Here is a 72,089-nt window from a genome sequence, read left to right as displayed (position 1 = left end):
ACTTATATAACAAACACATTATTAAAGGTTTTACACATACAAAAGATTTACTGCCACTATGGACAATTAAGATAAACTATAATAAGTATAGTTAAGCCATTATACCCCCGTAAACGAACGCACTAGTTATAGTCGGTATAGTTATGGTAAATACATATCATAAACAAAGTAATAAACTATAATAGGTATAGTTTATGTTTCATCTACCCTAGGAACTTAATTACAAGAAAGGAATTCACCATCACCTTGATAAGCTATTCATATGCATAGTTCAGGTTCACTAATCTCTATCACTCCCCGGTGAACTATGATATGTATAGGTTACACTCACCATCACCATCACTTTGATAAGCTATTCATATGCATAGTTCAGGTTCACTAATCTCTATCACTCCCCGGTGAACTATGATATGTATAGGTTACACTCACCATCACCATCACTTTGATAAGCTATTCATATGCATAGTTCAGGTTCACTAATCTCTATCACTCCCCGGTGAACTATGATATGTATAGGTTACACTCACCATCACCATCACCTTGATAAGCTATTCATATGCATAGTTCAGGTTCACTAATCTCTATCACTCCCCGGTGAACTATGATATGTATAGGTTACACTCACCATCACCACCACTTTGATAAGCTATCATATGCATAGTTCAGGTTCACTAATCCCTATTACTCCCCGGTGAACTATGGTATGTATAGGTTATATTCACAATAGATTTTCGTATCGTTAGACTTCAACTATAATCGTTGAGCGTATATGCTTGAGTCATACAAGAATTTAGTCTGGATTGGCTTGGAATTGGTGGTGCCCGCCTCATCTCATGTTCCTTGTTTGGTTGTGGACCTAGGGCGGACCCATTATATTCGACGTTTTATCTAACCTAAATCTTATATAACTTATATATGCTGGACGATTATAGGGGAAATCTGCGGGTCAATCTAGAATACATCAACGCGTCATATAGGATTATTCTGTTTACACTTAACTAAGAAAATATTGGATTTTCTGGAGATCAAACTCTATTGACTTTAAAAAGGAAAACGGTTTCTACTCCAAACAAAACTCTTATGAACTCACCAACTTAATTGTTGACACTTTTCAAAACTACTTGTATTCTCAGGAAATCAGTGAAACAGGAAAACTTCAGCGCTTTGAGGATGGGACGTTAAACCGTCAACAATTTATTTTTGTCATCATATTGTAATTGATTTTGAAACATGTAAACATATACTTTGATGTAACTTTTTCAATTATATTTATGATGGTTGTATTTACTTTGAGCACTATTATACACGTTGTTGTGATACTGTACATGAAGTCCTCCACCCCTGGACGTTTCCGACATCCTTGGTTTGGGGGTGTGACATTCTGGGACCTGGATCCTTGCATAGGGGCAATAGCAAGCCCAGCAAAGGCCGGGGCATGGTCAGCGCTGACCGGTGGAGGAAGTACCTCCACCAAGGGCACTTCCCGATGTTGACTGTTACCCTAGAACCTGCCCCTCAAGACCATCTCGAAAGGGATTACCCTCTCACGACCTGCAATTGAAACACAAAACAACATAATCAGGGAGATCGGCAAAATCATCGACCCTAACACATAAAGATACACACAAAAGAAACCAAACACGAAAACGGGGAAGAGAGGCACTTATCATCCTTCTCAACAAAGAACTGACGCATTGCTCCACGCACCCTCCAGACGACACTCATACCAACGGCGGCCAGTATGTAGTCTTCCCAGTCCTCCCATTAAAATAAATGGTCTTCAACATATTGGCCACAGTTTTGTTGGCTCCCCAAAGGGTAGGTATTCGATTAATGAAGTTGGTTTTACGGGGATAGTAATAGCCAACCAAACCACGATTCACTAATAACCATTTGTCTCGCCAATTCTTTTTGGGGGCCTTCTGATTTATGATGAATGCATGGATGCCCCACCGTTGAGAGAATGTGTGCACACCGGACTGGGTCGACGAGTTGAAGAAATACTTGAAAGCCCAGAACTGGGGAAGCACGCCCAATGCTCAACACACCATCCCAAAGTCGACTATCTTGTTGACAGTGTTGGGAGTTAGATCATCGACAAAGAAGCCATATTGGCGCATGATATCATCAAAGAAATCAGTCATCGGCAGTCGAATCCTTGCTTCAAATATTAGTATGGGGACTCTGAACTTTCCTTTCAGTGGTTGGGTTATAATAGCCCTCTTTCGAGGGTACTCCACCCCTTGCTTGGGAAGGAAACCAAATCAATCTTGTAGATCTACAAACTCACTAGGAGAGGGCACAATCCCAGTATTTTGAGTGGTCATTGTCCACCGATGAGCAAAAACAAGACGGAGAAAGAAAGAAAAAAGAAGTATGGAGGAAGAAATGGCAAAGTAAAGGAAACTGATATGGATAAGGAAGGTTTTAAATGCAGGCGGGAAATTTGAACAGTTACAATGATGAAACCGTCTTCTCAGACGGATTCGTCACGTTAGTAGGCATCAGAATCCATCCCTATGAAACATGTGTCCAAGTCTAAGCTAGAACAACTCAGGTAACTCAAGAAAACGTTGATGTTTACTAACCTAGGGGACTTGTTAATGTATCCCAATAGGAATAGGTCTAAGATAATGAAACCATCACCTAAGGACAACCTATTCAGTGGTTTCCGCTCGACAAGTGTTAGGCTCGGTCTCTCTCCTTCACGGCTGTTAGGGGAGTCAAGCCGAACAAATAAAGGGGTAAAATAACTCCTTAAACACTACTACTTTGTACTAGAAATGTAATACAAGGTAAGCAGGGTCGATCCACAGAGACACGGAACAAATGTTTATACCTTTTTGCGGAAGGTACAATAATGGTCACATAAATGGGGGGTTGGTATGCAATGATTTGAGCAAAAGTCTAAAATAATAAGTGAATAATGGATTAAGTAAGATAAATTCAAGATTTGTGAGAGCTCCAACTCTATGCAAGACAAATTATCAATGTGATTCCAAGGATGAAATGATATTTGTTCAATTCTATCTAAATTGGTACATGGAAATGCTAACAAGATCTAGCACCTCCCATTCACCACATTGATTAACCAAAATAAGCTCTTTGATTAATCCTAACCTTACCAATCTAATCTAAACAAGCTCTTAGAATTAGGTTGAAAGATTGCATTAAACTTTATGTGAATGTTCCCAACAACACTCAATACTCCTCATAAGCTCGGGAGCATAAGAATGTGTGAAAAGATTTACACTAAATTTATTCAATAGAAATCAAATTAGTGTTTGTTACTTAGTTCAATTCACAAAACAATTACGGATTTTGCAATTTGATAACTTGAATGACCTAACCCTAATTCAAATGGCCAATAAGAATCACAATTAGAATCAAACATTCAATTGAAACAAAATCAAATTCACTAGGTAGGAATTAGAAGCAAACATCAAATCACATGATTGAAATCACAACTAAAAAGTCAAGACATGAAGTTTGAGAAACTAGGGTTCTAGCCACTCATGACTAGAACAAGATCACAAATCTAGAAAATGAAATTAAAGTTCTTACAAAATGAAATCAAATGTTCCCAAGTGTTAATCAACTCCAAAATCCTCTAGAAAATCGCCTTCTTTGCTCCCAAAATCGACACCTTGGTAAAAAGTTGGTTCCCCCCTTTAAGAATGGTGAAAAACTGCTTTAAAACCCACGTTTACGTTTACACGGCCCGTGTAAATTAACACTGTCATTTACACGGCCCGCGTAAACGCAAAAATATACTGCGCAGAAATCTACGTTTACACGGCCCGTGTAAATGCAAGGCTTCCATTTACACGGCCGTGTAAACGTCTGTAAAGCCAAAATCTTCGTTTCTTTGATATATTGCTCCTCGGTGCTCCGCAAGTCCTGAAATTTTGTCCGCAACTTTTATTTACCTCCTCCAAAAATATCCTTCCTCCAAAAGTCCCTGAAATATCACAAAAGTATTTGAATGAAATTGCCTCATGAAAAATCCCGAAAACGTGCAAAATGCATGAGTTTAAGCCTATATGCAATGTACTTTTATAAAATAAAGCTACAAAATGGGTACATGAAATGCACCTAACGAATATCCCCAAGCTTAAACCTTTCTTGTCCTCAAGAAAGAACAAGAAAATTTAAACTAGAGAAAATAAAATAGAATAGAAGAAAAGAAAATTAAAGTTAAAACTATTTGAAACTTAATGCATGAAATCAAAACAAACATGAAAAGATCCAACCCAATTACCCTGTTTTGTACCATAGTTGAGAATGTACCTGTCATACCTTGAGTTAACTTGGCTTTAATCTCAAAATATTATATGATAATAGAGACAAGACTTTGGCCACTCCCTAGTACAACTCAACAGAATCAAAGATCACAACACTTATTCCTTTTCGATATCATCAAGTCAATTCTTGGAACAAATTATGGTCTTACTCTCGTGAAATTATATGTGACAAAACATGCTCAACCATCTTTGTTTCATAAAATATAATAATGTCCGATTCCAGCTATTTGTTGGTTAACAACAATCTTTTTCTGAAAAATATTTTCTATAAATTCCCTAATATTTATCCAGATTGGTTACAAACTTCAAACCACTTACACCAGTCAAAGTAATTAACATTCAATCCAATGTCATAAATTCAAATCCAAGTCCAAGGGAATCTTTTGACAGCCAAGTATTTTTCCTAAACACAATATCTAATTAAACTATAAACACAACTATATACAAACTTCCTAATTACATTTTTTTTACAAATAAAGCTCATGGCTTTCTTTGAAATCCGTGTAACGGGCTTCCAACCAACACATCCAAATCAAATGACCTTAGTGTGCTAGATTTGAAGAGATCCCTCGGGTTTACTTGCCCGAACCTCAAAGGCCACAAATTAGCTTTATTTGCTATTATTAAGTTCATGACTTTCTATGGAACCCGTGTAGCGAACTTTCAACCAATCAATCCCAAACAATTTAGCTTTAGGTGATTAAGTGTAGAACACCCCTCAGAGTTTACTTGTTCGAATCCCAAAGGTCACAGATTAACTTAATAAAAGTTTTTTTTAAGTAACACATATACAAATAACTAAGTCAACACATAACACTCTTATTAATTTATTTATTTATTTGGCCAATTTCTTTATATTTTCGTCCTTGACTTTTTCTATTGTGGGACATCTCACAGTCTATTACCGTGAGGACTTCTAAGACATTTTTCAGGGGACTAAAGTTAGCATGAAAAGACCCGTAGGTATAGTTGGAAACTATGTCCCCAAGCAGGGTATATAAAAGGGAATGAGTAGAAAGGACTTTTAAGAGCGCTGGAAGGCGGGACATTGAGATTTTGCATTCTTTTTATGAACTTTTGAATTTGACATTTTAAGTTCAATTGAGCATTACTACTCATAAGACCGGTCATATGTCCCAAAGAATCGAATCATACCTACTGTTATGCTCCAATGTTGACAATCTTCTCACTTTCTGTTTTGCACAAGTAGCTTCGGGAGGTGTGTTCATGTGTGATTAACTTGCTTTTAGAGTTTCAATAAAAAGAGCAAGTCTAATATCAAGGCACATGACTCACTTACCAGCTCAACTGTTTTGAGAAAATTTGGTTACTTGGGATTGGATCAAATTTTTTTTTTTTAAACAAATGAATGCAATGCAAAAATTTAGATGCAAAATGCAAAGAATAATAAAAAACAGAAAGAAAATCTTTTTGGCTTTTGAAAAAAAAATCTATACAGAAAAATGAAAAAGAAAAATAATGCAATATGTACAAAACTACATGCAACGGGATTTATGCATGGATGGATTCCCCTCCCCAAGCTTAAAATATAGCATCGTCCTCGATGCTTGGAGAGAGGCATAGTCGGCCTATTAAGAGTAGGATGGTGGAGGATGGTAGTTGGGTTGAGAATGAGTTCAAAACAGTTACAAATGCACACCAATTGAATTTTAAGTAAAATATGAACGATTAAAGATATGGAAAGAATTTACCGAATCGTTCTTGGAGCCTCGCAATTGTGGTGTGAACCTCCTCTTCATCATCCTCAAGCTACCCGTGAAGTATTTTTGGAGCCGGAGATTCATTTTCTAGGCATAAAAAATAAGTTAAAACCATTTGGGACATTAAAAAAAATTACCAAACACTAAAAAGTTTTAAAGAAAGGACAAAAATAACCCCGGGTTGCCTCCCGGTTAGCTGCCCTTGTTTTAAGTCGTTGGCTCGACTTGGCCCCTGAATGTGCTTTGTTCTAAGTAGGTGGGCCTTTACAACACATTAACCTTCTCGCCACTTCCTTCAATTGAAAACTTATCTTCTATCTGACTCTTTTTTCTTTTTTTTTAAAGCACCTGCTCACAAAATGCTTGGCATAAACAATTAGTAACACCGTGTCCCCGGCAACGGCGCCAATTTGTTAGGCGTGTCAAACCCAACAAATAAAGGGTACAAATGACTCCTTAAACACTACTACTATGAACTAATAATGTAGTACAAGGAAAGCAGGGTCGATCCACAGAGACACGGGACAAGTGTTTATACCTTTTTGTGGAAGGTACAATAATGGTCACATAAATGGGGGGTTGGTATGCAAGGATTTAAACAAGAGGATAAAGCAATAAATAAATGATCAATTAAATGAAACAAATTCAGGATTTGTGAGAACTCCAACTCTATGCAAGACAATTTAACAATGTGATTCCAAGGATGAAATGATATCTACTCAATTCCACCTAAGTTGGTACTTGAAAGTGTTAACAAGCTCTAACACTTTCCATTCACCACAATAATTAACCAAAACAAGCTCTTTGATTAATCCTAACCTTACTAACCTAATCTAAACAAGCTCTTAGAATTAGATTGGAAGATTGCATGAAGCTTTATGTGAATGTTCCCAACAACACCCAATACTCCTCATAAGCTCGGGAGTGTAAAAGTGTATGTGAATAAGATTTACACTAAATCCATTCAATGGAAATCAATTTAGTGTTTGTTACTTAGTTCAATTCACAAAACAATTACGGATTTTGCAATTTGATAACTTGAATGACCTAACCCTAATTCAAATGGCCAATAAGAATCACAATTAGAATCAAACATTCAATTGAAACAAAATCAAATTCACTAGGTAGGAATTAGAAGCAAACATCAAATCACATGATTGAAATCACAACTAAAAAGTCAAGACATGAAGTTGGAGAAACTAGGGTTCTAGCCACTCATGACTAGAACAAGATCACAAATCTAGAAAATGAAATTAAAGTTCTTACAAAATGAAATAAAATGTTCCCAAGTGTTAATCAACTCCAAAATCCTCTAGAAAATCGCCTTCTTTGCTCCCAAAATCGACACCTTGGTAAAAAGTTGGTTCCCCCCTTTAAGAATGGTGAAAAACTGCTTTAAAACCCACGTTTACGTTTACACGGCCCGTGTAAATTAACACTGTCATTTACACGGCCCGCGTAAACGCAAAAATATAATGCGCAGAAATCTACGTTTACACGGCCCGTGTAAACGCAAGGCTTCCATTTACACGGCCGTGTAAACGTCTGTAAAGCCAGAATCTTCGTTTCTTTGATATATTGCTCATCGGTGCTCCGCAAGTCCTGAAATTTTGTCCGCAACTTTTATTTACCTCCTCCAACAATATCCTTCCTCCAAAAGTCCCGGAAATATCACAAAAGTATTTGAATGAAATTGCCTCATGAAAAATACCGAAAACGTGCAAAATGCATGAGTTTAAGCCTATATGCAATGTACTTTTATAAAATAAAGCTACAAAATGGGTACATGAAATGCACCTAACAACGGCCTCGCACTTACACCTCGGCGCCCTAGCACCAAGGCCAGGCATAGGAAGAGAAGATCCAGTCTATAGCAAGCAAAATAGTAACAGACGCCTCCCAGAGCAATAGGTGTAGTGCGCAGTACACTGCCCTCTGGTAGTTCTGCACTAATAGCAAGCAATCACTAGTGGATCACAATCCGCCAATAGGATGCCCCCACGTCTTGTCGGCTTAGAAAGGAAAAAAAAGGTATTGTCGGGGGTTTGTTCCCACGATAACATGTATAAAAAGAACCCTTCTCCTCCAAGAGAAGGGATTGTCTCTTCCTCTATCTTAATTTAAACCCTTATTCTCTCATCTTGATACTAACTAGACCGTTGGAGCTTTGTTCCGGGATCCCCTCCCCGACGACGACTGACGTCTATTCTTTCTTTGTTGTGATTCTTAGGCTTAACCCAATCAAGGCATCTTGTAACGACGTTAAGTCGTGGTGACATATCACAATAATAACATATGACCTTAACAAAATTCTCATAACTCACACAAGAGTGTCCTTTCTTCTAACTACACGTCAATCACCATAGACGTGTAAGTCTAGGAAATTCAATCATTCCTAAGTAATCACACATCTTTCTTTTCATATTTTAAGCCTAGGAAGTTAAATACTTTCGTAATTCACTTAAACCATGGATCTAATACCAAATTATAACGTCATACTTCTAAAACATCATTTTCTTATTAATAAAATGTGCTTTTACAAAAACACTTTCAAATCATTATCAGAGTTTATAGCTTTCAGTATTAAAAAACAATATCAACAACCATCGTAAAAGATAAAAGGATTCTACAATCTTCCCTAATTTCATTGCAGTCCGTATTATCAATCCTCTTTGCTTCCACTCCCACACATGAGAACATAGCACAAACTTATGTAAGTACGGAGACTCATGAGTTACAAGATATTTGACCTATGCATTAATAGATTTTAAATACTTTAACTTGTACTGCACACAACGAATTTAGCATGTAAAGTCTTATCACATAAAATCCTAACACATATGCCTACAGAAGAACAAATCAGTTGGAGGCCAATAAACCCTTACGGATCACACATAAGTCCTAGCTGATGGGAACATAAGCCATAAGAGACAGATCAATGTCGCTACATGAAGACACGAGACCGTGGCTCCAAGTAAAAAGGATATTCCAAGCATTCAAGTGGCCCTTCCTACAGAAGAACAAATCAATTGGAGGTCGATCCTTCAAGTCACCCTTGCTAAATAAGAATCCATAATATATCATGTAGGATTCGTTAGTCATCCTAAAGGAATCTTCAAATGTAAAAAGGATATTCCAAGCCTTCAAGTCATCCTACATGGAAAGCTTTGAACCCCAACAATCTCCCCCTCAAAGCCAAGAATGGATGAAGAGGCTCTATGATCTGAAACGGCAACTAGCATATACGAATTCCAATCATGACCATAGTGAAAAGAAAAGGTGAATGTGAACCAATAACTCCAATCTTCAATAGTCTTCAAATCCGAGCCATGGGATATAAAACAACACGAATCATGCTCTAAATGATAAAACCACCCTCGAGCACGAAAGTAATTCCAAAAATAAGCATCTCGTAAGTGAACCCATCATGAAAATTGTCATCAGAAACAAATTGTCGAATCACCTATATGCTTCCTAAATCAGTGAAGATCTCCCCCTCAATGTCACACTGGTCTTCAAATAGTCAATGAAGAACATTTGCTAACGGTATAAACACCCAAAAACCACCATGTATAAAATCAAAACCATGATTCTCATTCAAACATGATCAAGAATAACCAAAATCGAGTCAATCAAAGCACCACAACACAAGGAGAAAATATACTCAAATGCTCAACTTGACTTGAAGTTAATATACCCAACTTCAAAAATTCTCTCTCAAGCTTCACCAAAACTCACAATCTTGAAAACCATAATCTTCTTTTCGAATTAATATACACATCTTCTCAACTAAAATGTTGAAATGGTTATAAGAATGTGCTCGTAACGGATATACCAAACAATAACTCCTCGACAAATGGAATATCGGTCTAAGCTCGAAATGGAACAATAGGAAGATAATAACAATATACCGAATGGCGTCCCTTTACTCCTTTTGCTTAAAAATAAAATATTGGATTGCCATGAATTGCTCAACTGATCAATGCTCGTAACAATTTGTTGAATCTACCCCAAACACCAAAGTAATAATATGCTCATATCAATCAGCTCGAAATCATCTCCCAAAAATAATCGTTGAATGTCGAATAACTCTTGAGACAATAAATGTCGAAATTGTGTAATACCAAAAGTGATGGTGAAAATCGATTAGGGATGTCAACGGGATCAAACGGGAGCGGAAATAGTTGCCCCCGCTCCCGCCCTCGAAATCAGTTGGTGCCCCCGCTCCCGGTCCCGCCCTCGGTTACCTCCATCGCTCCCGGTCTCGCCCCCGTTCCCCCGGTTTATAGGCTTAAAATTCGATTTTTTTGCTGAACAACTACTTTGGTTTAGGCTAAAAAGACTATTTTTAACAACTTTAAAAGCTTAAAACCTAGTCTTTTAGAAACTAAAAAATTAAAAATCCAACATTACAAATCCAACATTACAAAATGACAATTTTAACAATCTTATAAATATAAAATACGATAAATCCAATATTACAAATAAAAATACTTATATGTCCAAAATTATATAATCAATTCACTACCTCTTTAATATCCATTAATTAGAAACGGGAAAGTAAAACCTAACCTAAACCTAAAATTAGAAAATCTATTTTGTATATGTATTTTATATTAAATATATTTTTTTTACATAAATATACAATCGGGGCCCCCACGGGAATACGGGACGGAAATACCAACTCCCGACCCGGTCCCGAAAATAAGCGGGGTTTAATTTTACCCTCGCTCCCGCTCCCGGTTTTTCTAAAATTTAGTCCCGTACGGGATCGGGGTCCCACGGGAGCGAGGTCTTACGGGGGTTTTTGACATCCCTAAAATCGACCCATACTCTCCAAAGATTGTCTCGAAAAATAAATATCGAAAGCTCGGAAGAATCTGAGCATCTATCCCGCAAAAAATCATCACATGTAAAATTTCGAAATGAGGCAACGATTGCAAATTTGTAACATATGTAGGGGGAAAATGTAACTTCAAGAAAAACACCGCATCCAAATGAGAATCTCTAGAAGCCAAAATGTTATATGACGAAAGTCAATAATCAACTTTTACGATATGTTTCGCTTGGCCATGTGAGATCACCTTCTTATAATATGAAACTTAGAGACTAAAAATATACGAACCAAAGTAAATAATCTCTAATTCGTACACCGTTTCTGAACAACAATTTATTGCCGTCAAAATCACAATCTCAAACGTTTCATTAAATTCAAAAATAATCTAAGAAAATGTGATACCAAGAGGCCTCGCAAATCAATAAATGTGAATCTTTAAGACCATACGGTATGGGACAGTTATTAGGCGTTATGACTGACATGGAAGTCCCTTAACGGCGTTATAACATGGGGAAAATAATCTCTAATTCGTACACTCTTTCTGAAAAACAATTTATTGCCGTCAAAATCACAATCTCAAACGTTTCATTAAATTCAAAAATAATCTAAGAAAATGTGATACCAAGAGGCCTTGCAAATCAATAAAAGTGAATCTTTAAGACCATACGGTATGGGACAGTTATTAGGCGTTATGGCTGACGTGGAAGTCCCTTAACGGCGTTATAACATGGGGAAGCCCCCCCCCCCCCCCCCCCTCCTCATGTTAAGGGATGTTATGGTAAAAAATATTATTACGGCCACGGGAAGTAACGTACACATTAACCAATCAAAAGTCTCTCTCTCTCTCTCTCTCTCTCTCTCTCTCTCTCTCTCTCTCTCTCTCTCTCTCTCTCTCTCTCTCTCTCAACATGTTATAACATTTCAACATCATTTCCTATATAAATCAAATTGTGTTAAGGATTACATGACATGTGGGCTGGCAAATTTTGGGTATGATAACGTATCTTTAACACTCACACCCAATAGCCTAAGTTTAGATGGCATCCTAGAGAAAGTAAAAAAAATAAAAATAAATAAATAAATAAATAAATAAATAAACATTGACCATATAATCCATTTAATGTTCAATTTTGAGAAGCTGCCAATTTCGTTGATGACCCAATCAATCACCTACGATCCAAATTTATTTCAAATGAAAACGTTGTTTACATCCTTCTTCAATAAAATCAGACCCGTCCCAAAAGGTATCTGATAGGGACAACCGTCTAGGACACATATTTTAAGGGGCCCAAAAATTTTAGTCTTTATTATATATAAATGCTAGTACAAGTAATGTTCATTCCGTTATCGAGTTAATATAAAAAAAAGTTGATGTTTTTGTGTATTTTAAATGCTTTTTTTTTATCTTTCGTCCCGAACCCAAAATATGTTTAGAATGACCCTAAATAAAATTCATATCGTCAAAATTCAAAAATTCGCATATCATTAAATATAAAAAACATCATAAATGGTCTCTGTGGTTTCCCCAAATCTGAAGTTTAATCCTTGTGGTTTAAAAACCTCATAGATGGTTTATGTGTTTTCAAAACTTTTGATGTTTGGTCCTTTTTGCTAACACCGTTCGCTTTTCACCATTAAAATGAAGGGTATTTTTGTCATTTAACTATCCAGGGACCTTTTATGAGGTTTTCTTTTCTTTTATTTTTTTTAAAATTAAATTTAATATCCAAGGTCTCTCTCTCTCGCTCTCTCTCTCTCTCTCTCTCTCTTTCTCTTTCTCTCTCTCTCTCTCTCTCTCTCTCTCTCTCTCTCTCTCTCTCTCTCTCTCTCTCTCTCTCCAAACACATACATACACTAGATCCCCACTCCTATTCTTCCACAACCTAACCATTCACCTTCATCAATCCTTGCTTCCTAATCTAATCATCCATCAATTGACTGCTGGTGAACCAAACTTCTCACCATTGGCGTTTCCGGTTCCCACCTCCTCTGATAACTTCATCGCCTCCGATGTCCAGTGGCCCCGTCTGAAAGCTTCACCGCTTCCCCGTCATTTCTCGTCGGATATCATAGCATCACTGAAAATCTCTCTTCATCCTCATCGGATTTCAAGTCGGAAGCCTCTCTTCATTCCGCTAGATTTTAATCTGGAAACTACTTAAGCTTTCTTCATCCCCACAAGAAAAACCTCCTAAGATACTAATGTTGCTATGGCGGTTGTTCTGTCTGGTGGTGTTGTGAATTCAATGGCTAATGGCATCGGTGGTGGAAGGTTTATGGTTGTTCGATCTGTGTAAATGTTGGAAACCCTAGCATTTGATTTCAGGGAAACTGATTTGGCAGCTTCCAAACGGGTTTAATCGAATTCATTAACTAGGGATTCTGCCTAATTTCGTTTTCGACTTGTTGAAGCAATGATCTCCGATTTCTTACTATTTTTGCATCCGATAATTTTGAAGGTCTAAGTTTTAGTGTAGTTGATGGACTTTTGATTGGTTTAATGAATGGGATGGTTGTTTTTGCTCATTATTGATTGGGTACTTACATGGGAGAAAAAATGAACAGTTTCAATGAAGAAGATGAAGAATACGATATTAGTAAAGATAATAGCGGTGGTGAAGGGTATGTGGTGGTTTGGTAAGTGGAAGTAACGATGGCTATGGTGTTTTGTAGTACTGGAATGGAGAAATAAAGGTGGTGATTTTGGTCTAATGATGGTAGTGGTGATGGTGGACGGTGGCAGCGATGGTGGTGGTAATGGCAGACAAAGAGTATGATAGGGTAGGGTCGTGGGGTATGGCTATGGTGTGTGTGTGTGTGTGAGAGAGAGAGAGAGAGAGGGAGAGAGAGAGGGGGGGAGGGAGGGAGGGAGGGGGAGAGAGACATTGGTTATTAAATTAATTTTTTTGAAAAAAAATAATAATAAAAGAAAAGAAAACCTCATAAAAGGTCCCTGGATAGTTAAATGATGGAAATACCCTTCATTTAACGGTGGAAATATAACAGAGTTAGCAAAAAGAACCAAACATCAAAAGTTTTGAAAGCACAGGGACCATCGATGAGGTTTTTAAACCACGAGGATTAAACTTCAGATTTGGAGAAACCACAGGGACCATTTATGATGTTTTTTCCATTAAATATAATCCAGAGACAAAATATGATGCGGAAGTCAAAATTTAAAAACGATTATCCCATCATCATTCATCATGAAACCCACATCTAGGGGTGAGCAAAACCGAAAAACTGATAGAACAAAACTGAAAAACCAAAAACCGATGGTTTGGATTTAAGTTTTTTAAAAACCAAAATATTAGGTTCGATTTCGGTTTAAAAAAAAAAAAAAAAAAAAAAAAAAAACCGAAAGCGAACCGAATTTATAAAAGTATACTTTTTAATAATAATATTATTATTATTATTATTATTATTATTATTATTATATTTATATATATATATATATATATATATATATATATATATATATATATATATATATATATATATATGGTTTCCAACATTTGTTGAACTTTTTTTCTATCCAATTGAGTGAAATCAAATAATTTATTTTTGATCCATCATCTTCCTTCCCGTCTGCTAAGATTCAAAGCATGGGGCGCAGAAAAATGAGCAAAGTAGAGGACTTTTATATATATATATATATATATATATATATATATATATATATATATATATATATATATATATATATATATATATATATATATATATATATATATATATATATATATATAAAACAAATCTTACTATTTCTAAAAATAGATTGAATAAAATAATAATATTTTTTTAAGACGTCCAAATCATTAAGCTAATTGTACAACTAATCACTAATAAAATAATATTAAAATTTAAACAAACTCCTATAAATCCTCTCTTCCAAGGTTTTGAAAAGATCTTTTTTCATCCAAATAAATAGTCAACACCCTATAATTTAGTCATTTCATGAATTTTCTTTATTTTTAATATGACATGTTTCCTAGAACAAACTAATGATTAAATTGAAAATAATCATTCTCCATCGAAAAGAAATTAATTGTCGAAACAAACTATTTGTCGCCCGCCGCTTTGCGCGGGTAAACGTCTAGTATATATATATATATATATAATAGCGATAAGGCCATTTTTTTATCGTTATTACATGGCATCTGAGAATATTTAAACCCTATTCACAATTATTCACAATTAGAGTTTTGAATTGGAAAGTGAAACTATTATGGGTGGGAGGTCGGCTTACATTAATAAAGTCAATTCATGGGAGCATAATGATGTACTTCATGATCAGGTTTCGCGCTTCCAAAAAATCGTCAATTGTTTAGAAGCACATAGAAATTGGTTTTTTTTGGGGTGACGAGTTAGGTGACAGACAGTTTACATGGATCATGTGGAAGAAGGTTATGGAAAGTAAAGAGGATGGAGGTCTGGAAGTGGGGAGTTTGTATGCCTTCAATAGAGCTCTCTTGTTTAAGTGGAAGTGGTAGTTCCATAATAATCTTTGATGCCTTATGGATTTGGGTTATCTTACATAATGGTGTGTTATCCAAACTGAACTCTCCTTTTTCTAACTTACTTGGATTGGTTGACCTATTTTATATAAAATTCTCCCCCATTCTAAAAAACGACTTTCATTGAAAATTTAAAATGTAACCGGTTCTAACATTGCATTCATGAAAATGTTAACAAATATCATACGGTTTTCATATAAAACTTTTATCAATAGTTGCTTTATGGTAAAGAACATCACTTAATACAACGTTCTCTTCAGACAAATCTTAAACCCCAAATGATTCCTCAACACAAAATACACTTCTTTTCCGTACATATCGACTCAACACAAACAAGCAAAAACAAAAGGATGCAGAATATCATGAAGAACACAAGTCCAAAATTGCACAATATCGTATCATCTTCTCATACTTACAACAACAAAAAATAAATATCGACTATCAATCTATAACGTTGTATACCACTTTGTAAAATGAATGTCAAGTTGTACCTTGTGCTTTACCAAAAGTATATGACATGACAGCATGGCATTTATTTATTTAATCTATAAATGGTTGAGAGTCCATGCAAAGGTGAACAAGTTTCTGTTGGAACTGTCCGTACAATTCACCAGCAGCTATTACATCTTCATTTTCCGGGTTTAGACCCGGCAAAACCACCAACTTTTCTTTAATTAAAGAATCCGACTCTTTTTCGGGATCTAATTTTTCAATAAATTTGGCATGAATTTCACGACACGCGATTATAAACATGGCTGCAGTATCCGGTTGCTGGGCCCTACGGAGTGCCGCCAGTGCATCTTGTAATGAACCCGCTGCTATGTACAATATCAGGGACCTGTCATGTTTGTTCCAAATCCCAATCAGACAAAAATTGCATTTTTTTTTTTAATTCGAAAAAGAAAAAAAATATATTTTAGAAAACTCAATAATACCTCCAGATGTTATGTTCAGCATGAAGGACATGTTCAGCCCATCTGTGTAATACCCTGCAAAATCCACAAAATATATGAGACTAGATCTTAATCAAATTAAATATCTTTATGAAAAAATAAAATCCTTTTAATATGTTAATGTGATATGCAAAATTTACATATAAATATTCAATGAAATGACAGGAAATAAAAAATGAAAAAAATTCAAACCTTGCATAATCAGTTCCTTTTAAATGTGTTGCTGCTAATGTTGCAGCATCTGTCCAACAACCTGCATCTTGTAGCTGAAACATATATGTTACAATAATTGCAATGTGACGAGGGTATTTTGGTCTTTTTGATAAAAAAAAAAAAGGTAGAATGAAATTGGATATATTTTTTTTTAGGAATGAAAGAACACCTGTGAACAAGCTTCTTGATACCTCCCTACAGCACATAGCAAATGTGTGCCAGATAATGACCTGTCAGTGCTCACCATACTTGCTGCAACCACCTACAACAAAATTAAATTATATATTAAAAATGGGAAATTATATATAATATAATATATATTGGATTTTTAATTACCTTTACAGCTAATTCATTTAAAGATCTTGAAACAGCTGATGAAAGAGCAACAGCACGCAAAGCATTTGGATAAAAATAAGGGCTTTCTGGAGGAGTAGAAAGCATTAAACTTACAGCACCTTCCAAGTTACCAATTGACACAAGCCTGATAATTAATTAATTACATATTTAGAAAAGTAAAAGAGAATTATTTATATATTAAAAAAATAAATATAATACTGACTCATGCACACGGTTCTGAATAGATTCTTCATCTTCTAATTTTTCATGCCATGGAATACGCTCGTTAGCACTTTCCCATAATTCTTCTTGCTCAAAAGCCATTAATTTAAGTTCACCATCACTCTGATCATAAATAAATATCTATCATTATTAAATATTAGTATTGTAAAGTAAAAACACATTCCTAAAACACAAAATATAAGTTTTTTTTCTAGATTAACCCGAAAAAATTAGTTCAATGGCCTATTGAGTAAAAAAAAACTGATTACGGACTTAAAGTGTCAAAATGGACAACCATATTGTTATTCAATCACATTAACCCTAAAAAGAGGGAAAAAGTTTATTTATACCACTGTGTTGGTGTTACTTGACCCAGTTCCGGATTTACCCTTGGAGGAAATCCTAGTCAGCAAAGACACGTCATCAATTTCTTCAGACGATGATTTTACAGGGGTTTTTTCTTTTTCTTTTTGTAGAGACTTGTTAGCTAAATTGTTCATTAAGTGGTTAAGTGCATGAGGCAATTGCAACCAGAAATAAGCCTCTGATGTTTCACCAAATATTGCTGCTGAAAAAGAGAACCTTGCAGCTGAACCTTTATTCACTATACTACCATACTCTTGCACCATTTCATCATCAAGTATGCAACCTAATAATGTAAACAAATATAAAATACGATAAAAAATACATATATATAAAGAAACTAGATTTGTAAATATATATATATATATATATATATATATATATATATATATATATATATATATATATATATATATATATATATATATATATAAACTGACCTTCTCTCTGGTAAGGCTCTAGCACCTTAAGAAGCAATTCTGGGACAACAGTGTCACCAATTGTTGGTATATCAATTAAATAGCTACGAAGATCTCCTAATGATAATTCATTATTTTTATTATTTATAATCGTACTGCATGTGTTAAACCATGAAGGCTTTACACCACATTGCAAGATCAGCCTCAATGCCTGTTAATAATAATAATAATAATAATAATGTTATATTTTCAATTTGTGTGATTAGAGAGAATATCAATGTTTGTTTAAAGAAAAGGTTAAGGGCAAAATTACCAAGGCATGTGCAGTAGGAAGTAATATAGGAGAACATAAAGGCATGGGCCGAAACCGCTCCTTTATTGATCCATACTGAGCTCCATAACCAGATCTTTTTTCACTGCATAAATAATAAATCATTATTATCAACTTTTTTTAAAAAAAATATTAAATAAATATAGTTATGAAACATACATGTTAACTTCAATAAGGCGAAAGCTACTATCTGCTCCAGTAATACACAAAACCAGAGGATCATTTTTATCAGTTCTTACAGGCAACCAATCAAGTTCCAGCACTAGTGTTCCAGGAAACTGAGGCTGTAGTAATGAGTTAGCTAATGGATCTGGTGAATCCTGCAAAAAAATAATAATTTTTTTTTAATTTTATAATAGTAATGTACTTTATCTTTGACCTAATAATACCAACATAGGCATTGCTACATATTGCTATTATTGGAAAATAATGATTTACTTATTTTGTAAAAAAAATTTGCTTACAAGGTCGAAAACGGAAAATGTATTGTCATTAAACAATACAGCAATACGTCCACGGCTTCGGTCTCCAGGAACAACGGGTGAGAATTTGATTCTTCGAATGCCTTCACGGTGAGTGTTGAAAGAGGAGGATTGTCCAGTTGTAACATCCCACCACCTAATGTTACCTGACCTGTCCCCCATCACCTGACAAGGGTATTTTCGTCATTTAACAAAAAAAACAAATGGAATTGAAATAGTTCCACCGTCTTTCTTAGGTATATTGTGAGATGAAATCCATCAAACATGGAATTTGAAGGATTCCGGAAGAATTGAATTGATTTCCATCCATTTGGGAAGCAAACGATGGAATGGAATCTTGAATTCCAATTCAACTGGAATCTTGGATTCCAATTCTAATAGTATTACTAACCACATGAGGCAAACGATAGGCCATAGCTCTAACAGGTCCATCAGAAGAAACAAGTGAAGAAACAGGCCACTTTGGTCTGTAAAGTAATAAAAGTAAATTAGAATGAGATATAAATAATAAATTAAATGAAAAAAAAGATAAATTGGATAATGAGTTTTTTTTTTTTTGGAAAGAATAATACTTGAAGTCTCGGATCCTTCGCCCTTGAACTTCAAACACCCCAAGTGCACCATTTACAAGTGCAAATGCAAAAGTCTCTGAAAACTCTTCTTGACCTCCATCTGCATTAGAAGTTACTTTTGACTTTACTTTATGATAATTAAACTTTGATGAGAAGAAAAGAAAGTAGGATGTTATGAATTATAATAAACAATAAAACAAATAAATTAAAGTGTGTTGCTATTTCTTGCATTTAACCCTAATGAAAATGCTATTAATATTATACTATACTCACTAGAGTCTGTTTCAGGAGGGGCAGAAGTGTCAGATTGCTTAGATGCTGCAGTCTGTGTTGGTCTTGGAACAGTAGGAAGAGTCCACTCCAATACTGTAAATGGAAGAGCCAAAGACCTAAGCTGCAAAAAAAGAAAACATTATTTGAAAAAGAAAATTAAACAATTAAAAAAATAACACAAGTAATCTGGTTTACCATGACTGGAGTCTTTGTCATTGCCCAAACCTCAACAGGAGCATCACGAAACAATATCAAAAGATACCTACAAAATTGCATCAAGAATGTGTCAAATAGGTTTAGATTAAATGTCAAGATTGGGTAACAAACTATTCATTCTTTTTTTTTAAAAGTACAATCAAAAGGTAAGCAAATGGAACATTTTGTTCACAAATAGTTCATTACCCATTAATGACATTAACCCTATCAAATGGATTGAAGAATTAAAGAAAACCCTTTTTCAAGAACAACCTTCCGGAAGATGAAGCCCTTAAAGCTCTTATGGGAGTACGTTCTGGTTTTTGTAAAACCCTAAATGTTCGATTAAGGCCAGTTCGAAGATTGGTAACAACAAGCCTATTTGTAAAGCCACCAGTTTTCTCATTTCCCTAAGTACACAGAGTAATAGTTATATGTCATTAGTCATTACTCATTTCAAATTGAGAAAATGAATACATGTGATTACTTATTTAATAGTTTAATACAAGTTTTTTTGTTACATACACATAATACATACCTGAGTGTATGAGAATGAGACTAGTCTTGTATTACCCAACCACCTTAATCCTCTTACAACACTATCATGGATACAAAAACTTGCAGCAACAGCATTTGCAGAAACATCAACAATGTCAACTGAACCACTCTGAGTTCCCAAGGCAACTAGTGGAACAGCTACTGCAGGATGGTTTCCCCCTCCTTCATATGTTATTAATTAATGAGTATAATATTTAATATAAAAAATCTGATATTTGCTTTTAAACAGCAGAAAGAACTCACGTGCAAAAGTGGCAGTTAAAGAAGGGGATGGTACAGCTAACATAGTCACTGATGAAGAAAGAAGATGCAGCTGCCCAACCAAACTGATCTGATTGAAGAATTTTATCAGTAAGAATGAATAAATAACCAAAGTCAACATTGAGTAACAACAAGAATAAACCTTTAGTGACAGCTCATCCTTGTTCTTTTTGGAGGATGATCGACGACCCTTTCTAATATTCTCCTTATCTGTTTGTTTGACTACATCGTTCACAGAGCCAAATGAAGAATCCACTCCAGAATTTGTATCTAAAGATGAATCTTTATCTTTACTGATTTCTGCAACAATGGCAACATCTGATGCAGCTTTTTGATTCTCTGTTGGGCCTTCAGCAGTCAGAAGCCAGTTCCATATTTTTCCATCATCAGAAATGGATAACAGATGGGTTTTAGAAATGACTGGAGTTTCATCACAAAAATCGAAAGGGTTGTCAAAATCCATAGCAGGTGAAGAAGTATGATGTCCATCGGAAAGATGCTTGTGAACATTTTGCAGGGTGGAATCTGATCGAGAGATGACAACTGCAAGAACTGAGGGAGATGGGATAGGGGTGCCAAGTGAGGGCATCAATTCTTCCATCATGCACATCACATGCACCTGCTCTCCTCTGTTGTGATATGAAAATAAGTAAATCCCTTTATGTTGAAGAAAACATGTAGATACATAAACTATATACATAGACACTCATATATAAGCAAGCGCAAAGATGAAGATGTTATCATGAAGGTTCCTTAAATGTAGAGAAATTCAGATTAATAAATGAATATGATTGAAGGTTAAGCAATTATGGCCATATTCATATCTCAATGCAATAATCAAACATACTTAATATAGTTTTTCGATTGAGTAGAAAATTTACTTACTCCTTCCTCCTCCAAGCGCTGAGGCGTCCATCCAAATGAGCACAGTAGACCACCTCCAAGCTTGGGTCAGGCAACACATCGAGAAACTTTCCACATCCTCTAGGTAAATTGATACGAGACAGAGCCGTTTTATATTGCATATCGAACACAACCAATTCCCTTGGAAAAGTCACATACAAAATGTGCTTCCAATGTGGAGAAAACGCGATTTTCACTACGTAAGTGGGGAAGGACGCCATTGCCGGAGAATTGTTGATTGAACCGGAAGTACTAGCGGCAGCTGCATCTCTCTCCAGCTTATTCAATTCAGAGACATCGGTAGGTATTTGAAGTTCTTTCAATACGACGTCCGATTCCGAATTGTCGCCATGAACTTTGATCGCTAGAAGGAAGCCTCTGAGACCTACAACACAGAAATGGCGGGAATCAAAGGGATCACGTTTAATGCACGAGAAGGTTTCCGGAGCGGCGTCGTATTTGAAGAAGCAACGCCCAGTGGATGTTTCGAATAGAGAGAGGAGCGAGGATCCGGTTATGGCAGCAATGATCCACGAATCAGGTCTGGATTGGATCCAACACAGGTCTTGGATACCTAATTTGGAATTCGGATCGGTTTGAAGGAAAAGAGGAGCAGATGCTTTGACGCGTGGATCAAGGAGGCAAACACGGCCTTGGCGGTCGCCGGCAGCGAGGAGAAGGTGGGAGTGCGAAGACGTAGGATCATGTGAGAGAAGATCGAGGCGAAGCGGAGTAGGGCACCAACGGACGGCGGTGACAAAGGGAGACAAATACGAAGACGTTGAGGAACTTGTGGTGGAATTTGCAGTGCTGGCGGACGGAGGAGGAATCGGGAGGACTGATACGAGTTGCATTGAGCGTGAGTCGACTATGGCAACACTGCTGCCGGCGGCGTAGGCTAGAAGTCCGGTCGAACGGAGGTCGGCAGATCCACCGTTGTTGCGGGAAGGTGGACCTGGTAGCATGTAGTCCCAAGAGTCGTTTGGTGGCCGTTGAATCGACGACATTGTCGCCGGCCCGATTCTCCGCTGAGCTGATTTTGGCCGTAATCGGGATCAGACAGTCGTCAGTTACATCCCCGTTTCAACTGTTGTCAAATAAATGGCATGACTAATTTTGTCTGCGGGGGTGGTTGTATTTCACCCTTATTTTATTGCATTCAAGTACCTAAAGTTTTAGATATATGACAAAATGCCACTAATTATTCATTTTTATTGAAAAAGTTTATATTTTACATGTATCTAAGTTTTTCAAATTAAATCATTATTACTTTAAGACGATATATATACCAAAACGTTTACTCGTATAGCTTTCTACGAACAAATAATATTATTCTGAAAAATCATAATTTAGGACATGCTTAGTTGATTATCAATAGTGGTTTCTATAGAAGTTTGTTAGAAAAATATAAATTAACGTTTAGTGGTTTCTATAGAAGTTTGTTAGAAAAATATAAATTAACGTTTAGATTTCATCTTTTCTTCATCAAAAACTTAAATATGTCATTAAATATATCAATAATTGCATAAATTTCAAATATTATCAGATTTATCTTTTTATTTACCTTTGATCGGGATTATATTTGTGTAAGATAATACAAATGTTTAATGTTTAGATCAAAACATGAATATTTAAAAACTAAAAGTCCAGTGAGTCAAATACGTCAAGCAACCAATCACTCGTTTATATATAGTTGGGTCGACTATTTCTCCGTATTAATCATTCTTGTCCTTCAATTTTGGTTTCGTTGGTGAACAAATTACTCCAAAAACTTTGTTGTGTAAGTTGTTTATTGCAAATTTTTCTCCACTCCATTTGAGAAACTTCAATTCCAAGATACTAAGAAAGTAGTCTCAAGTCATGCATTTCAAAATATTTTTTGTTTCTTGAATTCAACAATGTCTTTGGTGTTCGCCCCAATAATGATTAAGTCATTACATAGACACCAACAATAAGAATTTTGACTATCCATAACCTTCTGGTCTTGTGAAATTTTTGAAAAACTAATCACTTTCAAGTTTATCTAAAATAATGTTCCAAACTCGAGGAACTTGTAGTAAACCATAAATAGTTTTGTAGAGTTGGAACGCCTTATCAATATTTACTTTCTCAATAATCCTTCCGATTAGATAACATAGACTCCTTTCTCGATATATCCACTAAAAAAAGTTGGCGTGACATTAAGATGGTGGATAACCCACTGATGTTGAGAAATAAAATAAAAGCAAGAATAAGTCTCTCATTCTGGTGCTACATGTTTTAATTTTTCTATCAAAGTTGATTTCTTGATTTTGTACAACCCCTTTTTTTCAACACGCTGAACTTTATGTTTCACTATGATGTGTTTATTTTACTAGTTTTGAATGAGAATTATCACAACGGGTGACTTATACACAACTAGGCAAATATATCTAACCGATTAGAAGTATAGTTATAGTAAGATCGGATTTATCGAACACTCAAGGAACGAGTACGATTTGATTTGAAATTTTCACTATTAAATAAACTAATTTAAAAGTTATTAAAAGGAGATTTCTAATTTGTAAGTTCAAACAAAATTAGAGCAAAAAAAAAAGGCAAATAGAAAATAGATTTTAGACAACTAAAAAAAATAAAATAGATTACAATTATTCAATATAAGAAGGGGTGGAATTTGTACGATATCGGTCATTTTTTCATTAAACTCAATTATAGTTGGTATAAAATTTATTTTACCACTATCTTACCATGTATATTTTGTATCAACTTATTTTGGCTACCAATAAATTTGGTTGGTATATGTTGATAATGTTATATACCAATATGTATGTGGCTTTGTGAATGACGGTTTTTATGTTCTTGAGCATTGTGAAATAAGAATGGGATTTTGTAAAGGAGATTTTTGTTATGTCTGAGATTGAAAATTCAATCCACAAGAATATTATTAATTTCTACCATGAGTTTATAAGTTAAAGTAGTGGAGGAAAATAGGACACGCCAACATTAGTTTAAAACTTTAAACTATACTAATACGATAAACAATAATATCAAAGCTCTTAAATCTTAAACATGTTACATGTTGGTTAGTATGGTACTACTTGGTATTGAAAACTATGTATCACTACCGTACCATCATTACTCAATTGGTATGGTATTACCAACCGAACATGTTGGCTACCTGGTTATCGACAATCTTGGTTCAGTTTGTAAAATGTTGGTTGATTTTTCATAGTACATATTTGTCAGCTACAAATATAAGAAAGTAATTATGCTTAGATTTGATTCTCCAATTGATTATAGTTGATTTCTCTAAAGGTGCAATGGATTAGATTTTGTTGTTTACCGATTCTTAGAGTTTGACTTTTTACGTAATTAATCACTAAATTTGGTTTTTTAATTCATGTTTCTATATAGTGATTTCAGTTTTGATTTAACCCCACGTTTGATTTTGGTTCGATTCATGTTGATCACGAGATTCATTTAATCTAGTAAAGCACTTGCTAAAAATCATAAATGTTTAATAATAAGTAATAAGTAACAAACATCATATTGGTTCTGTAACAAGATTTAATGTTGATGTAAGCTAAAAGTTACATATTTTTACGTTTTCTAGCTTATGAGAAATACTGAATATTCTAGAAATTTTACACTAATCTTAATGCGATTTTCTAGAGCTTGTTTTGATTAAACAACTTGATAAAAGAGGATTGATAGAGTTTGCTAGTAGTTTTTAGTGATAACCTAGATAGAACGCATATTAAATAACCACTTATGGATTAATTGCATGTTTAAGAGAATTACAGCAGGATCATCTTATATTCTGAAGTTTCTTGCACTTTATATTTTATGTAGTTTTTATTACTTTCAATTATTGGTTTTTATAATTAACCCCCCCCCCCCTCCCCCTTTTTAAATTATGTCTTCAGTAGTATGTGTCGTACACAAAGAGACATTAACTTTTAGGTTGTGTCCATATGGATTTGGCATTGCTTACTAATGTGTAGTTAACTCGAGAGAGAGAGAGAGAGAGAGAGAGAGAGAGAGAGAAAGAGAGGGTTGTATACGAACCGAATGAACACGAATCATGGCTTGTTCATGTTCGTTCGTTTAAGTTAGTCGAACAAATGAACGAACTCGAACAAATAAATTAACGAGTTTTCTTGTTCATGTTCGTTTGTTTAAAAAAATTACATTGTTTATGTTTGTGAACATTCTAAACGAACATAAACGAAGGAACATAAATGAACGTAGATAAATAAATACAATTGAACATATATGAACATAAACGAACATATAAAATGGTAATGTAATTATACATAATTGAACATATATGAACATAAAATAAACGAACATAAACGAACGTAAACGAACTACATAAACAAAGGTTCACAAACATAATTGAATGAACGAGACAATTGTTCATGTTCATTCGTTTAGTTAAACGAACGAGAATGTGTGTTCATGTTTGTTCATTTATTAAATAAACGAACATAAACGAACTTCCCGCCAAACGGTTCACGAACAGTTCGTCGAACGTTCAGTTTGTTTACAGCTATATATATATATATATATATATATATATATATATATATATACTCTTAGGTTATTCTGTTCTAACTAATTATTGTGCGGACGTATGGACAATGTTATTATTTGAGAATGATAAAGAAAATATGTTGTTTGATAATATAAATACGTTCAATCTTACATAACTATTGTCAGTAACACACATTCTCACTAATTAAATCGACTATAAGGTTATTATACACTTATTATTATTATTCTCATTTCTGTCAAAATATTGTCAGAATATTTATTGAGTCGTATTCTGTCAGAATGAAAATAAGTGAAAAACGATGTATGAGAACAAAAATAAATAATAATTAGCGAAAATGCATGAAAATGACGATATTTTTGTAAGGTTGAAAGTATTCGCCTTGCTAAACAACTTATTCTCTTAGTAATTCTCATACAATAATATTGTCCACACATCCACACAATAATTAGTTAGAATACTTGAACCTAGCTCTCTCTCTCTCTCTCTCTCTTATATATATATATATATATATAACTAATTATTGTACTTCTACCACCACTATCACCCTGGTATCTGATCTGATTTGCTTTTAGTGCAATCAGAGGGGCCACAAAAGGGCCTGATTATCCAAGTTTGGCTAAGCAGGACCGATGTTAGTAGCTACCCCTGTGACTTTGAGGATTATTGACGGCCGTCAGGGCCGAGCTGATGCACCAACGGTGACGAACAAGGCTTTCAGCTGACAGCGGAGGAGGCGTATGCATCTCCCAATGTTGTGACGAGACCGTTCCTCGTGAACAGTATCTCTGCTTTGGTACTACTTAATTTTGGGGCTACCCGATCTTTTGTATCTCTTGCTCTTAGCAAGAGATTTGTTGGAGCTCCAGAGGAGCTGGATCGTCCTCTTGATGTAAAGATTGTTGATGATAGGACAGTCAGGGTTGTGAGAGTTCATCGGGATTGTACACTCCAATTGTTTAGTGAGTGGTATCCGATTGATCTGGTTCCCATTCCTCTTCGTGGGAACATGGTCATCGTGGGAATGGACTGGTTGATCCCTAATTGGGTAGTGATCGACTGTGAGTAGTAGTTAGTTCGGGTTCAAACCCCAAGTGGGGGAGAGCTGGTGATTCAGGGAGAGAGACCGCAATGTGGGCCGATTATGTGTTTTGCAGTGAGGGCCAAACGTTATCTTCAACACGGATGCTTGGGTTTCATCGCCTATATCATGGATACCCGGGATAAGGGTAAGGCTACCATAGACGATGTGCCGATTGTGCAGGATTACCCGGATATGTTCCCAAAGGATTTGTGTGGGGTACCTCCAGAGAGACAAGTAGAGTTCAGGATTGATTTGATTCTGGTCAAGGCTCCGATTCGAGGTATATGCTTGAGGATGACAATGATTACTCCGTTCTTGGAACGGATTTGAGAGGCTCAGTTTGATGCTATGAAGGAAGAGCGTCGGAAGTGTGAGCGAATTGTGGTTCAGGTGGCTTCCTTCGATTATGATAGTCACAGACTGTTGACTCTGCATCGGAGGTCTGGGTTCCGTATTAGGGTGGGTTGTGCCAATTTCTGATGGAGGAGGCTCACAAGTCGAGATTCTCCATTCATCCCAGGGCAACGAAGATGTATAGGGATCTTCGCCCTGATTATTGGTGGCCCTGCATGAAGCGGGATATAGCATGGTTAGTGGAGCGGTGATTGAATTGCAAGAAAGTGAAGGCCGAGCATCAGTGACCTCAGGTCAAGATGCAGTCGTTGGAGATTCTCGTATGGAAATAGAAAGACATCACCATGAATTTTATCACAAAGCTTCTCAGGACCGCAGGTGGAGTGGATTCTATTTGGGACATCGTGGATTGATTGACCAAGAGCGTGCATTTCATCCTGATCCAGGAGAGCATTTCTGCAGAGAAGTTAGCCAAGATTTATGTTCGTGAGGTGGTGGCATGTCATGGGGAGTATCGAGGTGGTGCTCAAGACCACTGAGCTGATTTAGCAAGTTCGGAGCAGGCTCTAGACAGCTCAGAGTCGGCATAAGAGTTATGATGACAAGTGTCAATCGGACTTGGAGTTTCAGGTGGGAGACATGATTCTCCTAAAGGTGTCACCTTGGAAAGGTGTCATCCGGTTCAGGAAGCGGGTCGATTTGGGCCACATGTATATTGTTCCCTTTAGCATTTTGGATCGGGTGGGCTGGGTAGCTTATCGTCTTGATCGTCCAGCCAAGCTCAGTCAGATTCATAGCACCTTTCATGTCTCTCAGCTGCGGAAGTGTTTAGTGGATGATTCTGCAGTTGTACCTTTGGAGGATATTCAGGTGGATGGCCGCCTTAATTACATTAAGAGATTGGTGGCAATTTTAAATTGGAAGGAAAAAACCTTGAGGAACAAGGTTGTGGAACTGGTTAAGGTGCAGTGGCTACACCGTAAGGGGTCTGAGTGGACATGGGAACTGAAGGAAGAAATGAGGGAGCATTATACTGAATTGTTCAAGGCAACGGACTTCGAGGACGAAGTATAATTCAATTGGGGGAGAATTGTAAGGTCAGATCCAGGTATTATTCATTTTTGGTCCCTTATATATTAAGTTATTGCTTTTTGGCCTTATTTTGCAAGGTTATGGGAGAGGAGGGACCATTCTTGCCAAGATTGGACTTTCGGAGGTGGAGCTCGAATGCGGGGCGTTCCCTTGGGGAACGCAGGGCATTTACACTTGGAGCTCAAACCCTAATTTTTAGGTTTTAAGACTATCCTCAAACCCTAATCTCGAAATCCTAGAGCCTCCTTGAGTGTTGTGGGCTCATTGTGTGTGTTTGAATCTCATTCAAGAAAGAGAAGCTTGGTGTAAGGTGGTGGTTCAAGTAGGAGCTTATAGATCCTGGTTCTCTGCTCCATTTCCAGCACATTAAAGGTATAAAGCTCTAACCTTGCTCATTAGAAGCTTAGATCTAAGTTTGTATGGATTTTGGTCCCTTTTTGGTCCCATGGTTGCGATCTTGTAGTTATGATCACTCCAATAGCTTTGAGTTGCTTCTCTTGGTGTTTATGATGTTTTAGATTCATAAAGTTTACATCTTTGGAGTTGTATAAGCCCCATGCATGAGATTAATCCTTTTTTTATGGAAGTTGAATGCTATATCCTGAAGTTGGGACCTTTTAGGGTATGCAAAGTCACCAAGTCAGTGACTTTATGGTTCTAGATGATCTTTAGGACTTGGATCTAGGTTCTGGTCATGTGGCTTTAGGCATTAAGTGCTTTTGGGCATCAGTGTGCGAATGACCAACGTTGGGTCAGGGAACGCCCAACATTCTGGCTGAGGCTCGTGATCTGAAGCATTCCACAAGGGAACACCCACTGTTCGATCCAACATTGGGCTTTCCTTGGTCCATTTTCTTGGACCTTGTTGCTTTGGGCTTCAATGGACCATCAGAAATCAGGTTTTTGGACTATGTATATGTTTGGGCTTTAGGGTAAATCCCACTAAAGGAGTTTGGGCACAATCTGGAAAATCGGGCCATACGTGGGCTACCAGTGGGCTTTGGAAGATTATCTAGTGATGGACCTTTTATGTTATGGTTTTGGACCTTAGTCATGAACCAACTTAGGCCAGGGGTAAAATGGTCATTTTACCCTAAGTTGGATTATTGGATTTTAATTGGATGTTATTTTGCACTAATAGCTCAGGAGTCGTCAGGGCAGCAGTTCGAGATTTCCTTCTTGGAGATTCAACTTTTCGACGTGAGTTTCCTCATTGAGTTTAGCGGGTCTAAGGCATCAAGGCCGACCATCGTTTAGTTATGTTACTATACTTATTGTCTGTGTAATACTTGTATGTACTTGTATATGTATGTCTCTTGGGCCGGGCCCGTAATATGAGTGTGGGCGAGGCCCGTATCTCATTATTATCTTAGTGTGGGCGGGGCCCGTATCTCATTACTATCCGAGGTTAGGCAGGGCCCTTATCTCATTTGGCGGGGTCCGTTATTCGAGTGTGGGCGGGGCCTGTATCTCACTATATCTGAGTGTGGGCGGAGTCCATATCTCATTATTGCATGATATGTATGGTATGTGGTATTTTGGGAGCTACTAAACTTTGTGCTTACTGTTTTTAGTTTATGTTTCAGGTGCTTCTGGTTGCAAAAGGAAGAGTTCGGGTTGACTACATCGCACGCACCATTGGGATTCCGCACATGATGTTTTACTCTAATTTTATCGCAATTGTTACATTGGTTTTTATTTGAAATGTTTGGATGATGTTGGAAAATACTATTTTATCTATTATTAAATAAATAAAAAATTTGGGACCATATTTTGGAATGTTACATGAGTGATAGTAATACTTAACATTTTCAACATCAGCATAGACTTTACTTTTACTTGAAGATCATGCTTACTGCAAATAAAAATTAAACATAATCATTAATTAATTATTATTATTATTAATTATATTTGCATTACATGTACATAAAATTTACATACTTACTTGAACATTTGAAGCCATTTCAACTTCTCAACATCCTCTTCATTCATCAAATGCTTATAAGCTCCATACCGATGCATTGCTGCTACAATTTAAAACATATAAATTCATAATTTGTTTTTTTGGAAATAATATTATTAAATATCGCAAATTTACTTAGAATAGAAAGAATGATAAGGAATGATAAATAATCCACATTGAGGCAAAGTAGTCGCATTTTCCTTTGCAACCTGCAAATTTAAAATGAATAAATTGTTTTCTTTTTTTTAATTTTTTAATTTGTATCAAACTTATTATGCTTCTAAGGACCTACATTGAAGGTAACATATCTGCAATATATATATATATATATATATATATATATATATATATATATATATATATATATATATATATATATATATATAAGTTTTAGATCTCATACCAAGTACATATAATCATCATGACCCCATGATATTATCATATTTTCTAGTCCACATCCTTCCGAATAAATCTCATTTGATAAACAGGATTCTTAATATCAGGGTTATAAAAGATAATAAATAGTCTTTATGAATTAATTATAATCTTTAGATTAACAAATATATATACATATAACTTGTCATGAAAAAATGATTCGTCAAAAGCACAACCAAGAGGGTGTGTGTCATCCACAACTGCCCACTGTGGTAGCTCCCTAAATCTTGTAAGGAGTAGAACTTTTCCAAGGTCTACAAAAAAATATCATAGTAATTAAGAGCTTAATCCACCATGAACATGTATATATATGGATTAATGGATATAGATATAAATTTGTAGTATATTAATATACCATGAATAAGGGCACTTAAATGAAGGGAGTCTTCATTTGGATAATATTTCCTAATTACTTCACCTGTCTGTAACAATTGGTCGATTTGCAGTTCATCCAAATATCGTCTACAACTTCATTCAGTAATTCACAACATTCCCATATACTCATTTCAAGTTTATCCAATTTCTTATAGTCTTCTCTCACAATATATCCATAATTCATAAATCGATATATATATATATATATATATATATATATATATATATATATATATATATATATATATATATATATATATATATATATATATACATACTACCTTATAAAAGAAATCCTATTATTTCTATAAATAAAATCAATATAATAATAATATTTTTTTTTTAAGATGTTCAAGTCTTTAAGCTTAAAGTACAACCAACTATTAATATAATAATATTATAATATAATGTTAGAGATACAAGTATTAAAAACACATTTGAATTAGTATTTTCATCAATTTTGCCCAACTTGTACTCCTAAAATATCTCTTCTCTGGTATCTGGTGCATTCGAAATCTGAAACACTTCTTTTCGACAAATTGAAATTTAAAAACCCATTCAAATTGGAGTTCCCTAATTTTTTGCATAAAATATAGTTAGCTGGAGACTAATTCAAATTTTCATCTCTTTTTCCTCCATGGAATCCACCACCACAATATTTTTTGGTTTTGGCATTGCACTTTTTATTTTTGTCAAACCGATCGATAATTGTGGAAGTGTTCTTAGAAATATAACATGTCTCCAAATTGAACTAATTGCTTGAAAGAAACTATTCGCCGCCGCCGCTTTGCGCGGACAAACGGCTAGTGTGTATATATATATATATATATATATATATATATATATATATATATACCTTAGTGACAAAACATTCATGCTCTTCAATCTGTTGAGCGATCTTTAACGGCTTGTTATGACAATATTTCCTCATTTTTCTCTTTTGTTTGACCAACTTTCTAAATAAACCAAGAAATTCTCAATTCAAAACTTCAAAAAAACCATGCAAAACAATCAACAAAAACAAAAAACATCGACCATGAAATCATACCCTGCATCGATCTTTTAACCTCCGATTCACCACTTGAAACCGATGGTCAGTCAACCAAGAAATTGTACACATCTGGATTAGGATATACAGAGTTACATTTAACTGTGTACAAAAAAGTTTTGCAAAAATATTGTAAGTGATGAATTAATATAATCAGAAGAACGTTTTAGGAAGATAGTTTCTAATTACACAAATACTGGAGTTGTTGTTTGCTAGTTGCATTTGAAATACACAGTCCATTTCTCCAAGTTTGGAAATTTCTAACCCTTTTTCTCATTTCACTTAGACTTTTGTCATGACTATGTCTCATGTAACTTAAGAAATTTGCTACATTTGAGCTAATTGTTCATTGGGTATTAATTATGTAGATATGCAAAGGTCCAAACCTAGGGAGAACAATATGGGAACTCCAACCTCTGTGTGTGACATTCTACTTTCTGTATAAAAAAAAAGCTTCTTTCTTTTTTTTTTTTTTTTTCTTTTTGATTCTTCCCTTTGGAGTATAGTCTATAAACTCATCTATTATGTTTTTGGAACTGAAGGACCTCGCCGGTCCTTTTCCACCATTTGCCAACCGCTTGGATTTCATGAAATCACTTGGAGCCGATGATTCCCAAAAGAAAAAAAGATTGGACAGAAAAACTCAAATGGCGGAAGTGGAATTTCAAGAAATTTCATGATTATCTTTATGTTTTCTTTTAACATATTCAAAGAACTTTCACTTTTAAGTTTGTTGATTTATTTAGAAGTAGAAAATATAATTCCAAATTTTAAGAGTTTTACTCATTTGCATTCCAGTTGAAAAGAAACCTTAAGAAATTAGTTGATTTTACCAAACCAATACAATAATTTAAGTTAATTAGGCCAAAAAAAACATTTTATGTATTAGAATTAGGGTTAACCTAATACCCCACCTGAGAATCGAGATGAATGCACATGGGTTAGGACATTGCATGTTCATTTTCAACCGATATTGAAAAAAAAACAGAAAAATTAACAAAAAACTTTGAACGGACCTTCTGCTTGAAGTGGGTCTTGAGAACATGTTCAAGAAATCATAATAACCACCAATTGAGCAGTTGTTGTTGATGGCAGTGCATCGGAAGCGATGGTCTTCAACGGCGATGGGTAGAAAACCCATAATAGGCCTTCAAAATACCGAGAGCAAGAGAGATGGGGTAAGACGGAAAATAGGATTAATGTCATGGCAAAATTTGTTGGCTTTTCACAAGCCTTTTATCAAGGGTAAAACAATGAAACAGTAACAAAGAGAAACAAAGCACAAAAGAACTGCTTAAAGCTTATAGCTTTTGGAGCCTTTTCACTAAATTGAAAAAGAAAGTGATCATACCAACGTTCACAACTAGCTATCTATTTAAACAAAGAAAATGCTAAAATTTCTGCAACTACCCCTACTGGCTTAAGACTCGGACTTTAACAGTCAACATGGCTTGAATTATTCAACACATAAAAAAAACATGGCATAAAACAATTAAATCTATTTATGAATTATTCCATCATTCTCCTCCTTAATCCAGAAATCATACCTTCATCACTCCAAGCAGACTTCTCATTTCCTCAAACTTCAATCTTCCCAATGATTTGGTTAAGGCATCAGCCTTTTGCTTCTTTCTGCAAACATGGCTGACAGAAATATCACCATTTTCAATGCATTCCCTGATGAAATGGAAACGAATATCGATATGCTTGCTTCTGCCATGGAAGACTGGGTTCTTCATCAAGTCAAGTGTTGATTTGTTATCAACTTTCAGCTTAACAGGTGGTATATTTTTCCCGGTTATTTCACTAAGTAGTCTCCTTAGCCAAATCCCTTGACAAGCTGCTATAGTAGTAGCCATAAATTCTGCTTCACAAGAGGAGAGAGCCACACATTTTTGCTTCTGTGATGCCCATGTCATCAGATTTTCATTCACAAAGAATGCCATGCCACTAGTGCTCTTTCGATCATTGACATCATTTCCTCAATCACTGTCTGTATACCTTTTTAGCGTGACTGGTTCCTCTCCTTTTGAGTACTTCAAGCCAAAATCCAAGGTTCCTTTTATATACCTTAAAATACCCTTTACTATTTGTAAGTGATTCATAGTTTGGCTTTTCCATGAATCGACTTACAATGCCCACAACAAAGGGTATATCTGGCCTGGTATGAGTTAAATACCTCAGCCCACCAACTATACTTCGATACTCTGTTGGGTTTACCAATTCAGATCCATCTTCTTTCTTGAGCTTGAGCTTGTGTTCCATGGGAGTCTTTGTAGGGTTACAGTTTAGCATACCTGTTTTGACAAGCAGATTCTTTGCATAGGACTCCTACTTTAATGTAATCCCACTTTCCTTCTGGTTCACTTCAATCCCCAAGTAGTGAGTTAGAAGTCCCAAATCACTCATCTCAAATTTAGTTTTCATCTCCTTCTTAAACTTTTGAACACTTTTAGGGCAACTCCCTGTTACAATTAAATCATCTACATATACTCCTACAATTAGGGCTTGTTCATCATACCTCTTGGTATAGACAGAGTACTCATGAGCGCACCTCGTGAAACCAATGCTCTTTAGATGTCGATCCAGGCAAGCATTCCAAGCCCTAGGAGCTTGTTTGAGCCCATAAAGTGCTTTGGATAACCTCAAGACCTTGTTTAGCTCTTCTTTCTTCTCATAACCTGGTGGTTGCAATACGTAGACTTCTTCTTCTAGGTTACCGTTCGGAAACGCCGATTTTACATCCAAGTGATGTACTTTCCACCCATTTGTACCTGCTAGGGCTAGAATTAGCCTCACTGTTTCGATCCTCGCTACTGGGGCGAAAACTTCCTCGTAATCGATTCCATGCTTCTGGACATATCCCTTTGCCACAATCCGAGCCTTGTGCTTGATTAGTTTTCCACTTGGATCCTTTTTCAGCTTGAAGACCCATTTTAGACCGATGGCCTTTCGATTCTTTGGCAGATCGACTAACTCCCATGTTTTGTTCTTTTCAATCGATGCTAACTCCGCTTCCATTGCTTGTTCCCATTCCTTTTCTTTAATCGCTTCGACATATGAGGATGGTTCTTCACCATTACGAATTAATTGAAGTTCTTCCAGGGGTATGTGGATCTCATCTGTGGCCTCGTACAGATCGGTGAGAAGCCGATATCGTTTTGGTGCTCCTCCGCCGGTGGAGTTGGATGTGGTGTTCGACGTTGGTGTGTGAATTGGGGAATCTTGCGTTGTGTTGGAATTGGGTGTATTTGGGGAGTTTATGGGTGTACCCGGTTGGCTTGAACCCGGGTCAGTTAAGTCATTTGACTGGTCAAAATTGACCCAATCTTCATTTAAATCTAATGCCATGTGCCCTTGATCAGGGGTATCTGGTACCCAATCACCAATTTCATCATCGAATCCATCATCAAATTTAAATCCTTAGACAGTGAAGGTTATCCCTGGTGTCTCCTTTATCTTCCCGCTATTTTCCCACATCTATGCCTGATTCTCGTCAAATACAACATCCCGACTAACATACATATTTCCTGTATTTGGATCCATTAATCTATATGCTTTCGATCCTAACTCAACTCCCAGATGAACAAGACGAATACTTCTATCCTCCATTTTTTTAAGTGACTATTTGCTACCCTCATGTGAGCCACGCACCCAAATACTCTTAGATGTTCGATATGTGGTCTTCTTCCCGTCCACATCTCGTATGGTGTCGAATTCTTCAAGGCTTTTGTTTAAACTCTGTTTAGAACATACACAAAGTACATTACAGCTTCTCCCCACAGAGCATCAGGCATTGTCATTGTCTTCAGGTTGCAACGAACCATTTCCAGTACCGTTCGATTACGCCTCTCCACTACTCCATTTTGCTGTGGGGAGTATGGAGAGGTGTAATGCCTTTCTAACCCAGTCTCGTTACAATACTTTGTATATTCATTTGATAGAAATTCACCACCGCGATCAGTTCTGAGCACTTTTATCTTCTCTCCAATCTCCGTTTCTACCTTCCCTCTAAACATCTTGAACGTTTGAAGAACTTCATCCTTTGTTTTCATTAAGTAAGCCCACATTACTCTGCTGTAGTCATCCACAATGAGCATGAAGTATCTGTTTCCAGTGGGTGTGGGAGGTGTGATTGGGACACAAAGATCACCATGGAGTAATTCCAGTTTCTTCTTTGCTCTGTAACTTGTCTGGGATGGGAATGAATTTCGAGTCTGCTTTCCCATCAAGCATCCTTCACATGGCTGTGTGGGGATTTTCATCTGAGGCACACCTTCAATTAGGCCTTTTTCCACCATTTGCTTCATTGAATTAAAATTGATATGGCCTATTCGTTTGTGCCATAACCATATGGACTCATCAATTTTAGCAACTAGGCAGGTGGGTGTGATCTCTTCTAGCTCTATTTTATAGAGTCTATTGCATGACCTTCGAACCTTCATGAGCAACTTTCCAATCGAGTCATGCACCCATAAAAATGGATCTTTAATTTTTATCTCATCTCCGCCTTCAGCTAATTGACCCAGGCTAATGATGTTGCTACATAAATCGGGTATGTAGTACACCTCATCTAGTTTTCGACACCCACCATCCTTGCATTTGAAAACTACCGAGCCTTTGCCTTCGATTCTCACTCTTGATTCATTTCCAAATTTTCACAAAACCATGGATTGATTCATTCAAATTCATGAATTTGGTTTTGTCTCCAGTCATATGGTTACTAGCACCTGTATTAAGGTATCATGTGCAAGATGACTTCTTTTGATTTCCATGGGTTCTCAATTGGGGACTGAGATTTTCTTGATTCAGGAACACTAGGCTCTCATCTTCACATGTTGACAGCAACAAAGCAGGCTCATTGTCGTGATGTTCTTGGATCAGGTTGTTCTCGAGGGTTCGTTCTTTTTGTGGGTTCTTACATTCAGATGCGTAATGTCCATACGCTTGGCAATTATAGCACTAAATATTACTTTTGTCACGGCTACTCGATGCGCAGGAATTGCCTTCCTTGTGGTGATGTGTTCCGCCTCTGCCACCGCGACCACCACGACTTCCACCGTTTCTCCCTCTACCTCTGCCACGACCACCACGTATGCCACCCGATCCGCTACGACTTGATATTTGCTTTGAGTCACCTTCTAGCTTCTTTTTGTTTCGATTGGACCATTCTTTGTAAGTTAGTAGCAACTTCTGATCATCACTTTCACCTGAGCTTTTCATGCGTTCTTCATATGCTTTGAGTCTTCCGATCACCTCTTCAACGAACATTGACTCCAAATCTCCAAATTGCTCGAGTGTTGAGGCAATCTGAAGGAATTTGGACGACACTGCCCTGAGTAACTTCTTCACAACCTTTGATTCTTCTACCTTGTCTCCCAAGGTTCGTAACATGCTGACTATGTTAATTACTTTTCCCGTGAAGTCATCAATATTCTGTGTTTCTTTCATGCTCATGGCCTCTAGTTCAGCCTTGAGTGTTTGGATCCTGGCAACCTTCACTCTATCAGCTGCTACAAACATAACTTTGAGGGCTTCCCAAGCTTCTTTGGCAGTCTTCTTCTCCGCTAATGTCATGAGCAGGTCCTCCGGTATTCCCTGATAAATGGCAGCCAATGCCATGTTATCCTTCTTTGTTTCAACGAGAGTGTTGGCTGTTCTGGGTTCTACTGCATCCCAGACACCTTGAGCCAACATAAAGACCCTCATCTTAATTGCCCATGCACTGTAATTGCTTCTAGTCAACATCGGATAGTGTAGAGTGATTTGCCCATCTTTGTCACCATTCCCATTGCTGCCATTGCCTGCCATTTCTTCTTTTCTAGGTTGATATTTGGGCATGTACCAGGTATGCTCTGATACCAAATGTTGGTTTTTCACAAGCCTTTTATCAAGGGTAAAACAATGAAACAGTAACAAAGAGAAACAGAGCACAAAAGAACTGCTTAAAGCTTATAGCTTTTGGAGCCTTTTCACTGAATTGAAAAAGAAAGTGATCATACCAACGTTCACAACTAGCTATCTATTTAAACAAAGAAAATGCTAAAATTTCTACAACTACCCCTACTGACTTAAGACTCGGACTTCAACAGCCAACATGGCTTGAATTATTCAACATATAAAAAAAACATGGCATAAAACAATTAAATCTATTTCTGAATTATTCCATCAAAATTACACCGATGAAAGGGATTTGGGTGTCGTTTTCTGGAGAGGTAGAACAGGAGTCGGTGGAAGAAAATAAGAACAAAGCTGTGAGAAGAAGAGTAGGGAGACCGAAGCGGTGGAGGAAACATCGAGATTGATAAAGGTAAAATTTAAATTAAAAAACGAATGTTGTAGAAAAAAAATCCACAAATGACAGTGAAAAACTGTTCCCAAAGGGGTTTACATTTTTCTTCTAATAAATGAAGATTTTTTTTGCTATTTGTCATACTCTCGTTTAATTTTCTAAAATTTAATTTTGTAGTTATTTTGAATTATTTTTTTCCATATGCCATTTTATATATTTTTCTATTTTTTTTTTTATAAATTTCACATAATATTTTAATGTAATAAATATAATAAATGTAGTAATAAAGATATATTAATGTCATTAAAGAACTTACCTTTTAATTTCAAAATTCTTAAAATTAAAGCTCATTATTTTTTTTTAAAATTATTTGGTTAAATTTAATAGATAAAAAACATTTTCATTATAATAATTCATTATTTTTCTTATTTTCTTATAAATTCAACGTTTTCAAATATATATATATATATATATATATATATATATATATATATATATATATATTTATATTTATATTTATATCTTAACTCATGTATTACATGAGTTTCACAACTATTATATAATCAGAAAATCTTTGGAACTCGAGACTATGAGTACATCTATGTTTGTGGAATATTTTAGATATTTTGTGTAGTGTCTCTTTCTGGGGGAGTAGAATAGTAGATATACCATTAAGATTGAAGAGCATGAAGATGGGCATTGAATGTATTTTGAATATGCATCAACAAAAATGCCACAGGTTGGTACTAGTTTTATAAAATGGGATGTCAATTGCAATACATGCTATCCTCTTAATATTTATGGTTCTCATGTGTTTTGTATTTCATTAATTCTCTAACTAAATACGTACTCAGACAAAAATAAATAAAAGAATGTAATGGACTGGAATAAGTACTATCAATTTACTTAATGGCCATGCTTATGTGGGTCAAAATAAACCAAGCTCCATTGTCCAATTTCTCTCAAAAGCATAGTAACCAAAAAATGGTGGAATTGATCGAATTGTAGTCTTTAAATCACATGCCTCCGATTCTTTTTAGATTATTCTGCTTCAACATTTTAAAACCTTACACCTAAAAAAAACTAATTAAATCTCATTTTTGTCTAAAATTAGTAAGATCAAGATGTACATGGAGAAGTTGGCAGTGAAACAAAACTGTTCTTGACAACACCACACACATCCTTCATTTCTTTAATGTCTCATCCAATTGATGAAGGCGTCGGTTTAATTGTTGATATATTAGGACTGTTTCTCCATTTTACGCTTTTTGGTATTTTGATTTTTGTTATGAATTTATAGGTTTTATGTTTGAAAACAAGTTAGAGGTTTGATATTTTTGAAAGAGGTGGTTTTGAATTTATGCACAAAATATGTTTTTGTGAGTTTTTAGTTTTCCGTTTAAATTTTGTTTTAATGTTTTGTTTATGGTATTTTTCAAGAGAAAAAAAGGAAGATGAAGAACAATAAATTAAAAAAAAATGTTTAAGATTATTCTATAATTTATATCGTCTTGCAAATGGCATCTAGAAATAAAACGCATATTCAGTTGTTGTTGTTGTTGGGTTTTTTTTTTTTTTTTTTTTTTTTTTTTTTTTTTTTTTTTTTTTTAAACATATGTTTCTAATTGATGTTTAAGATCATGTTATAATTCTATAATCAAAGTATAAGAGACTTGGTTACAAGAAGACAACTTTGATTTTGCTAACATTAAAAACATATAACATGTATTATAAAACATTAATATTAAAAATAAATTTATTTAGAATAAACATAAAATAATAAAAGTTTCTTTTTACATGCGTTTAGGCTTATTTTATCCGTTAATCATAGAATAAACCCTAGAGATTGAGGGTTTTTTTTTTTTTTTTTTTTTTTTTTGGATCAAATTTAATTTTTTTTCTTGAAAAAGCCTTATATATATTTTTTTCCATTTTTCCTGATTTAGTCCTTACAATGTTTGTTTTTACGATTTATCCCTTATATTTTTATTTTTTCGATTTAGCCTCTATATATTTTCATTTTTTCAGTTTAAACCTTAACATTTTTTAGAAAGGGTTAATCTCATAAAAATCTTATATTTTGTATTTTTTTTTCCGAATTAAACCTCATCTTTATTCTTTTTATGAAAAAAAAACTTAATACAACTTTGTCTTTTTTCAAAATTAAAAACCCTCAACCTTTTAAATGTTTCCGAACAAATCCTCAAAAATTTTAGTTTTTCCTGAAAAAAACCATCACATTTTACAATTTTTTTGGAGAAAAATGACTAAAATGGTCAGATCAGAAAAAATGAAAATTGCTAGGTCTTTTTCATGAAAAAACAAAACCGTTGTTTAATCCGGAGAAACACAAACTATAAGGGGTTTTTTTATGAGATTAACTATTTTCTACAAATCATTACATCATTTTTATCTTGAATGTTTTATTGCGTTTGGTTCCATAATTTCATGACAGATACTCTCAGCTTCATGATAGTTTGGAATAAATTTAGAGAGATTGTGATGTAACTCTATTTCTTGACAAGTACATAAATTTCTTTTCCAGGTGACATCATTAATTTATATGCTGAAGAACGTTGTAGGTTCAGGTAATCATCTAGAAAAGTTTAACCCAATATGTGTAAGAATCATTGGTATAATCTAGGGTTATTCTCATTAGGACTCATAAAGTTCGATGATGGAAGAAAAACAACCCCTCCCACTCTTTCCTTTCTCACCAACGGATGTTATCCATCTCCGCTTCTTGTCTTTCTCAAATTCCATCATAGAACGTCATGGCTCCCCAATGAGAATAAAAAAGCCCACAATAACAACTTTTACCCTTCTTTCTCCATAACCAACATAAAAAAACCTCAATGTAGATAACCATTGATTAAACTAATGATCCTTGCGTATCTTAGGTTGATTTTTGCATATCATTATAGGAACTTACAATGTTCTTAACCGATCGTCAACCATTATGAAGTTGGAAGCATCTATTTTGAAATTATGCAACTGAATGCAATAAATATTTCAAGATAACAAAGATGTAAGAGTTTTTTTTTTAGAAAAAAAATAAAATTGAGGTTTAATTTGAAAAAATATAAGGTCTAAATCGACAAAAAAAGTATAAAGGATAAATCGAAAATAAAAATAAAAATTATAGGCTTAAATTAGAAAAAATAGAAAAAAATGTAAATGTTTTTTCAGAAAATTAAAAATGAGGTTTAATCTAAAAAAAACCCTATATATATAATGCTTTGTTTTTTTTAAACTCACACTTCGATTTTAGGGGCAACATAAATCACCCATAATGTTGTCCATATTGCCACCATTAAGTAATCATTTTTTTCAACGAAATATATTTTTCTAATTGACGTTTAAGATTATTTTATAATTCTATAGTCAAAGTAGTTACGAAAGGACAACTTTGATTTTACTAACATTAAATTTATTGTTTGATTATAAACCTATAACATGTATTATAAAACATTAATATTAAAAATATATTTATTTAGAATATACATTAACTAGAAAAATTTCTATGCATTCAGACTTATTTTATACCATGACATGTTTATCTTTTATAACAAAATATATAATACATTACTACAAGAATTAGGGGTGACATTAATAAGGGAGACTTTAGCATTATGTGCGACATCTAGTTGGACATGTTGGATGTCATCCCTAATGCATGTGTCGTCCATATTGTCATTTCACCACTTTTGTTTTGACGATCCTATTTGTGTTGTCACTATTGATATTGCATTTAATGTTTATGTCGTATTCTTGGTATCACCATTGATAAATAACCAAAATGAGGACTAGACATGGATGACCATGTGCTATGATTCATCCCTTTAAAATTCAACAATCCAATGGTCTTGAGAAGAAATCAGAAATGTTCATCTCATCATATATATAACTTCCCCTTTCCACGTTGTGCAAACATGTTTGTCATTGTCGAAAAAGATAATTGATGACCTTTCATTCCTTTCTTTATTAATGGAGAAGCATAACACTAGAAAAACTACGCGACTCTCATCCCAAACTACTAAATCACTTTCACCTTGTTACTTCTTTATTTCTCATTCGACATTGGAGCTAGAAATGAAGTTATAAGATGTAATTTTGTGAAGGATCCAGTAGCTTGTGTGTTGCTTGTAAGGGGAAGGAACATCTTTGTTTAGGTATATATAATTATATATTGGTTCTTGACCAATGATAGATTTCAAAGATGGAAAAACGATGTTCTTAATATAGGTTGGCTTTAACATTTTGCATGTTTTTGAAGCTGATTTATGAATCTAAGTTAGTTTTATTTTGTTTATGGACGAAGATGGTGTGATGGCTGCACAAATGTGAATCTAAACCTTTAAGGATGCTTCAAGTGAAAAATAAATAAATAAGGATAAACGTTGCAGATTACCCCAAACCGTAGGGATAATTTATGTAAATGAATTTCAAAAATTATTAAAAAATAACAACCAATAGACCCAAATCAATACGATCAACATCAAACAATAAGGACGACCGACACCGGAGCATTTAGTGACAACTTTGCAAAATATATATATATATATATATATATATATATATATATATATATATATATATATATATATATATATATATATATATATTTTAACTCTAAGCAGATTTTATTTATTTTTAATTGTCATCATACAATAAATGAAATGGTAAATGAACAATAAGCTGTGCCGTTTAGCCTTTTTTAAATGATAAAACTAATTCTTTTAAAAATTAGATTTGTTTGTTGGTTTAAAATTTAATTTTAACTCACTGGATTGGTTTGTTGGTTTATTTATTTATTTATGGACGAGGATCACAGATTTAAAAGCAAAAATCAAATATTTTTATTTAAAATTATATATGAAAACGAACACATTTGTTTTATTACAAAAAAATAAACATAAAAACACACCACCATACAATCAACCAAAAAAAATCTAGTAAAAGAAAGCTAAGGCAGCGGCCAAGAAAGTGGCGGGTACCACGGCGGTGAAAGATGGGGACGCGTTACCAGCTGGCGGTGGTGGTGATGGCGGCGGCATCATGCTACCAGCGGGAGCTGGACTGGAGGTAGACGGAGGAGGAGTACCGGCAGTGCCGGCTGCACCAACGTTGATGGTAAGTTTCTGACCACTCCTGCAATGAGCTCCGACACTACAGATATAGTAGTGGTTGCCGGGAGTCCTCAAGGTGACCGTAGCAGGGCCGGTGGTGACGGAGTTAATGGGGCTAGCGATGGTGCATGGGCCGTACGCCGCCTGTGAAACTTCTGTAACGTCATGGAATCCTGTGGTGAAGTTGAAAAACAAAGAATCGCCGACGGCGAAGGTCTGGCCAGAAGCCCAGGTGGTGTAGGTGTCGGCAGCAGATGGAATGTTCCAACCAAAGGCGTCTGCGACGACGTGCCTTGTCTGCGCCACCGTGGATTGCAACTGGAGAGATGCAACCACCATAACTACCAACACAAACACTAACTTTGAAGCTGCCATTTTTTTCTGTGTTTAAATCTCAGGTCGCCCACTTTCTTTTGGTAAAAACTTTCCTTTTGGGGATATTCACTCTCTAGTGTTGTGAGCTTGGTGGAGATGAAGGATATCTTGGAGATGTATTTATAAGGGAATGGAAGTTTGACCTTTTCGTTGAACGAGTACGATAAGGTTGACTTTGACTATTGTGAGGTGTAAAGTCCAAATTGTGGTGGGTGAGGAAGTTAGCATGGCCTCAATTGTCCTGTATTAGGTGGGCTTAGACATGTGAGCTTTTCAACTAAACCAATGAAACATGTTAGAAGTTTTGTTGGGATAAATATTTTAATAGGGTTCGTGTTAAATTTATAAAAAAAACAACCTATAATGATATTCTGAATAGAAGTTGTAAATGAAAAAAAAAAACAATAAACTTTTATCTTATTTAATCGTATTTGATCACCATATTATTAATCATAGTATCATACAACCTACATATATATCGCTTACATACCAATCATATAACTAATAAAATACAAAAATAAAGTATCGTCAGAACATATAGGCAATTTAGAAAAGCAATCACTATCCTTAAATCAAAGTTATATGATTTGGTGATTTAGAGAGCATCTAGTCATCTATAATGAAAAGTTTAATAAAAAAGATCTAGTCATCTATAATGAAAAGTTTAATAAAAAAGTTGAATGAGATGACAAATCTAGTTGTCATTTTATGGATAAAAGTTCATCATTGTAAGATGTTACTTTGACATTTAATAGATTTGGAGTTCAATTGACATTGAACATTTCAGTGGGAAAAAAGAAAACTTTTTTAACTCTTAAACAAAAATTTACATTGGTTCAATTGTAGGAAAAATTGATAGAGTTTTAAAGAATATAAAATTATGATATGACAATCCATTGAACTATATGAAGTTCAGCTCATGGTGGATAATGTAACATCCGTATTTCAGGTACACGTATTTTGTCATTTTAAGTTGGGAATTTGGGATTTCATTGCACCACGACGCAGTAAGGGTTGGACAACAGCGCGTGACACATCATTAAATGGCGGCACAGTTAGGTCCTCAGTGTGCGCAATGACGGTTATGGATCAAAACCCTAAATCTCAGGCTTTAGGCCCCATTTAAAGGCTCTAAGCCCTAGGGTTGGCTTCATTGGACAACCTCCCTCCCAGAAAACGCCTCTTACCCAAACATTACTCCCTTCTGTTTCTTGAGAGCTCATTTTGGTGCCTTTCGCGTGTTATTGAAGAAGGTTGTGATCTTTAGTGCAAGAAGAAAGAGTTTCTAGCCTAGTTCCTCTATTCACTTCATCTTCTGGACCTTGGAGAGGTATAAAGTCTCCATCTTTATGGTTATACTATTTGGATCTAGGTTATTAGTGACTTTGTGATCATTTTGGCCCCATAACCTTTGTGTTCTTCGACTTTGATGAACTCCAGAACCTTTTGGTGTATTATTGTACTTCTGGACCCTTGTTGTTGAAGAAAAAGGGATTTGCTTGGGCATACATGGAGTCCATGCACTTGGAATGACCTCTTGAGTAGGTATATGAACTTAGGGTTGTAGATCTTGACTTGTGATGTCCAAAGGGATAAAGTTAAAAACTTTATCAATTAAGACCCTTAAGGGAATCTGCGAGATTTTGAGCTCTAGAGATTAAGTGTTAAGAACTTAAGTCATTAAGATATTTTTGAGCCTAACCATGGTGCGATGGTGTGTAGACCATGACACGGTAAAGTATGAGTCCCCGTGACTATGTTGGACATTGGTGACCGTGACGCGAGCTAAGAGTTGGTCATGGGGCGGTGGTTGTTGAACGTTGAGTTTTTGACCAGTTTGACTTTTAGTCAAGCTAAGGGTTTTTGAGTGGTAGACTGAGGTTTGACCTTTGGCAGGTTAGGAGATTCGTATATTTGTTTGACGAGTCACTAGATGCTGATCTTTCAACCTATATTTCAGGTGAGTTTTCTCACTATACTTTATACTACAACATGGATCCACTATATGATAGGATGTTAGTATGTTGTAGTGAACTGTTAGGTAGGTAGATGTCACACTCTGTTAAAGTGGAAACACGAAGGGTGACATGCTAAGGTCTCATAACACAAGGTAAATAAGAGTACCAACCATAACCATTGAGCATTTTACGTTTACATCATATTTGAAACAAAATTACATTTTAGTTCCCTACTATAAAGTCTAATGCATAACAAAAGAAACATCAAGTGCAAATTAATGTTGACGTCTAATTTAGATCACTGATCGTCCCCTAAAAAGTATGCAAAAATGAGGGTCAACTATAAAATAGTTGGTGAGTTCACAGGTTTATAAAGGTACATCATTTCAGTAAGAAACTATAAATTTGTTCAACAAAAGTTCCAACTCAAAATGAGTGTTGAATGCCAAAGCACTCCGTTCACAACCAAGCCTAACGACCATTCTTGCCCCCATTCCATCATGTCCATGGTTCCCATGATGTCAGTTCATGGAAATATGCACTCACGGTTCTAGATGAGTGGGGGCTGTCTACCCCAAATAGCGTTATCCATAAGACCGTCGGCTCGAAATACGAGTTAATAAGTTGTAGTTTGGTTCTCGGGGACTTAACATACAAAGTTCATAACAAGTTCATATCAAGAGTTCATAGCATAAGTTCATAACACAAGATCATAACATAAAGTTCATAAAAGAGTATCATTCCAAGTTCATTAAGTTAATAAAACAATATCGTTCCATGTTCAATAAGTTCATAGATCAATATTGTTCCAAGTTCAGTAAGTTCATAAACCAACAAGTTTACAAAATAGAGATCAGTAAGTTCATAAAACAAAGTTCTACAAGTTCATAAAATATTATGGATACCTCATAAAACAGTAGCATGCTTTCCATCCCAAAACATGAAAATAGTAAAAGGGGGCTGTGAATACTCACTAGGGAGATGTCACACCCCAAAACCGGAACGACGGAAACGTTTTGGGGCGGAGGACGTCATGCGTAGTATCACAACAGTTGTATCATAGCAAGCATAGTAAACACAACCAAACATTGAATACATATATGAAAAAGGTTTACATTGTCTTAATACAAAGTTTTGTTCTTATCAAAAGTAAAATGGAAAGACGAGACTCTAACGCGCCGACTTCTCCAAACCCTAGAAGTACCTGTCTACTAAATCCCTGAGAATACAAGCAGTTTGAAAGAATATCAGCATAAAGTTGGTGAGTTCATAAGCATTTATTTTTGGTGGAAAATGTTCTTTGTTTCTTTTGAAAAGTGTTCCTCAAGAAAATCCCATATTTTCTTATGAGAAGCAGTTTTGAAAGAGCATCTATTAGTAGAAAATAAACCATTAGTTATAGAAATGCCGGTGTTATCCTGGGAAAATCCCATATTTTCCCTAAAAACAGGTTATCCGTCCTAGAGGTAGAGATGCAAGTTTAGAAATCCCTGATTACTATCAGTATATATATATATATATATATATATATATATATATATATATATATATATATATATATATGAAAGTAGTTTTATTACTCAAAATAAAACAAATGAAGAGTAGAGTTCGTAAACCAAAAGTAAGTTTATACTTATTTGCGAGTCGTATAACCATACTTGATATGACCTAGAGACCTTTTCAACGTTCTTCAGCCATTAAGCTAAATGACATTTGTTTACCCCAGGCATGCCTACCTAACTGTAGCTAGCAGTTCTGGTGAGGGATTGTCAGTCCCGAATAGATCTATTCACAAATATCACACTCTCCCTCCAGGAGACTCTGGTTATACTAGGATAGGATTTAGCCCTGTACACCTAAGAGTACAGTTTCGAAGTAGAGCCTCACAATTATGTATAATCTAGTTTACATGTTAAAAGCAGTATAAAGTAATAGTTATCCTTAAATAAATATATATTATACCCCTGAGAAAATATACACCATAAACTAAATCTACCATAGGTTACATATATTTACTCATGCATGAAATCTGAATTGGTAAAAGAAAAACTACCTAGAGGGTTATTCCAAACTATACCCATTATAGTTTATTAGAATTGATATGGGAAATTCTTTGTAAAAACCTTTCTGAAAGCTATGAAATTATATTTCCAAAATAAAAGCTTCCCTTATGGTCAACATATTACAAAAAGGGATAAAATATCCAAATATGTTATTAAACGTGGAAATCGTTGGACTGTATTAATAAGTTTAAAACTAAATAAAATACTTTGAGTTTGGCTTGTATTCCCCCCTGAAAACATTAAAACACATAAAATGTAGGAGTATGAACTCACCTCGGGCGATTTCACGAATTGGTTCTTACTAGATCTCTCTATGATCGTTTGGTGTACACAAACCGTGTATAATTACAACTGAACTTAACGTATTCACTAAGCTGTCATAACTTACTCATTGGGGCTTTAAATCTTATAAGAATGTCGTGATTTTATTTGGGTGAGGAAATAATCACGATTATGAGCAATTATCACTGCTATAAAAATAGCCTTTTACGACGCGCGAACCATGACACGCAGTGATTTGTGATACGCAAATGTGAGTGTCCAAAAAATAATGTCATCTCTTCCAAAATTTAAAGGATTTCAGACGCGCATTTTTGCATGCCATAAAATTAGTGTCTAAACAAAAAAAAAACACGGAGGGAACCTGCGTGTCGTCTAAGACCGTCGCTTTATAAATTTTAATAGAACGTGCGCGTTCCATCCGGGGAAAATGAAATCCCAAAAACTTAAAATCCCCGCCTTCCTTTTTTTTTCTCCCTCCAATTTAGTTTCCCTAGTAGCTAGGGCTTTTTTTCAAGAACTTTCCCCGATCGCCCTCCTGTACTGCTCGTTCTCTCTTCAACTTCCCTTTCTCTCCTTCTCACTTCGACAAACCCTTTCTCTTCTTCTCAGTTCTCGACGTCGACAGCTTCTCCCACCTCCGACGTTTCTCTTGGTGTTGGCGCCTCCCACCTCTGACCTCCGTCTAGCCCCGCCCCACCGTCCAACGCTTTCCAGCGACACTCAGCCGATGGAGCCCCTCCTCTCCGGCAATCTCACCTCGCCTGCCTTTGCCAGCAACATGAGGTCCGGTGACCTTAGGGTCACTGCTTCTATTGCTCAAATTTACAAGCCCTATGTCTTATTAAGGTATGTTTTTCTTGATTCTAACTTCTCAATGTCTTCGTTCTCTATAAGAACCCTAGCTTGCTAAATATGTTTTTCTTTCCGGGTTAATTTCTCTCTATTTCATTTACGATCGAAGGAACAAACTTCCGATATTTGGTGAAACTAACAATCGATGATGTGTGATTAGGTGAAATAATCGATTAGGGTTAATTTTTCTTATTTATTTCCACTACAGGTGCTCAAGAACATTGACATTCGATCTCATGAAATTCCTGAAGTCATGAAAACAGATCCCTTGATAACAAGTTGAAGAATGGCATGTGATCTCTTGATAAAAAGTGTAGCCTGTTTTCGTCTTCCTATTAACCGCCTGATAACCATTTTACCCTTGCAATACTAACATGAGAGGAGCTGAGAGGAAACAAGTATCAAAACAAATAGTTAAGGAGTTGATACCAGAATAGATTAAACTAGCTGTCTAGATTAAGCTCGGCGAGTCAAAAATTATGGTATTATATTTTAGTGTTAAGGGTATCAAAAACAATATATTAAAATTGTGGTATCCCAATTTATTTTCCTCTTTTACTTCATTTTCATGATACTACCTTTAGTTCAAATATTTAGTTTCTGTAAGAAAAGTTTTCTTTTTTATCTTTTCTATCATTGTTTTTTTTTTAAATAGAATCTTTCTTTTTTGTAATCAATCATGTTTTTGTTTTAAGTGTATTTCATGTTAGGCATTTACAACGGATCATGATAATGCTTTAGAAGAGTTGTATAGTAAAAGTGCTGAAAAATCCCGCCAATTTGATATCACCATGACTACAATGGCCATCCACATTGCTACTGTTTTTGCTTCATTGAAGGTAATATATTGTTTTTTGGTTTATTCTGTTATGTCATGCTATATAGATTAAGTCAAAAAGGAACATCCATGTATAACTAGTTGTCTAGATTAGGCTTGGTTAGTCAAAAAGAAAAGAAAAGACAAAAAAAGGAGGGGAGGGGAGGTGAAACAAACTTGTACATTGGTATTACATGTGAGTAGCATCCCACCCAATCTGAATGGCATGATATAAAATTAGTGGGCCAGGTAGAATGGAGGAACTAGCATAGCTATGTAGACGGTTGGTATCAATCAAATCATCTGCCTTAATTTTAGAAGCTTAATGCGACTTGGTTTTTCTTTGTAATTTTGTTAAGAAAAAATTGTTTGTTTGAATATATGTTACGTTTACATAGTAATTAAATTAGGTTTTGATTCATGTATTTGAAGGTTTATTTGACAACTAGATATTATGAATAAACAATTGTTTACTAACCATATCTGTGTTAATAAAATATTGTTTAACTTACATAAACTGAATATTATAAAAACAATTAAGTATTGTAGTAATGTGGCTTATATGCCTATCATCTGCAATATGTTTCAGTTTTTAATATTATTAAATAGAAGTTATAGAACATCATTTGGTGCATATTCTTGTTATACTTCAACAAATTTCATTTACACTTCAACTAAAATTTGAAATGCATTATCTGAATCAATGGCAGCTCAATTTGTTTTCATAATTAGTTTTCTTTTAACTTTTTAACCTTTAACCTTGTGCAAAAACAAAAAACAACTACTTACAGCCAATCAAGCATGCTACAGAGCCACTTCTCAGGAAGGAAGCTTGTTAATTATTAATCGTTTATGCTGTGAAGGATCAGCAAAGATTATAGAGATCTGTGGACAGTTGATAACGGAGGATTGTAAGTATAAAAAAATCACCATTGTTTCTCAATTTAATTAGTATTCTTAATAGTTTTTTTCAACAATCATTACAGTGGTCTTGGAGCTTCTTTAATGAACATCAAGCATTTCGCTGAAGCCAAGATTTCATCCGCCTTTGGTGCTAAAAAAATCAATCTCTAAGTCAATGCCTATCAAACCGTTGGATTGGTTGGTCAAAGTAGGTCCGGTAAGTCAACGGTGGTCAATCTGCTAGAAAGATTCTATGATCCAATTGAGGGGGAGAAGGTTCAATTAAAATTTACAAATATGCCCTTCTGTTTTCTTAAATATTTTATTAATCCAAAGTTACCTGAAAAGAATGCAGGTTGGTGTGGCCCAAAAATGGTATGATGAGTTAGCTGTTGCTGCACACCTACAGATTTTGATCCGGTTGGACAATTTTGCCCATGGTGTTTTCTTGTGAAAGAGTATTGTTATTGCTGGTTCATTTTGTAAGGTCATTGCTTTACTGGTTTGTCCTTAAGTTTTACTGGTTCGTCTTTGTGAGAGGTTAAGGTATTTATATATTAATGTTGTAACATGTTTAACTATAAAAGTCAACTGTCTTCTGAACCAATTTTTTTGTCATTGTAGGGAAGGTCATTCTGATGGTGGAACTTGCAAATGTTAAAATTGCTCCTATAATGTGACATTCACATGTTGGTTACTTTGAACAAACCCCTCACATAAAAAAGATGCCACCTCCAGATGTTCTTCAAATGCAGGTGAATGAGATCGAGCAACAGATAATATTTTCTTATTATAATAATGTTCTACTTATATAAAACTACCCACAAGAAAAAAATTTGTTTACTATTTTCTTTTGAGCATTTTATTTATTCACTTGCATTCAGGTTCCAGCTACAAAAATCCTCATAACTCCTGTTCAATGCAAATCATTGTGGAGCCAATTTCAAAAAGAAACCGAATATATAATCACTCAAGCTATTGCTTCCCAGGTATTTCTTTTAAAATCTTTGATATTTATTTAGATTGAATTGTGAGGGTAGATTGGTAATTTTGTCTGCCATGGTTTTTTCAGGAAGATAATAAATGCAATAACAACTAGTTACCACCTCCATGGGCTATCACTGCCATGGTGGTACTTGGATTCAACGAGTTCATGACTCTTTTGAGGTTATTTTTGTCTTTTTACATTAAATAAAACTAGTCTTCTATTCTCACTTCCACTGATGTTAAATTCTTTTTTTTGGTTAGGAATCCTTTATGGCTGCTTGTTATATTCGTAAGCTACCTTCTTTGAAGAAGCTCATCAATTTATTGAAGTTGTTGAACAGAAAGGTGAGCTCTATTTTATTTTATTTTGTTTTATTTTTTATTGTTTTTATTTAATATGTTAAGAGTTAATATATTATTAAACAAATCTTTTTTGCAGGGTAAGAAGGTCATTTATGTTTCCATTTGTATTCCTTTCTTCTTACTCTTCCCTCGCAAGCATGTCTTAGTCGTTGGTTACCCATTTAGACATTATATATGACAATGCTTATTATTGGTTAGGTGTCTGAGCTGGAATCTCAAATCGAGGTTGGATAATGATGAATTGAGCCCTGAACAAGTCAATGATGTTAAGGACTTCACTGATGACTATGTGGAACGAAATCAGGTCATCATATGCTTTTTTCCTTTTCACATTTTCTTAATAGTTTCTTTGAGGTTCTCTCCACTATACCACCTTGTCAAATTCAGGATAAAAGAATCTTGTGGTTTTCACTTTTCACAAAGCATCTAAAAGTAAAACTACCACAAACCATTTCATCTGCAGGAGGATTTTGATGAGTTTGAGGATGTTGATATGTTATACAACACCTTATCACTAGACAAAGTAGAAGCTCTAGAAGAACTTGTTATCATGAAACCCTTGTTATCATGCAGCCCTTGGTCATGTGTTTGTATATTAGGGTATTCATGTCTCAAAGTGTGTATTCCAATATCAGGTATCATGATTTGTGTATTTACAAAATTTTGAAATAGGGTCTTGTTCAATTCTTTAGTCATGTTTGCTCTAAGGGAGATCAACTTATCAAAAGTAAGTTATTTTTTTCACCCTTTTATTTAATATTTTTGTGATTGAATGAAAGTCTTAATGAAAGTAATTGACAACCCTTTTTTCTGTAAATGATTTTGTGATTGTGGGAGAGGTGTTGTGTTTTTCTCTATTGCTAGGTAACCTTCTTAACAACATCATTCTACTTAAGTAGGTGAGTAATCAAGATTAAGGGAGACTTGTAATCATGTTTGGCATTCCTTTTCAGTAAGAAACAGATTTGTATGATTATTTGTTAGTTTTATAGGAATGTATAACCCATGTTATCAATGTATTATTTTTGTTTAACATTTGAATGATTCTTTGTATGGCATTATAATTTGTGCAATTTATTTTATTTTTTGAGTATGAAATTTTATTTTATATTATGCAATGGATTGTATTTTTTGTATATGGTATTTTTATTTCTATTATGAGAAATTAAATGCAAATTTAATTTAAAAATTAAAATATATATAAATTTATTTTTTTAAACATTTAAATTTACGATACACAAAAATGTGTGTCATCTTCATTTATGACATGGCCTTTCTTGATATGCATTGCGTGTCATTAACACGCGCGTCGTAGGGTTATGACACGCGAATGCGTGTCGTCTTCCTTTATGACAGGGCCTTCCTTGATACGCATTGCGTGTCGTAAACGCGCGTCGTAATTGCGCGTCGTAAATGAGCATCGTAAATGTGCATCGTCTATAGACGTCGCGCAAAAGCACGTCGTCTCTCTTTATGACAGGGCCTTCCTTGACGCGCATTTGCGCGTCGTCTGAGCCTTTTACGACGCGCAATGAGCGTCGTAAAAGGCTGTTTTCTAGTAGTGTATAGGGGTTTTCGAAAGCGTACCAAAACATAGCAGGGTTCTTTGATGCTTCCTCATTCTCTGAGGTCAGACTCCTCCTGTTTCCTAATTGTTCTTCTTTGTTGGGCAATCTCTTTTGAAATGTCCTACACTTCCACAGAGGTAACATTTTGGACTTGTGCCAACATTGGTAGTCGGAGTGATGAACTTGACTAGGGTTCTATAACTGCGGACGGTGTGTCCCTTCCTATTGCATCTAATGCAATGTAGCACTCGGCAGACTCCATGATGATGGTAGTTGCATTTTCTGCAGTGTGGGAGATTTCCACAGTAAGGTATGGTTGGTGTTGGAACAGCAGGGATGACTGGGGTACTGATTGTCCCAATTCGTTGCCTCTTAGTAGGTCTTTGGGTTGAACAACTTCCTTTGAACTTTTGTTTTAGGATGTTGGGATGGAGATCAGGTGTGTCCTTTCTAGTAGGCACTTTCTTACGTGGTGGAAGTTGCATTTCTCGCAATTTGGAAGTTTTCCAGCATATTGCCGCAATGGCGTTGGCACTGGTTGGGAAGATTTGGTGGCTATAGGAGTTATCTCGGGTTGTCGTCCCTTGGCAACTTTCTGAGAGGACTTGTACTTCATCTCGATCCAAAATTTTCGTTTGGCACTCTTAGGTTTGGGAGTTAGAGTGTCCTCCTGGATAAGCCCTTGTTGGTTTCCTGATGTGTTGCTAGGTTCGAGGTGTGGAAACTGTTCCCATTCCCATTTGGGTTGTTACGTTAAGAACAACTAGGGCGGATGCTACGGCTGCTGAGACAGTAGCTTGGAACGTAGCTGAGTCCATCTGGAGGACTGGTGTCTTATTGGTGAGTTGGTTACATTCCTTCGGAGGCATGATTCTGCTACATGTCAAGAAAAGAAGCTTGTGAGCAACAATGGTTGCCTCTGGATGTATCCTAAATGTTTATCTATGCATTGGGATTTCCCGTTTTGCTATCTGACTCTCATTGATTCGACCCACATCCCCATGATGTGGTCTTAGTGAGAATAGAAAATTTTGAATGCAATAAATTTCACATACAATAAACTTACGAACTCCTTGTTGTTCAGATCATTGCGCTGGCTGGATAACTCTCACATTTTCGTCAGCTCTTGACGATATGGAGATTTAGCTATAAGGGTAGTTCCGGGGATCAATTCGATACAGGATTCAACTTGACATGCGGGGGAGATCCATGGAATGTCTTTGGGGAAGACATCAGGAAAGTTGCAGACTTCGGAGATGCTCTCGAGGCCTTTAACTTTCTGCGTCTCATCGACAATATGAGCCAGGAATGCATGGCATCCCTTTCGCAGATACTTCTGGGCTTTGGCACAGGAAATGATACGAAGGTTCGAAATTTTTTTTATCACTATAACCAGTGAGGGCTTTGTTAGGGAGAAAGATTGATACGAGTCGCCCTTTCGAATGCAAAGGACATCAGCACGATTTGGGGCTCAACCATTTCATGCCGATTATGACAATGAAGTTTTTCATGGAGACTGATATGAAATCGATGGGGAAAAGGAATGATGGTCTAAGTACATCCAAGGATACATGTTTTGAGGACAAAACAGTGATAGGACCTTCATAAAGTTGCTTATTTTGCATGCTATCGATCTAAGATATACTTTTGACAATGATGATCTTTAACTAATATATGCTTGTTGCCACTATAACTGAAACTGAGATTATACATTTTTCAGGACTCTTGACTTAAAAGTAGGTCTAAGTCATACCAATAACGAGAAAAATCTTGGCAACATGAAAGACCGATTTTGTTTATGCTTTGTAAAAATCAAAGTACTTCTTTTCATAAAAATGTTGCGGAATTTGTTCCCAGAAAAAAAACACGATAAATACGTTATCAAAACATTTTCGAAGAAACGTATTTTATTCATTTTAAAACGTTTGGGATGTCATCGTCAATACAGAAACATAAGCATAAACGGAACTTACATTTATTTACACTAGTGATCTACATCTCTTTAATCTCTCAGTGTAATGTGACTTCATATCAACACTTGTGATATAAATAAACTGAGTGGGTCAGGTTGGGAAACCTAGTAAGTACATAGGGTTTTCAACCCACAATAATATCATTATTATGTTTAAACAATCAAACAATCAACCCAATTACCCATCCCCATTATCTTCTTTACTCTCAAGGATCTATCCTAAGAGTCATCTATCCTGCATTCGTTTATTCTGAAGTCCCTTGCTTCTAGGGTTATAGGACTGGCACTAAATCCATAGCTGCCAATGCTCGTTCGTAAAGCACTAATTTCATAGCTACTATAGTTTATTCATTGGGTACTAAATCCATAGCTACGAGTGTAGGTACTAAGTCCATAGCTACCAACGTTTACCTAACAGACACTAAGTCCATAGCTGCCAGGTACTAAGTCCATAGCTACCATCACCTAACATGTACTAATTCCATAGCCACCCATGTTTACCTAATAGGTACTAAGTCCATAGCTACCAGTGTTTATCCAATAGGCACTAAGTCCATAGCTGTCGATGTTATTTATTAGGCACTAAGTCTATAGCAGCCAATGTTTACTCACATCATCTTTTATCTCTCATTATTTATCTACCCATGTCATACCCAACATATTTGTAGATATAAGATACATATACAGTTTAAATCATTTAAAACATGTATAAAATCGTTCATCCAACATAGATAGCAAGTATATAGATAATATGCACATGTAGCATGTAGTTTATATAAAATACTTCATATCTATGTGTAAGATGAAAGTAAATATGCTCTCACTTGAAAGGTGGTGACTCAGCACTCGGACAACACTTCGCTACTCTTAACACAATTTTCCTCGGACAAAACCTAGTATCATTACCACTAGAGTTTAGTCTAATATTCACCGAGACTAATTAATAGTCTAACTATTATTAATATTATATAAGCGTTAAACGATACCTATATAACCCATAATAATAACCCAAGTACTTATCTTAAGGTCCCAATAACATTACTATATCGAAACATAAGCTATACTAAAGATAGGGTAGGCGTAGCTCAGTTACAGCGGGTTTTATCGAAAACCGGGCTTCGCTGGAACAGCGTTTCCAAGCCGAAAGGCTCTTTTCTCGGGGCTTCAGGAGCCTCGGGGCTTCCTTCGGGTGCTAGGGGGTTTACCTAGGCTTTTAGGGGGGTTGGGGAGCTTAGAGAGAGAGAGAGAGAGAGAGAGAGAGAGAGAGAGTATAAAGAGAGAAAAAAGAGGGTTGGGGGTGAGGAAATGAGGTAACCCGACACCTCTATTTATAGGGTGAAATTTTGACGGACTCGCCGAGTCGGTGCCATGTGTCATCACCTGCTGGCTTTTCTTGGGGAGAAAGCCTTTGCTCATATTCAGCCACGTCACCCCTTTTACAGCAGCACCCTGCCGACTTCTAAACCCCGCAACTTTCGCATACGAGCTCCATTTCCGACATTCTTATTTTCCATGTGTAGGTAAAAACAAGATCTACAACTTTCATTTAGACTCCGTTGGCTAATTTTCGATCAATTTTAAATTTAACAGTACGAGGAGATTAGACTGCTAAATGACCGCAAAGAATTCGTAACTCCTTCATACGGACTCCGTTTTCGTATGTATATTTACCATTGATTTCCTATTAATGATATCTTCAACTCTCATTTAGCTCGCATAAGCCAAAAACCGCTCGAACTAAAATTCGAGTTTCGGGCTATACACTGCTATGCCGAAAATTTGAAAAATCATAACTTCCTAATACGAAATCATATTTGAGTGTTCTTTTTATGGATTTTCTCGTTTTAAAATACTCTACTACTTTGGTTTAGACTACTAAGGCTAAAAAGTCTTCTATTGTAAATTCACTTTTTACGCTTCCTGGTGCCGTGCCGGTTTTGCTGTAAAACTTCGACGGGCCATAACTTCTTCGTTATAACTCGGATTTTGGCGTTCTTTATATGTACGGTACCCTTGAGACATATTCTACAACTTAGTTAAGATTATTTATTCTAAATAATCTTTTGTCAAAAATTTGTTTTCAACTCCTATTATCTCTAATTTGACTAGCCCGGATCTACAGACGTTACAATTATCTCCCCCTTAGGATGATTACGTCCCAGAATCATCAATGAAACTGGGCAGTATAATGACTCCATATGTCATCTATTCATCCTAGGTAACAATCGTAACTTCGTTGTTCCTTCGAATGAGTATCTAACTCTTGGACTCCTTGACTGCAAGCGACGCTCGATCTCGCTCCCGCTCCCTGTCTCGTGTTGGACCTTTAATCATGACCTTTGATTCACACTCCCGATCCTTATTGGAGACTCCTTCTTCTTCTTAACAAACTTAAGATAAGTTCTTTTATTACTACAATGGAACGATGTGTCAAATTCTAATTACTTATCATCTTATGTTGCAATTCTTAGACTCAGGTCTCTTAGAGTCTTCCAGAACAGACTATACTTTCCTTCATGTTCTAATCTCATCTTAAAAGGTAGCATTTCTAGCTACAAGCAACCATCGCGATACCTCTACTGATCGCTTTGATTAATTCTTCCGGCTTAAGTCAGGTGCTACATCGAACTTGATTCTCTAAACTACATAACATACTCATCGTAGTCGGACTCAATTCGATATGACCACTTGGGTCGGAATAACAATCATCTTCTTAGTCACTACTGAAATGATAGTAACGACATATTTGAATAAAACGATATCAATTACTAGCTTCTTGGTAACCTTGTGACTTTCCCTGATCTAAGCGTGAGTCATGTGCTTCCGGTAGTATATGCATCTACTACCTTTCACACCTACTCATACTCGTCCCAAGTATTGTCTCACAGTTTTCCAAGTCACCATACAAGAAAATCACATAACAGTTTAACACATCAGATAGCAAAACGAAGGCTTCATTATTTCTTGAAACTATTACATAGGTGTTCAAGTTCACCCTAGACTATGCCTCTAATAGGCTACATCATATTGTTCTATCTCTTAGGCTACCTCATAACTCGATCTTCGGGTATTGATTCCTCATCCTTGGTTCCTTGCGTTGTTTTCCGCTTTGTCGAGGATCATATGGAATGCCCTTGGCCTTGGTGGTGTGTTTGGCTTTGCCGCTTCGTTTTTCTTTGGGCAATTTCTAGACAGGTGCCCCTTGCCTCCACATCCGTAGCATACCTTATCATTATGTGTACAATCCTTGGAATAGTGACCAGTCCTTCCACACTTGTAACAAGTCACTTCTTTGTTGCACTTCCTGCAATGCTTCTATTTATCACACCATCTCGCTTCACCTCCTTCTCCTCCTCCAAGCTTTGAGAATTTGCTCTCCTTGTTGGACCTTGAAGATCCTTCAAACTTCTGCTTTTCTCATGCCTTATCTTTTTCTAAACCTTTTTCTCTTATCTGGGTCTCTACGTTCTTAGCTACTCTAACGACTGTTTTCAAAGAAGTTGCCATTTTGACCATTAGGCCAAAGTCTGTGGGCAGTCCGTAAGCAAACCTATCAATCTTGGAGAGTTTAGTAGGTACCAAGTAGGGAAATAGCTTCTGTCACACCCCAAAACCAAGAACGGCGGAAACGTTCTTGGGCGGAGGACGTCATGTAGAGTATCACAACACAGTAAAAGTAAACAAGCAAACAACATCATCCATTGCATTAAATATATAATTTTAATACAAGCGTGTTCTGTACAGTTATAGACACCAAAAATATAATGTAAATCAAAATAATAAGATGGGTCTTGGATGCACTCCATCTTCTCAAAAGCTGGCCTCGGTACCTGTCTATTGATGACCTGAGAATACAAGTTATTTTGAAAGAGTTTATCAACATTAAGCTGGTGAGTTCATAAGTATTTTAGTGTCAATGTTTGTTATCAAAACGTTTGAACATGTTGCAAGTGTAAGTTTGTAAAATGTATGTAAATGTTTGTAAGTGTTTGTAAAAGTTTGAATCTCTCAGAAAAACCTATATTTTCTATTAAAGTAGCCTTCTACCAAGGCTTAACTGTTTTGTATGTTCGTTTATTGTAAAAGTGTGAAATTTCCCAAGTGTAACTATCATTTACAAAATATAGTTTGTACATTAATGTTTAAGTGACATAATCACTAAATATATGTAATGGGTAATTATTATAGTACTGTAGTGTTGTATTATAGGAACTACTGCTGTACTAACTACCTTAAACCGGGTTTATATTAAGGTATTATGCGATTAATTGCACCATACTATCGACTAGTAACAACGACAAGGTATAGTCGTAAAAAGGTATGACGTTTGGCACCCGCAGACCTGCAGGTCCGGCTGTAACTAGCAGCCAGGTGTAGGATAGTCAATCCAGTATAGATCTATACGCAACCTCACGCTCTCCCTTTAAGAGACTCTGGCTACAACTCGGGCCATGACATTTAAGGCATGCTCCGATATAGTGGATCACAATTGTTAACATATTCATGTATATGTAATGTAATGTTACTTGTTCTAGTATCGTTGTATATGTTCTCTTCCTAGAATAGTTGTACTAGTTCTTCTCTAGTATAGTTGTATATGTTCTTCTCTAGTATAGTTGTATATGTTCTTATAGTAATGTATATGCTTTCATAGTAATGTAATGTATACGATCTCATAGTACTAAATATATGACTCATGAATGAACTGACTCATTGATCTAGCAATAGTATAAGTGTGATTCTGTGTTACCCCGATGGTAACTTACTAATGATGTACTGATACGCATGAATAAAGGAGTACTTTTATGTCTATATATGTACATATGATATATATTAATATTGAAACGACCCTCGGACGGCTAACCGACATCCCACCAGACCACATCCAAATCGAGAAAAAGGAAATAGGGCGGATGGCCTTCCTAATCCCTTTAAACATTTCTTATATATCTATACATATATGGGCATGAAATTTATAAGAAGTATAACAAAGTTTAAATAAAAGTATTTGGTAAGAAAAGTTTGTAAAACATTTTGAAGTAAAGCAGTTTGATAAACAGTTTGAACAGTGATAAAATCATTGGTTTTATAGTTATTAATCACATGTGATTGATGTAATAACTATAAGTATTTAACTTGTATATGTTGGATAAGGTGTCTAAGTCCATAACTTATTTAGTACATACTTGACCCGGCCCGGCATGGTCCATTTGGGTTGCACTTCACCCGAACTATTTATGGATAATTTTATGAGAGTTATACACATATGTTTATTAATATATTATAAGTTATAGTATATTAATATGAAGTTATGTTATTTAATTAGTCTTAGTCTTAAATTAATTATGAATTAATTTAGAGATTAAAAGGAAGACTAATTAGATTATGGGCTATTGGTTTTATATGGTGTGGGCTAACACCCATTTGTTAATGGGCTAGGCTTGGATGGAAGTCCATGGATGATCCATGGAGCTTTTAACCCATGGATCCTTGGAAAAGGAAAGGTCATGGGTTATTAGGGTTTAACCCTAACCATGTACACTATATAAGCATGCTTATGTTGCATGAAATAACCACTAGTGTGTGTGCTTGTGTGTGGCCGAAAATTACAAGTGTGTGTACACTCTCTAAAGGTTTCCAAGTGTTTGTGGTGATTTGTGATTTCCATTTGAGGCATTCACACTATTGGTGCTTGGCTCTCAAACTCCAAGGAATCAATCTCATCAAAAGGTATGTAATCTCATCTAACTCTTTTATGTTTAAAAGTTCCCCATGCCATGTTTGATAAGTTATGAACCTTGGAAAATTATTATTTTGCATGTATTAGACAAACATAGATCCAAGAACTACTAGAAAAACAGCCTTTTACGACGCTCATTGCGCGTCGTAAGAGGCTCAGACGATGCGCAAATGCGCGTCAAGGAAGGCCCGGTCATAAAGAGAGACGACGCGCATTTATGACGCTCATTTACGACGCGCAATTACGACGCGCGTTTATGACACACAATGCGTATCAAGGAAGGCCCTGTCATAAAGGAAGACGACACGCATTCGCGTGTCGTAATCTTACGACGCGCATGTTAATGACACGCAATGCGCATCAAGAAAGCCCCTGTCAAGAAAAGCCATGTCATAAATAAAGATGACACACATTTTTGCGTATCATAATTTTAAATGTTTAAAAAAAAATATTATTTATAGATTTACTAATTTTTCATATTAAATAATACATTAAAAATCTCATAATACAAAATAAAATACCATAAATAAAAAATATAATTCATTTCACTAATATGTCAAATACAAATAATTATTCCAATAGTGAGTAAATGTTATAAAAAAATGAACTCATTTATATACAATTGCATTATCTAGCATACTATGTGCCAACAACTTCTATCTTTTTCCTTCTCTGCATAAGGGGATCTAATTGTACATTGTTACTAGAGGTTTTCACTAACTATATAGCCTAATACTAGATTGCGTATCAAGGGACAACTTCTGCAAAGTAATGTTATACAAACTAAAAAGATATACACAAAGATGATAAACATCAAATTCCAACTAAGTAAAGTTGCATCTTGCCTTTCATAATTCTTGAAGACTAATGAACCCCTGGTCCGATAATTCTTGTGAACTGATCAAATAAAAGTCAAAAAATTAATATGCTAATATAATTAATAGAAGAATCAAACAAGGAATGTTAGTTGCAAATAGTTGTGCCAAATATGAGTGGTCAAATGAGGGAAAAGTGAACATCTGAAAAGGGTCCTAACGGTTTGAATAGCTAATACCTATACAGACGACTTGTCGTCGGTATAGGTGTTTTTTTTGTTTTTTTGTTTTTTACTTTTTACATATTTTTTATATTTACTAAACCCGTTTTTTAGACATGGAATCATTTGAGCTGCTCTCTGCATCTCCTGTTTGGTTCTACTTGGATCTTGACTTTCTAACTTTTCTGAACAAGTAAAGAGACATATATTACAAAAAGACCAAAATACCCTCGATTCCATATACACTCAAAAAACATGGAGGATTCATGTTATACCTTCAACCGCACCCAAATTGTTGATTTTATGGACTCATGCATGGATGCAATGGTTCATTCCATTCCATCCAACAAAACAAAACCTAAGTATAAACACAAGGAATCATACATCTGCAAGTTTGTGCCCACTCTTTAAAAGTTTCCACCTTTCCTTATCCAAACATAGCACTTTAATATCTCTATCATCATATAACAAAATTAGTTAAAAAAAACAGGGTCAGCAGGCAAAACAAGTCAAAAGTTGACAAAGTGTATTTAAATGCATACAACCTCCTAAATAGTTATTATTAATAAACTTAGATAGCTATTTTGATAATATGTAGTCATGTCTAAGTTTCAAATTTTTTAAAAGGGAACAGTAGTTAACACCTGAAGTGGATTGAAGTGGCAACGAGATTTCTACGGGTAGGCTTCAACGGTGGTCTTCCGGTGGTGGCTGGTGGTCACTAAAAAACAACACATTAGTAAAAAAAACCAAATCAAATCATCCTTACCTGTTCTATGGGCAGTGACCACCGGATTTTGGGGGTGTTCAACGGTGGTCCTCCGATGGTAGCTTGTGGTTACCGGGGATATACTGGAACACAACAACAAACTTCAACATGTTTTTTGTATTCAAAGATCTTGACCCATGAAGAAGGAGCTATAAAACCAGTACGAAACTGAAAGATGATATGAACGATGTAGAAGACCTCAACTTCTTGTCCTGATCAAGGCACTTCTTCTTGTTTATAACTATTGGAATATAAAAGAATAATGGATCCACAGAAACAACAATCACACATGACAACACGAATATTTTGATCCACAGAAACAGCAACCACTGCCACGTGTCATTTTCATTTTATTTTTTGGGAGTTTTGTTTCTCCTGGTTTCCACTGTTTGGCTCTAGTGTGAGAAGTTGGAAATTGATCTTTTTTCTTTTTAGTGCCCTTTTGTCCCCCTTTGGCCTTCCCAACAACAGCCACAAGTTCCTTAAACAAAATTTAGAAGGTGGAACATGAAACTAAGGTTTTGAAAACCGGACCGGGCATCAAACCAGTCGTCTTACCGGTTCTTCGATGGTTCAACTGGTCCGACTGGTCAAAAAAACCGGAAAAACCGGATATATATATATATATATATATATATATATATATATATATATATATATTAAAATGAACTATTATTAACTATTATCCTAAACAATTAAGATAACGATTTGAATATTGTTGATAATTATATTTCGAAAATATATTCTTGCGTATTTTTTAACATGTAGGTTCTTGGTTAAATGGTTAAGTTGTTAAGGATATTTGAAAGAAATCGAAGTCCCTGTTTCGAAACTTGTCTCCACATGTTGCTATTTTAATTTGCCAGCAATTTCTTCTATCCCACATCGGTCACTTGATAAAACCTACAACCATTTAATCTTCTATAAAAGGATTGCCAATTTCCTTTTACCTCTAAACTAGGAGTTGTCCCACATCGGTAGGGAAAAGAAACACCTGCTGGTTTGATCCTCCATATAATGATAGTGATTGGACAAGTGACCAACATTTAAAGAAAAACCAGTTACTTATCAGGTTGGACCGGTCCGGTTTAACCCGGTTTTCAACGAACCATCCAGTTTAATACCGGTTCAGAAACAAACGGTTTTCGAGCCTGAAAAAACTGGTGACCTTACCGGTTTCCGGTTGAACCGGCCGGTCCGGTCCAGTTTTCAAAACCATGATGAAAGTGAACGCGAGTGATTAATTAAATCACATCATCAAAGAAGATACCATTTGAAGAAGTTAAGAAGCTCTTTCTTTTAATTGGGGAGCTCAAGGTAGGAAAGTTTCATGGTGTTGAAGTTCCACAGGAGCAATCTTCTACAAAAGGAAAAAGAGAGGGACCTTGAGAAGTGAAGGAAGGAGAAGCTTCATCCCCTGAGCAGTAAGTTGAGACATCATAGCATGAGCAGCACATTCAGCAGCCTCTCGGACAGCAACAACTTGATCAGAGAACGAAAATAAAAGCAATGGTAACAAGTAGATCACATACCTGTAACAGAGAGACAGTGTTATCTATCACACATAGAATAGAAATACATAAATAAACAAAAACTGATTAATGGGAACAACTTATGGTTCAAACAATTTCCCAAGCTTTTCACAAAGTCACTCAAATGCCAGCAAAGATCCTTCACGACATTTGGCAGAATTCCTATGTGCAAGTCCTTCACGAAGAACAGTAGCAACTCCATATTTTTTCAAGCTAGATATTCCAAATCCTTTGATGACTCCAGCAAGTCCAAAAGCTGCACCACGACGTTCTCCGTATTTCTCACTCTTCATAAGCTGATCTAACAACCTAGTAACAAGTGACAATGCATCTTCCTAATGCCAAAAATAAAAATAGCAAAAGATTCAATTCAAAATGTTTCAGATTTACACTATTGTTGGAAACACTAATACATACTTGCTTCGATTTCATTAATGGAGACAGGCAGCCTGAGACTGCCCTCTGTACAGCTTCTCATGGGGTGTTAATCACCTCCAGCAACTTCCCTACAACAACATGGACCTTAGGATCATCCTGTTCAAGAAGAAAACGTTAAAAGAAAATCAAAAAGTAAAAAGAGAGACCTTTAAAATTTAAATTTACTTCTAAGTGATTGACAAAATCAAACCTTAGACAAATGTTTTGCTAATGCTCCGGTAAATATCACCACGCCCTCACGTACCAAATCGTATTTCTCTTCATACGAGGCCTAAGAAAGATTATATATTAACTTTAGGAGTTTCATACTTAATCTCAAGTGAAAATTTTGACTTACAGCATATACTGACCTTTTTGTTCAAGTAATTTTCAAATATAGGAAATAAAAGTGAGACGTTATCTTTTCCGTGTTTGTCAATGATCATGATACCAACATTAATCATCCTTCCTAGAACATCAACATTGGTATTAGCCTGTAGTTGAAATCATCAAAAGTTTGAAAGCTACATTTGTATAATATCTAATCTAACTATCAAAAACTTTGAACAAAAAAATTAAAACTTTACCAAGGCTCGAGATATCAAGAAAGTCATAACAACCGGAAGGCGATCCAAATGCTGGTTGAAATTTCTACATCTTGAGGAACAGAATGGCTGGATATAGCTGGAATGCGTTTTGTAGCATTTAAACAAGCTAGTCTAACATGAAGGTCTTTCGCATAAACACCAGATAAAGCCTGAGGGTAGAAATGTCAAGAAAAGTTAGGCTTGTAAGGGAATCAAGAAAATATGATTACATTGCTAATAATTAAAATGCTACATATAGGTGCTACTTCTTCAGATTGCAAACCAAGACACAACTCATTTAATGTTGGTCCAACAGACCCTTGATAGGAGGGTATAACCCCAAGCACGTGATATAGAACCTGCTAAGTAGCACACAGTATCCATATGTTAAGCAAAATAGAATTGAAAAAGAAAAAAGAAATAATTTGTAGATAATTAGGAACTTAACTGAAAGCATTTTAAGTCTGGGGAGGGGTAATATTGGGTCCATATGTAGGAAAAGTATCTGAAGTACATCACCATGAAGCCGTGTCTTCTTAGGAGATGACAATATTCTCTCCATTATCTATTGAACACAAGTAAAAGAAACATTAGTCTTTCTCAAAATCTTATATTGATTAGTGTTCTAGTAGCTATACATGTCGAGTGCAGCATGCTCCACTCTTCCATTATAAAGATGATGCGTAATACTCAAATAATTGATTGTCACCAATAGCCCCTGAGTTGAGTCTTTTGAAAAACCTGTCAAATAAAAACTCAATCTCAATAATAGATGATACTTTGAAACCTAATTTGAATAAAAAGTTATAATGTGAGCTGCAATCAACACATTAAAAAGAAATCAACAGAGAAGAGTAGTAGGTAGGAAGTGTTGAGCTGGGGGAAAGGTTTAAACCCGACACAACAATTCACCTTCACAGTCTCCACCATGTGGATTCATTATCATCAGGTTTGAGGTGTTAACATACTTGTTAGAATATCTTGTTTACTCATGACTCTAGTGATGAATACTTTGAAAACGTGATTACTAACATGATTTGAACATGTTACAACAACAATTTTATCATGATAACTTCTTCTTGTAAATCGTATTCAAAATGGTGTAGAGAATAGATGAACTAACATCATTAGATTAATTTTTTTTTTCAAAAGAGAGAGCTCATAATAGAAAGAAGTGAAATTAGGGTTCAAGCCCTATACCTCGATTCCAGATTAGCATTTATTTAAACAAACCAAAAATAATAGAGCTGTAATTTGGAGTTCAAGTTTACCTTTTTAGCAACATACGAGGCAATATCCCCCATTTTGCTTTCAACCCATGAGGAAAGAATGAAGAAAGAATAGATCCTTAAGGAGTAAGGAAACGATTAAATTGAAGCTCATCTGCATACAAAATGCAAAACTAATCAAAATAAATGAAGATGTTTGGAGCGGTGATCAATCAAAAGAAGTGGCTATAATTACAAGAAAAAAGAAAAATACGCATGAACTTTATCAAAATATACCTACCGAATAATCCTACAAAAATAACAAACATGTGAAATTATAATCTTAAATACAGACTAACCATGGAGTCGGCGTGAAGTGGAAGTCAAGAGGGTGAGTCGACCACAATGAAGGGGAGATGGCGTTTAATGGGAATCCAAGTGTAGCAAGCAGCTTCAGGGGAAATGTCGCACCAAGAAGAATCTACTACGCAAATGAAATGAACTCCTTTAGTATTGAAGTCTCTAGCCTTATCTTGATGTCAGGATAACCGGAAGCAAGTAGGCAACTATCATACCACATTACGGAGGCGTGCAGAGGTGGAATTGATTTTCCGAAGAGAATGAGGATGGATTTTCAAAAGCTTATGTGCAAAACCAAAACAATAATTGCAGTTTTTTTAATAAAGAATAGAGAGACATACCTGTGATTGGTAAAGAGAAATAACAATTCAAAATTAGGTTATGAATCACAGAGAAGATTGAAGTCAGATGTGATGAATGGAAATGGAGGCGGTGAAAAGCGTGCGGTCATGAGAATCTCACCAATCAGTACCCAATCGACGTTATGTGTTTACTTGATTTAGGGCTTTTTCTCTTTGCAGTTGGATGGAGTAATTAAACCGGTACCTAATAACCAATAGGTCAGTATTACCTGATTTTGGGAGAGTCATCTGCAATGTGTCAATTAAAGAGGATTAACAGTGGCAAGTAACATCGGAAGAAACAACAGGAAGAGGAAAATGCGAGAGAGGGAAGGCGAGTTTTTAAGAAAAAAAATTATAGAACGAGTTATGAGTTGTTGAGGTGTATAGCAGAGATGGTATAGTGATTAGGGTTTGCAGATTAAAGGGAAAGAAGAGAACAAAGGGGATCTTGAAGCGGGTATTAAAAAATTTAAGAATTTTGAGGGGATTTCATTTCCCCCTTTTAAGAACGCGCGTGTTAGTAAAAATCATAAAGCGACATTCATAGACAACGCACGTTTTAGATAAAGTGCCTTTCGTGTTTTTATTTTTTTTACACCAGACACTAATTTAAGGGCGCGCGATAATGCGTGACCTAAATCCTTAAATTTTTTGAAGAGACGACACTTTTTTAATGTTACTCTCTATTGCGTAACATAAATCAATGAGTGTCGTGGTTTGCGCGTCGTAAAATGGTCTTTTTCTTGTAGTGAAGGTTTATTAGGGTTGCATGCACACTTAGGAAGTGTTAGATTGCTCAAAACCCAACAGTGGTATCAGAGCCTAGGCTTGCTTGTTTGATACTTGATGCAAAATAGTCAAAAAAAAAATAAATAAATAAAAATAAAAAAAAAATAAAAAAAAAGGTAGAATGATCGGAATGCAGAATTTCGACTTTTGCTGCTGGAAATGGACTAGAAACATTACCCTAAACTGTTTTGGTGTTTTAAAACTTGTTTTAGTTGGTGTAATGGTTGTTCTAATCCATTTACAATAACATATATCAAAATTCCATGATTTTTATGTGTTCATATAATTCTTGAAATTTTTATGATCATGTTCATGTTCTTATGAATTTAGAAGATGATAGGAATTATTTGCTGAATTGTTTGGAATTAATTCTTGATCATTTATGTGTTTTAATGGAGTCCATAATTTGTCCTCAAGTTATGGATATCCAAATGTCACTTTTCTTTAACACACATTTAAACACATAAGTTACATGAAAATGAAGAGTCTTCATTTTTATGAACCTTTAATTCATAAGTTATGAAATGAAAAGTTTTTGGATAGTTACAAAACTTGCCCTCAAGTTTTGGAATTTGTAAAGTTTCACACACTTTAATAAACTTTAATTCCATCCCTTAGAGTTTTAATAGTTAAAATTCAACCCTTATACTATTTATAACATTAATGGTTAATTATTATATATATGTATAAGAATAAGTCGTTCTACCGTTAGTAGGCCTCATTCACGAAGCCGGTCTATAAGGTGGGTATAAGGTTGTTGCCTATAAAATGGCAACTTAATGGGTGTCCACTCTCACCCACCGCTTGCTTGACTGGTGGAGGGTCGTTAGCCGAACGGGTAGGACAATGACTTTAAATTCTCATTAAAAGTATAATGATTATTATAAAGTAACTAAATGTTTTTATTTAATTCCCAATCTTAGTTACTTTAGGAAAAATGTGAATTTGGTGCTAGCCCATGGAATTCACACTTTGTACCTTACCAAGTCGTTGGTGGAGCGTGTGTGGTTAACCGGCACGCTAACTTGCACTAGTAAGGATCACGAAGGGTGACTTAATGTTTGTCATAGATCAATGGAGCGTGTGTGGTTAACCGACACATTGATTAGGTGATAATATTAAGGGTACCAAGTGAATTGGTATGGTTATTCACACCTTGTTTTGTGATCCTCGGCATCCCAGTCATAAAATTTGAGAGGGCACGCTCGAGATTGAAACATGCCATCGAAAAGTTCAATGAATCTCAAAAGATCTAGGAATTTCAAATCCAATTAAAAACCTAATAAATTATTTCGTTTTTCATGGTGGAAATTGGTGAATCGTCATTCGCCTACCTTCAAATATTTTATAGCTTGGATTACGGCATCCCTCTTCCAAATTATAAAATATTGTGTTGGGTCCTAGCCTTAATATTTCATATTGGGTGTTATATTAAGGACTTTGAATCAACTAACTTGATTTTCTCCCATTATAGATGTCTGGTTCAGACAACTATGATCTTCCCAAATCTCTTGAAGATGGTGTCCCTCAACATCATGCTTCACTTCCTCCACCTCCTCCAATTATTCTCCCTCACCCACAAGTTCTTGAAAAGTTTAAAGTCACTCAATCCCTATTGGCAAGCATAGTCTATGTGTGCTCACATCTTGGAGATAAAGTCACATATTGACAAGCTGGGAGAGTTGGGTGTCAAAATCCCGTGAAAGTTGGATGTTCAATCACTTTCTTAGTAACATAGTGAGTCTCTTTAGGACTACTATGAGACGGACTATGACATGACCCATTAATGATGTTATCTATTTGCTTGGTGTTGTGGAATCAGCAATGATTTGGAACACCAGTAAAGCAAATTTGATTAAATGAACAACTTCCCAAGTCTACATGGACATTGACAATGGTAGCATTGGATACCTAGAAAAAGATTTCTCTTCCCAATGGAAAGGGATCGACTATAGTCAACTCGGTTGACCAAATAGTAAAGAGAAAGGCAAATTCTGAGATAGTCTCATGTGCCATTACCAAAGGGTCCATGTGTTTTGTTGCCAAAGGAAGGGGCATTGGTTGCGAAGCTGTCCTATTCACCTGGAAGGTCATAAGGTTGATCAAGTCAAGAGGTTTGACTCTACTTCGGGTAAAGTCCACTGTCTAACTCTATTAAGTTCCTATTTGGAGATTCTTATTACATAATGTGAATGGGTCACATGCTGATGTTTTTAAGAATCAAAGAAAAGATAGGAAGCTTAAAGTAAGTATATGTTGATTCTGATTGCAAAGGTGGGTTTCGATCGCATGGTTCGGCAATCAGAATTTTGAGCTGTTGCTTAAGAGTTATAATATATTGCTTATGAATAGATAACAACAAGGTTTTCATGTGGATTGTAAGGATAAGTTTTTCCGCAAAGTTTTAAAATAAAAGAAAAAAAGGTTTTAATTTTATTTATTTTAAAAATATCCTTACAATGGCATCTGTGGAAAATTGTTTCTTATATGTTTCCAGTAATAGCAATATTGGAAAGTGGATTTGATTCTTTCATTTGTGGTAGTGTCTGAATTTACCAAATGAAGAAAGTTTTTCATCACCCAAGTTTCAATTGGATAGAAACTTGGAATCATACAAGTTGTATTGTATGATGAATGAGAATTTTCATCTTTGAAAATTAAGACTAATTCTTTGATCACATGTATATGTGAGTCAATTGAAGGACTAAGGAATTAGGTACACTGGGTGTGCGCTGGTCAAGGTCCACCACAAAGATTGATTTGTCATGATTTACTAAAGATTAGTAAATATGATTATACTTATGAGGTTAAGTATAATTCTGTAACATTGGAAAGGTTACAATGTATGACAAAACAAATGAGAAGAATCAAATTAGGCAGAAAGATAAAAGTTTCTTAAATCTGAAAGGATGGGAGAGTACTTTAGTATCGTATTTCATGATCATCTTAATGATTATGAAACCATATCACAAATTCATACTCTAAGGACGTCTTAGTGCATTGTTATGGCTAAGAACAGAGGTCATGAATTGTTGGATTGGTTAAAATCAAGAAGATGAGTCATACTTCGTTCCAAAACAATTCTTAGAGTCATACTCCAAGATTGTAACATTGAGTGACAAAAAGTAAGGTTTAAAACACTTATCAAATATAAGAGTAAAATGTTTTCTACTCTTGTACATTTGAGATTGGTAGGTTGTGATGTCTTTGATGAGACAAAGACCAACTAAGACCAATTGTGTGAAGTGTTAGTCTTGATAAGAATCCGCACTATCCCTTGAATATTTGTTTTGTCAAGGAATGGTTCTTGATTGGGGAAACTTATATGTCAAGGGGACAGTGGGAGCCTTAAAGATCCTGAAAGAGTTTCAAGATTTAATCAAGAGTAAAACCTGTAATTT

General features: G+C 35.4%; 2 protein-coding genes and 1 pseudogene across 3 annotated transcripts; all 3 read right to left on the bottom strand.

Annotated features, from left to right (window-relative positions):
• Positions 1-15,718: 15,718 nt before the first annotated feature.
• Positions 15,719-22,578, bottom strand: LOC145061078 (Transducin family protein / WD-40 repeat family protein). 2 transcript variants are annotated; one of them, XM_079008447.1, is made up of 20 exons: positions 21,443-22,578; positions 20,700-21,186; positions 20,540-20,627; positions 20,277-20,458; positions 20,012-20,148; positions 19,739-19,805; positions 19,544-19,664; positions 19,271-19,370; positions 19,090-19,165; positions 18,681-18,863; positions 18,376-18,536; positions 18,199-18,301; positions 17,907-18,096; positions 17,454-17,752; positions 17,105-17,226; positions 16,882-17,026; positions 16,715-16,807; positions 16,525-16,598; positions 16,315-16,368; positions 15,719-16,217 (listed from the first exon to the last, which is right to left on the bottom strand). In XM_079008447.1, exons 1-20 carry the CDS (start codon positions 22,465-22,467, stop codon positions 15,920-15,922), a joined length of 4,005 nt encoding a protein of 1,334 aa, XP_078864573.1. In that variant the 5' UTR covers positions 22,468-22,578; the 3' UTR covers positions 15,719-15,919. The 2 variants fall into 2 exon arrangements, with proteins under 2 accessions (XP_078864573.1, XP_078864572.1); XM_079008446.1 differs by having other exon boundaries at positions 20,540-21,186.
• A 339-nt stretch (positions 22,579-22,917) lies between these two features.
• On the bottom strand, positions 22,918-31,481 carry LOC145064041 (inositol oxygenase 1-like; annotated as a pseudogene).
• Positions 31,482-43,472: 11,991 nt separating this feature from the next.
• On the bottom strand, positions 43,473-44,249 carry LOC145063391 (umecyanin-like). Its single transcript, XM_079010994.1, has one exon. The coding sequence runs from the start codon at positions 44,139-44,141 to the stop codon at positions 43,590-43,592; it is 552 nt and encodes a 183-aa protein (XP_078867120.1). The 5' UTR covers positions 44,142-44,249; the 3' UTR covers positions 43,473-43,589.
• Positions 44,250-72,089: the final 27,840 nt, after the last annotated feature.

Source organism: Lactuca serriola, chromosome 7 (genome assembly GCF_051521515.1).
Source record: "Lactuca serriola cultivar US96UC23 chromosome 7, Lser_US96UC23_V15, whole genome shotgun sequence".
Taxonomy (NCBI): Eukaryota; Viridiplantae; Streptophyta; class Magnoliopsida; order Asterales; family Asteraceae; genus Lactuca; species Lactuca serriola.
This window is presented reverse-complemented; position numbering and strand designations above follow the sequence as displayed.

Bases quoted from the DNA above. Each gene is read 5' to 3' on its own strand.
- LOC145061078 (XM_079008446.1), bottom strand. From the start codon at position 22,467: ATGTCGTCGATTCAACGGCCACCAAACGACTCTTGGGACTACATGCTA. The intron at 16,808-16,881 runs GTAATTAAAAAT...ATTTTGTTGTAG, and splicing joins TAAATGAATTAGCTGTAAAG to GTGGTTGCAGCAAGTATGGT. The intron at 16,218-16,314 runs GTATTATTGAGT...CAAACATGACAG, and splicing joins GCTGAACATAACATCTGGAG to GTCCCTGATATTGTACATAG.
- LOC145063391 (XM_079010994.1), bottom strand. From the start codon at position 44,141: ATGGCAGCTTCAAAGTTAGTGTTTGTGTTGGTAGTTATGGTGGTTGCA.